We start from the raw sequence: 52,009 nt of genomic DNA, 5'->3' as shown, positions 1-52,009 counted from the left end.
ATATTGTTCAGCATTAATGGTGCCTTCACAGATGTGAACGTCACCCATGCCATGTGCATTAATGTACCCCTATACCATCATGAATACTGGCTTTTTAACTGTGCACTGATAACAAGCTGAGTGGTCTTTAGCCCGGAGGACACAGCGTCCATGATTTCCAAAAAGAATTTCAAATTTTGATTTGTCGGACCACGGGACATTTTTCCACTTCACCTCAGTCCATTTTAAATGAGCTCGGGCCCAGAGAAGGTGGCAGCGTTTCTGGGTCCTGTTTATATGGTTTCTTCTTTTTTTGTGTTTTAGAATTTTACTTGCATTTACGGATGCAGCGATGAACTGTCTTCACAGACAGTGTTTTTTCAGAAATGTTCCTGAGCCCATGCAGTGATTTCCTCTACAGAATCATGCCTGTTTTTAATGCAGTGCTGCCTGAGGGCCCAATGATTATGGCCAGCCAGTACTTTTTTTGGTCTTGTCCCTTGCATACAGAGATTTCTCCAGATTCTCTGAATCTTTTAATGATATTATGTACCGTAGATGATTAAAAGCAAAAGTTCTTTGTTATTTTATGTTGAGAAATGTTTTTCTTGAATTGTTGCACTATTTGATTATGCAGTTTTTCACAGAGTGATGAACCCCTCCTCATCTTTTCTTCTAAAAGACTCAGCCTCTCTGGGATGTTCTTTTTATACCACCAACTACCATACCAATAATATGGTAGTTCAGACCCCCTAAAGCTCTCATCCTAGAATTTCCCATGTTATATACAAATCAGTATAATCTAATAATAAAAATAATGCAATAAATTGGGCAGTTAATGTTAAATCTCTTTAATATTTTACAGTGTATGAATAAACACAGAGAATACTATTACTGCACATTAACAGACTGTAAGTGGTTTGCTTTATGAACACCTACAGCTGTTTAGACTTTGCGCAGCATTACCAGCTGTGGCCAGTAGAGGGTGCAGTGCGCTCCTCCCAAAGTCCACCTCTGCAGTGAAATAGGAGGTGAAAGTGAAACTCAGACATGGCACGTGGTTCAGCGCCCGTGCACGCTAAACATTATGTATATTATACGTAGTATGAGGTTCAGGGGTCAGTAGGGTGGGTATGAGGTGTGGAGGTCAGAAGAATGGGGTTATGGGGTGTCGGGGTTAGAAGAATGGGGGTATAGGGTGTAGGTATGGTGGGTTGGGTACAGCAGGGTGGGGGTATGGAGTAGGGGTATGGTGGTGGTGGTGGAGGTCAGTGGGATGAGTTTGAGTTGTGGAGGTCAGAAGCGTCGGGTATGGGGTGTGGGGTCAGCAGGGCGGGGATATTGGGGTGGGGTGAGTATGGTGTGGGGTTATGTGGGGGTCAATAGGGTGGGGATGAGGTCAGTAGGGTGAGGGTCAGAAGGGTGAGGGTATGAGGTGTAGGGATCAGAATGGTGGGGTTATGGGGTGGGGTACGTGGGGTGTGGGTCTAAAGGATGGGGTGGTGGTATGAGGGGGGGTCAGTAGGGTGGGGGTATGGGGGACAGTGGTCAGTACGGTAGGGTAAGGGGGAGGGGGTCAGAAGAGTGGGGGTATGGGGGACAGTGGTCAGTACGGTAGGGTAAGGGGGTGGGGGTCAGAAGGGTGGGAGGCTCAGACCTCAGCTTAAGCACAGAGACTTTGCAAACACACAGGGAACACAAAAGGGTATAAATGTGAGTCCAAATGATTCCAGGATATGAACTGCACGTGTGGGAACTTGAGTGGGTGGAGCAGAAAAAGAAAACAAAAGCACATGGCCTAGCCATGTGCACTACCGCACAGGCCCAGGAGGGGGTAGTTTGTGACAATATATATTTTAAACTGATAAAGTGAGACTCAAGGCACATTTAAAGGCTTAGTGTGGTGACTGCACAGCTTCAACTCCATTATCAAAAATTAATGTGCAATTTCCTCAAAAAAGATAATGGTAACAATTTATATTAAAGGAATATTATTTAGAGTAAAAAAAATTGCAAAATATTATCATTTGTGATCATAAACTTCAGTGAAATTTTTGATTCCAAACTCTGATGTTGTGTTGACTTCAGACAGTCTCTTCTATCAGAAGCATGAGGACAGTCACAAAACCTCTGTCCAGTAAAAGTCCAGTTTCCAATTTAAACCTATGCAGTGAAAGTAAAAGCTTTCCTGCAGTCTCTGAACAGGTCAACCTCACTGATAATGTATTAAATGCCTCTGAATTATTGGCTGAAGTACAACCACAATCCACCAAAATAATCACTGAGCATTTTTGAACATAAACGTATTTTTTATTGTCTAGAATGCCTCTGAAATCACTGTCACTTTGGTCTGTTCTGTCTCTGAGCTGTGGTGTAATAAGACACAATACAATCAACCACTGATACAGAAAATACATTAGCGAGTAAGAGAGAAAAAATAGGCCCATGATGGGAAAAGATGTAGCATCTTTAATAAAATATTAATATAAATGATACAATTATTGTCAAGGGTTAAATATCATTAATGATTTATCAAAGAATAACACCACGAGAAGTTGTGCTCTTTATTGGGTCCAAAAGGTTTATGTACAGTTGTATAATGAGGGTGATTGCTAAAGCTGTATAAAGCGATATAGTTGTGCCCTGATAGTGATGAATTGTGTTTCTTAGTGATTCAGGATTCTTCCAGAGAAGTAAATACGAAAGCATGTTCCTTTCCATGTTATGAAAGAGATTCTTAGGTAAGATATTATGAGAATAATTTAGGTGTGAGATCAGGGACTTCAGAACCATGGGGGCTTTTGGCCCACCACTTTTCAAAGTACTGCTTTTGGAGTTCAGGACGTGCACATAAAAACCTCCCCAAACTGCATGAAGCACTGATCAGCACGAACAGAGTGAAACTGAGCGGCAGAGCCAATCAGAATCTCCTTTTCAGCTGGGAGGTACTTTCAGACCTGACTTGGTCTCCTGGTGTCCTGCTTTTCCTGTAGTTTAGACATGTGACTCCACCTGAATTCAGGTCACCAACTGAGCAGTAATTCAACATGTTTTTTCCCAGCATACTTTTTCACTGTACTGTCTGCACAAACTGCTGCTTGAACATTTCACTCTTTACAAACACTCATTTCCTTCCAGTATTGCGAGCTGCTGTAAATAACAAGAATCAATGCAATTAAATAATGTTATGCGTTAGATTATGGACTGTGGGGTATATTTTTAGCCAAGCATCAGCGACTGGATCAGTTCAATTTAATTTGGTATTCACAAAGACGGTAAGTGTCTTTATTTTCTGGTTTTCTGTTTTCATGGTGGTGAATGTGAGAGTAACAGAGCACTTGCATCCCTGCAAAACTTCCGATTAATAAATAAACATCCACGTATGTAATTTAGACCACTTCAGCCCTTACAGTTCACCATCCAAATCAAATTAAAGAGATATAATATCACAAAAACCAAACTGTAGTGCTGCCTTTAGAAAATGAACTGGGTATGAAAACAGCCTGATGTTCTTCAGAGATGTTAACTAACAAATACTGCTATTTGAGGCTGCAGCTACTGAAGCAGCATCAAAACAAACACCGACACTGTTAATGATCAGGTTCAGAGGTGGATAGAGGAGGATAAATCAACACTCAGGTAAAAGCATTGGTACTTATGTTAAGTAATTACACAAGTAAAAGTACCTTCCCCAAAACAACTTTAGTAGAAATACAAAAGAAGAAGGTTGAAAATTGATTTAAGTACCGAGTTCTGCAGTAGAACTTCTTACTACATCCAGCATTTATCAGCACAGGAACTGAAGATTGTGCAACTCTGTTCTTCTCTTCTCTTTGGGATTTTTTTTGGTCTAAAATACAAAGCTCCAAAGTCAGAGATGTAACCAATCACACAGCAGTACAAGTACTGCCACCTTTAAAACATATATAAATTAAACACAAAGAAGGAATTAGTAACTACATACAGGTGGCTAAAATGAAACAGAGAAAAGGATTCCTTTACTCACTTTAGTAGGAGTAAAAGTATTATAATTTAAAAATACTCTGGAAAGTAAAAAACCATCAATATTTTACTGAAGTACATGTACTTGAGTAAATATAACTAGTTACTACTCACCTCTGAATAGATTTAAAAATATGTCATTAGCATGACATGAAAGGCAATTTTAGCCAGTGGCCTAACTGCATTTCATCACTCAGCCACTTTTTTTTTAAACATGTTTTGCTCTACCTCTTTTGGAGGTGAGGTGCCACCCCTGCTTCAGATCATTTATTATTATATATATTATATATTTATAAATATATTTACCTTCATAAATTCACCGTTTTTTTGACAGGCAGACAAGTACACTGGTCATTTTAATCAGTTGAGGTCTGTGTAATTTATATGAGACATGTTAATCACAATTACATACACCAAGTTTCCAGTTTATATGGTACACCTAGTGACATTGTCCTTTGTACACCAATCTAGTTACATATTGTCCTATTTACACCAATGTAGACCGATCTAGTAACGTATTGTCCTATCTACACAAATGTAGACCGATCTAGTAATGTATTGTCCTCTCTATACCAATGTAGACCGATCTAGTAACGTATTGTCCTCTCTATACCAATGTAGACCGATCTAGTAACGTATTGTCCTATCTACACCAATGTAGACCGATCTAGTAACGTATTGTCCTCTCTATACCAATGTAGACCGATATAGTAACGTATTGTCCTCTCTATACCAATGTAGACCGATCTAGTAACGTATTGTCCTATCTACACAAATGTAGACCGATCTAGTAACGTATTGTCCTCTCTATACCAATGTAGACCGATATAGTAACGTATTGTCCTCTCTATACCAATGTAGACCGATCTAGTAACGTATTGTCCTATCTACACCAATGTAGACCGATCTAGTAACGTATTGTCCTATCTACACCAATGTAGACCGATCTAGTAACGTATTGTCCTATCTACACCAATGTAGACCGATCTAGTAACGTATTGTCCTATCTACACCAATGTAGACCGATCTAGTAACGTATTGTCCTCTCTATACCAATGTAGACCGCCTGCTGGGCTGTGTGATGAGACTGACACAGCTTGCGGCTCACACTTGGCTTGACTTTTTCAGAAGAGGAATCCTGATTTTATGTAAAACTCTCCTTGCTGGCTCGCCAATTGTTGACTTGTGGAGTCGTTGAAGACGTTGTTGATAAGAAACTAGATTGAGTCGTGCACTTTTGAGAGGAACGTTAAATTTATTTCAAGACATCTTCATACAGAGATGTTCACAGATCACTGGTTTGGTTCCATCTCCCACATTGAGCAGAAGCAAACAAAAATTATAGCGAATAATAGCGACACCTTCAACTGGCCCAAACAATCTTCTTGCTCTAAGTCTCAAGGTTATGTACCCATAATAGAGAGGTATAGGAAAACATCAGAATACTCTAAGATGACCTAACAGAATGACTATTCTGATGAACAGAATCAGACAGAATAAGCATATAGGGGTTGTATGATTAACCACAATCCAACAGTACCTATCCACTTGTTCACCTTGTTGTCTGCTGCATGACTCTTCTTAAAATGTGGAGTCAGCAGCACACATCCCTAATGGCTTCCGCTCTCTTTAAGGCCTGTACACTGCTGGACAGGACACACCTGTGGACTTGATAGCTGTAACGATAACACGGTTACAGGCTGAGAACATCTATAAGCAATCTACAGTCAACCTGAGTGGTTTGACGTTACAACTGAAGATTGCATGTGTTGTACAGTACCAATCTCTAATTTCTGCCATTGAAAACATGGGATTTTGTAGTTTGTGGTTCTAATGTTTGGCAGCCTTAGACATGTGCAGTGCAGGTACTTCGTAGTGGAGGATTAAATAAGGTAAATGCCAAATAGCTGTCAAAATACTGTTCTATTTTATGCATAATAAGGAACACGTGTATCTGGAAAAGATGTTGGAATTGAAGGATAAAGGAAGCAACATCTCTATGAACTAATGAGCTGTAAAGCATGTTGAACATATTCCGAAATGTGTTTCCTGCTAATCCCTCAGCTGTGTTTGGAAACAAAGTATACAAAATGTGTGCGTCTATAATATAGAAAGAGACAAAGAGGCAGGATGCAAGTGCAAGTCTTTGTCTTTACTGAAATCCATAGAAAATCAATTCACAAAATAAACAAAACAAAGAACAAATCCTGAGGATAAAAAAGACAAAAAGGCATGAACGAAACCATCAAAACAAGGAAACCATGAAATAGAGCCTGAGAAAACAAAACACCAAGTAAACACAGCATAAATACACAGGGACCAAACTAGAACCACTTGGGGCTAATGAGAAAGCAGGGCTACAGACTACACACAGGTGAGAAAGATGACAAAGAGGCAGGACAGGGGAGGAGACACACCAAAACAACAACAAAAGCACATGGCAGGGCACAGGAGGGAAGGGAAACAAAGGCAGATGCAGAAAAAAAAAGAAAGTTCAGGATCAGAAAGGTCAAGGAAAGACAGTGACAGAGATTTTGAATAAATATTCCCTTAATCATTAATCAAATAGATTAGATATTGTAATCAATAACCAAATAGGGAGTATTGGCTAACAGAGAATATTAATTCTCTCACAGAGGGTAGGTCTTAGTCTGTCTGCATAGGAGATTCTAGACACTGGACAGCCCCTGGGTTCACACAGAGGCCTGTGTGTACTACTGACTTCAATACTTTTAGGTGTGAGCTCAACATGCGATGACCAAATTGATGGATAAAGAGATGCACATATTATAGAATGAGCTAATATCAAAATTTGAGAAGTAAGGTGGGGGGATATCAAATTACCCCAGATAAATTTTATATAAGCTGTTGTTTGGAACATTGTTTGCGCAGTTGGGGTCTCTCTCTGTACCACTTGATGCTGAAATAAGGAAGAAGACTTTTTCTCTCTTCCAAAAACTCAGCGTCTGAAGACTCTTTCCTTTTTGACGTCTTTTGAGAACTTAGACTTAGAACAGTTATTAGTGAAAGTGTTTAGCTGGTATTAAAATATTTCTTTTTCATTCATAATATTATGTTGGAGGCCTGGGGTTGAAGGGGACAGCCCTTGGTCCCAACATAATGATCAGGGGAGCAATTGAAGATGTGTCCGAAACCCATTGTGTTACCAGCACCATGAAGACAGGACAGTGGCTGCGTCTCCCTGCTGAACAAACAGCCTACGCACAGTGCGCTATTAGACAGGGGTAAGCAGAGCCTTTTTTATAAAAGTCTGCATTAAGACTCTTTGCTCACAGGAGATGTGCAGTTGCGATCTGTAACTGTAAGGAAATTGCAGGCTGAGTGTGGAAAGAGGAAAATGTAAATAAGAAAAAGAATTTTTATGAAAAGTGTAGATGTGTGTATTACAACATTGAGAAGATCTGTTAGAGAGGACCAGATAAGTTTAATACTAGCCGCACTTGTGTGTGAGTATGTGCCAGTGCTGTCATTCAAAGCTATAAAAAGATTGCTGTTTGGAAAGAAAAGGAAACTGTGAATTACTAAATGATTGAATTACAGGAGGTGAAACTTAAAAGTAATATCAAATATATGCAACTGACAATAACAGCTACATCAGTGATGAGTGTAAATGTAAACAGTGATAGAGAATGTAATGAACAAAAATGGGAGTTAATTAATATTTGGATAGGACCTGACTTAATTTACATAAACACAGTGTGGCTGAGCCAGTATACACCAATCAGGCGTAACATCATGACCACCTCATTGCTTCTACATTCTTACTATATAGGTGCACTTTGTAGTTCTACAGTTACAGACTGTAGTCCATCTGTTTCTCTGCATACTTTGTTAGCCCCCTTTTACCCTGTTCTTCAGTGGTCAAGACCCCCATGGACCCTCACATAGCAGGTACTATTTGGGTGGTGGATCATTCTCAGCACTGCAGTAACACTGATGTGGTGGTGGTGTGTTAGTGTGTGTTGCGCTGGTCTGAGTGGATCAGACACAGCAGTGCTGCTGGAGTTTTTAAACACCTCAGTGTCACTGCTGGACTGAGAATAGTCCATCAACCAAAAATATCCAGCCAACAGCGTCCTGTGGGCAGCGTCCTGTGACCACTGATGAAGGACTAGAGGATGACCAACACAAACTGTGCAGCAGCAGATGAGCTATCGTCTCTGACTTTACATCTACAGGGTGGACCAACAACGCAGGTGCGTCTAATAGAGTGGACAGTGAGTGGACACAGTGTTTAAAAACTCCAGCAGCACTGCTGTGTCTGATTCACTTGTACCAGCACAACACACACTAACACACCAGCACCACGTCAGCGTTACTGCAGTGCTGAGAATGATCCACCACCCAAATGTATGTTCTTCCATGTTGTCTCATTTGTGTTGCTTTCAGTACCTTTACATGCACTTTAACAGCCTGTTTAAACCCTAATTTCTTAAATGCCATGTAAACAAGAACACTGATGTCCATAATCAGGTTAAGGGGTTAAGAGAAAGACGGCTAGCACAGGTTGATTTTTTCTTGAGAACACGATCACTGGTCTGTGGAAAGCCTTAATCACATCTCTGAATGGCATTTGCACGTGAACATGGACAGAAAAAGAGAGTGGATAAGGACACAAAGAACAGTGTTAACACACCATTTAATGTAGGAGAGAGTGAAAAACGTAACTGACTGTTGATGCTTAATAATTTTATGTCTTTGTTACAGTTTATGAAAAAAAAAAAATCCAGCAACCTGCTTCAATTACTAGCCCAAATATACACTGAATGACCTTTTCTGCTGCTCACCAAGCTGTCCAACCCAGTTCTGCCCAGAGTGGAAGCTCAAAGAAGCTGCCAAAAACGACAGGTTATTCCGTGAGTTTCTCCACTCAAAGGACAAAATAAAGTTGTGTTTCTAAAGATCATCAAAACTATTGAAATTTAATGACTCCAGTTTTATCCACACTCTTGAAGCATAACCAGCCTCAAGTTATGGTAAATTTGGCCTGATTTAAAGCTCAGCTAAATTTCTTGTAGAACCAGCTAACTAGCAATGATGTACCCACTTGTTTTTGCTCAAAATTAACAGAACATTCCTAGGCTCTTTTTAGGGTATATCAAATGGTTGTGTTTCTAAGTGACTGCTAGGGGGTGCCTAAGTGGTTGCTGGAGTATATTAAGTGGAGCTACATGGTTTGCACTGTGTATTAGGTGATCACTTCAAAATACAGGCAATCACTAAGGTTTTTATAAGTATGTGATACGGTGTTTATTAAGTAATTGTGGTCAACATTTCGTGATTGCTGTTTTCCATGTGGTTGTTAGCATGTTTATTTTTGGCTGTTAAGGCGAGGAGGCATGTAGGCATCAGGGAAATAGAGAGCCATGCTGCCTGGATTTTGATCTCCTGTTTGGGTCTCCCATAGCAGAAAGGTCTTAGCAGAGGTGGCAAACTAAACGCATCACCTATAATTGGGCAGCAAAAATATTGGACGATGTAAGCATTTTTGGATCTTTGATAAGCACAATGTCATGTATTATTTTTATTATTATTATTATTTTTATTATTATTATTATTATTACCAAGGAAACCAAATGGATAGGCACAACAGAATGACTGTCAGTATAGTGTCAGAACACAGGACTGTCCAAGTCTTCTGGATCCCTGGTTACTGACGTTGACAAGCGAGAAAAGACAATTCAAAGCTGTAAAACCAAAATCACAATCAGACCTTGGAATGTTTAAATTATTTATCATAGCAAGCTGGAAGTCATGAAGATGGAAATGGATCCTCTACACATCAATATCCTTGGGATCAGTGAACTATATGAACCGGATTAGGATGCTTTCATTCAGGAGAACAAACTTTCTACTACTCAGGTCATGAACAACATAGAAAAACAGAGCAAGTTTCATCGTCAACGTGACCATTAATGGATACAATGCTGTGAACGACTGATGTCCAACCGATTTCATGCACAACAATTCAACATTGCGGTTATCTGGGTTTATGCCCCAACAACAGACACCAGCGAACAAAAAATTGCAAAGTTTTATGATGAAGTTCAAATTCAAATTGACAAGAACTGCTGGAGATGGGACAGCTGGGATAGGCTCCGGCACCCCACCGCGACCCAGAAGGATAAACGGTTTAGATGATGTGTGTGTGTGTGTGTGTGTGTGTGTGTGTGTGTGTGTGTGTGTGTGTGTGTGCTGGAGATGGGAGACTCTAATGCCAAAGTTGGAAATTAGAAGGAAGGAAATACAGTTGGACAACATAGCCTTGGAAACAGGATGGGGAAATGATGTAAAGCATGCCACCACTGGACTCAGGAGCAGTGGAAAGGCATTCTGTGAAATGATGAATCACGCTTCTCTATCTGGCAGTCTGATGGATGAGACTGTGCCCCAGTGCACAAAGCAGCTCCACAAAGGCCTGGCTGGGTGATTTTGGTGTGGAAGAACTTGACTGGCCCTCACAGAGTCCTGACCTCAACCCCATCAAACACCTTTGGGATGAACTAGAACAGAGACTCTCGTCCAACGGCTCATAAATGCCCTTCTGGATGAATGGGTAAAACTTCCCCACAGATTCTCTCCAAAATCTTGTAGAAAGCTTCCCAGAAGAGAGGAAGCTGTTCTAGATGTAAAGGAGGGACCAACTCCATATCAATGCATATGGATTTCCTTTGAGATACTGTCAATGCCATCCTCAGAATGAAGCCTCATTTCGGTTTCCTGGAAGAGGAGAGGCCAATCCTTAAGGATATCTTCTGTCTCCTTCGGTCCTGACATTATGTCTCTCCTCCGTGAGGGAAATGTCCCCACCATCAATCTTTCTATTTTCTTTGCATATTTGTCTTTGTTTTTTAACATCTTCATTAGCTCTTTTTGTTTTTGCCTTGCAATTGCTTAGTTTCACCAGCAGGAAGCTCTGGTTCAGGGTAATGCAACCATGCTGCCACTTTCGGAAAGCCTTTTCTGGGCAGGAGGAGCTTGGAGTCGTCTGTAAATATCTTTGCAAGATATTGCTGACAACCTGACCCTCAATCTCATCTCAGGAGGATTTTGGGTAGCCGATTACCATCCTCCTTGCTATTTCAGAGATGTGCCTCTTTCCTGGTTTCTTGCACACAGTCAGTATTCCAGCAGTCACAATCCTAATTACCTCCCTTCTCTCTGCTGCCCACAGCCTCTTCTCAGTATCCAATAACTGTTGTACTTGAGGATATCTTACTCCAAGGTTGTCAAAGCTGTAATGCCAGTTACCATCTCCTTTGGCCAAAGGTGAGGACCCATGCTCTGATGCAGAGTAGAGCTAAGCTCCTTGTGGCAGTGGCCTTTGGCATGGAGTGATCGCTTGTGATGGAATCATTGAATAGCTATTGAGGAGGAATCATCCTCTCGTCTACTCTCGTCACTGAAGTTGAACCTAAATAACACAAAGATGCATTCATGTCAGCCTAAATCATTCACATATAATTTTCTCTTATTCTTCTGTTTAATGAATCGGTCCTAATCTTGTTGTAGTCATACCTAAAAGGCCTCAACTGACTTTAAGAATATTTGCTTTATATAAAGACAGTCATGCTAGACAACTAGAAGGGACCACATAGAACCCCTAACAGACATGGTTCCGTGTATTTTGTAAGCCTCTGAAAGCTGTCATACATGCTGCTTAGAACTGTATATTTTATATGGAACTGCAAATATCAGATGCTCATGGCTATTATTTTACCTACATTTAATGCAGCCAACTTTTCTGTTTTCAGCCTTAGCCTACTTCAGGTCCTCAGTTGAACAGACTCCAGGGTTTTTGGTCACCACCACTGCTCAGTGTATAACATCCTCTTGGCTGAGCACAGAACTGAGGGATGAGGGTAGGTCACTCACCCATCCATCCATGACTGCAAAAGGGGGCGAAAGATGAGTTGTTTAGTGGATGTAAGTTTGTATATTACACATCACAGCACAATTACAATATGTTACCCTGGCTAGTATACTTCATTTTTCCTACTGTCGTAACTAGTCAAACATTTCCACACTAAAATTCAACTAGTATGGAAAATAATTGCGAACGTTAACACTGATCAGCAGCACTGTGCTTAAGAGATACGACTTTATGTGCATTCAGACTGTATAAAGGCAACGGGTACAAATCCAGGCAGTGTTCAGCGCATATCCTCAGCTGCCTGTTTGACTTCATAGAGTCCATACTCTACAATGAAGTGTGTGGTGTCACCAGAATTAACAAAAATCTTTGTCATCTTTAATCAAAACAAGCTCAATCTGACCAAACCTGACTGATTCATTAGACACATTTTAGGCAGAGAAAAGATCCCTTCTTGTGAAGGATGCCTTTCAAGTGTACTTTAGTGGACTGAGCTGAGGGTCATTTGGAGGAGTTGGTGCTGGTTTGCGAGACTGGCATATATTCTTAAATTTTTGTATCCTTCTTAAACACCTCTTGAAATAGGAGTGTTTACTCTCAAATCTCATTGTCCATAGTCACATTAGGGGGCCCAGTTTAAGGATCAATAATGCACGCTGGAGAAATTAGTGGTGCTTGAGTTTTAGATGATTGAGAGAAAACAGTGCTTTCCTTGTTTCTAGATATGCAACCACAACCATGTTGACGTAAGCAACCTGGTCAGTGTTGATCGTGGGTGAACACACTAGTTTCGCAAGTTCTTTCAAAGTTATCACTAGTTGACACACCGAGTCAGTTTGGCAGGAGTCTAAGGAGACTCAAGTGCTCAGCTGCTTGGCTACCTATTGTGTTGGCCTTTTCGCTCACCTGACAGGGAGGGGAGCTGGAATCTGAGTCCTTGTAGGCAAATTGGGTGATTCGTCAGTTTGGCTGAGGGTACGTGAACCAATGCTTGACCTTTATAAAGTAGCGCAGGTAAATGACTAAGTCATAAACTACAACTCCCTCAACAAATTATGCCCTATGCATGGAGGAAGGCCTGGCTGACATATATGGAAATATTTTGGAGAGTTAAAAACTCACAATATATGCCTTTATCATTATCCACATCACTCTCCTGCAATAACTATACTGCTTCTTTGTAGGTATCAACTGTTCATACAGGAAAGCTCTGACTCAAATTCTCAGTTTGGTCTCTTTTTGCCTCACAATATCTGCAGAAGTACTGGGAAGTGCTGAAATTCTGTGTGTAGCCACCAATGCAGTGTGACCCCAAATTGTCCCCTACAATAGATATTATTGTTGTTTGAACCACATGACCAGAAGTGGTCACAAGTCTGTGTTCTTCAAGCTGTCTCAGGTCTGACAACATTCTAGAAAACACTGCTTCCTGACCAACAGATTTAAAGTCTTTGCACAACAGCACTAACTGCATACAGTCAATACTGGAACGATGTAATGGCTCAAGGTCAGCAAGTGTGAAGTGTATTCCCATAAGCTTATGTTTGTTCCTGGCTCATCCAAGTGGGTTGACAACTTCAAATGCATCCTGGTACTTGTCTTCTGACTGAGATTTGTCTTTCTGCTGGTAAAGGTAGGCTCTGAGTTTTTTATTAGTGATCTTGTCCAGTCTGTGGCAGGAATAAAGTCTCAATTCAATTTTCTATGAAATAAGCATAATCAAATTACTCTTCTTTACACATATCTTTCTCAAGATGGCCTTAATTTCCAGTTCCAACTTTCAAATTTTAAGTTACACTAATTTCTTTTTAGTCATCTGCTAAGAACATCTGCTTCCTCTTTGTAGTCCTGGAAACTCCTGCATTATCAGAGGATAATTAGTACTGCTGATTACTAAAGGGTCTCTGAGGAGACACTTATAATAATAATAATCACAATCATAAGGTATTTTGAGAATTACATGTTTAATCACGTTTACACAGTTACTGAGTGAGTTTCTGACTGATTCATACACTCATCTATACTGCTATCTCATGAGAATTTAACTGTTTATGCACATTTCATAAAACTTTTTAGTGTATTTAATTATTCTACATTAAAACCACACATATTGACATTTATAGCTGGTACCCTATCGCATGTAGGTCATATGTAAAGTCAGATCTCATCAGGCTCCAGAGTCTATTCAGTATATTCAAAATGGGCTACGCTAAAGTGTCTCTTCTCATTTATTCTTACGAGATGGTTCACCAACCTGAAGTCCAACATGAGGTCCACTGCTGACTGCTGACCACTGTTCTTGTGGAAACAATAGATATTGCTGGTAGATATCACCAGCAAACAAAATAAAACACAGTTGTAGTGATGGGACAGGTCTGATGTCAATGTATTGCATTATATATAATGCCAGATCAATTTGGTAGAAATCTTATTTTGAGATTCCTCATCAACAATAAGGGTCATTCTACAGAAACATCCACTTTTCTATCTCTCCATAGGTGTCACTGGTGTTACTGATCCTCATTGCTGTTACACGTAAGAAAGGAAACACCAGAGACACTTTTCATGAAAAATGCATTTTACAAAATGTCTGCTACAGAGCATCAAACCACATGTTGTCAATCATGGAACATCCACTAAAATATGTAATTTAATCCATTTGCGTTCATTTTTTTCACAGTTACCTCAGAATAAAGTCGGTCACACCAGTGACTTCAGCTAAAAGCTTCATATGAAATCATGAGCTAAATGAGAAAATCTCTGATAACTGAAAGACACAGTGGACTCACCATGTGCTTTTCTTCATAGATCCTCAGAAAACAGGTAAAAGGAAGTCAAGTGATGTCACCAGTGTGATTTTTATTTCAAAATAAGAGATTTTTTGTTACGCGGTAACACCAGTGACACGACTCCTGGGGAACTTTCATTATATATTTATAATATTTCTGTCATTTGTTTTCTTTATGTCACTTAATTTATATATTCCATAGTCATGTATAGATTACTGTAGTTAAAAAGTGCAGAAAAACATGTTTTTTTACCTCAAAATATGGCCTCAGCCTTTACACTGGACTGTGAGGACGAGCTCCTCTGTGGTGCTTGGAATTCTATATAAGTAATTTAAAAACCAATGTTTCTAAATTGACGACTGAAGAAGGTGTAATTGTTAAAATAACTTATTGTTTTATTTTAAAAAATAAATAAATTGTAACCCTAACATGTTTTTTTTAAGTGTAATATATCTGTAAATGCCAGGAACACAAAAATGGACGTTTCTGTAGAATGACCCATAATCATAAATAGAGGGCATTCAAAAACTCTGACTGGCTATCATGTGTGTTCCATCTGCTAGGAGGCTGTACTGGCTCATAAGGGTTCACGTTGGTGCATCGTGCTCAGACTTTGATGATCGTAATTTTAAGACGCATCCTAATCAGCTCTCAGCAGCTTAAATCCACAGAAATTCTACGCGTTTAAATATGCATTAAAATAGGCATTGAGTGGGAGCTCATCTTCCTAGTTACAAATAATGATAACTTACATGATAATTTTGCATAAATCATTTAAGTACTACTGAAAAAAAACCATACAGGTGAAAAAGTAACTTTGAGGAACTTTGCTACAGCCATCTGGTGTCCTGCTGAGAGTCTGGATGAGAACTAAATTTGCACTGGATTACTGATGAACTGCATCATCTCATACAGGCATGAAAAGGCCTTAGAGCATGGAATGGACATTCTGAGAACTGGCGAGATGGTTTCAGTTTGCCTGCTGAAAGTTTGTTGCAGAGGGACTTGTTTGTTCTGATATATATGGTAATTTTTGGTTGTTTATGTTTTGTTTCTGCATTATTCAAATGATATGACTCTGTATGTTGATGAAATTGGTTGTGTGAACATGCTTGGTGGATAAGTCTCAAGATAATTCTACTAAATCCACAGAAATTCTACGCATTTAAATATGCATTAAAATAGGCATTGAGTGGGAGCTGATCATCCTAGTTACAAATAATGATAACTTTCATGATAATTTTGCATAAATCATTTAAGTACTACTGAAAAAAAAACCATACAGATGAAAAAGTAACTTTGCCGCTCACAAGACTTAATTTGCGGTCTTCATGTTTCAGTGTAATGGAACAGAACCAGCCAGATGCTCACAGTAAAAACAAGAAAAGAGGCTTTACTTGAAAAGAGCTCGACATTACTCATAGTGGAGGGGCAGGCAGTGGTCAAATCCAAAAAGGCCAATATGCAGACAAAAAAAAAAAGACAAACCAAACAAACAATATCAGGCAACCAGATCCGAAAGGGCAAGGCAAAAGGCAAAGTCAAGAAGTCAGAAAACACAAAAGCAACATAACAGACAGAAACACTCAATAGCTCTACAGAGAGAAGCAATACCTCACAAGAACCCTATGCTAAAGCCCAGGCTATATACTAAACTAAGTCTAGTCATATGACATACATCACAGGTGAGACAGGTTAATACTCAGGTGAACGGGAATGGTGATTGGTAGATTGCGGAGGTTCCACTGTTTACACGTGATTTCATGGGTTTCTGGGAAATGGAGTCTTCGGGGAGAGCTGGAGGGATGCGTGACATTCAGACTGTTAGTTCAAACCGGTCAGCTTAAGGTTTTCAAAAGTTTGATTTATAGCTGGTCACACTGTAGAATTTTACGAAGCAACAAATGAGAATAGGGTTTACTGTCTGATCAGATCATTTCAGTCTGCTGCTGTAGAGTCTGGAGTGTGGAAATCCAGGTTAAACGTCTAATTCAAATATCTTCAGGAAAACGCTGCAGATCTCAGTTCTGCTCATAAAAATGAAATACTTAGTAAAAAGTCTATAGATTGGCTGAATAACACACAGTGAACTGCTGCTGGGTGGGGAAGTCTTCAGTATTCTATCCTGGCAGCAGGACCCTCCCCCTTCCCCCACATTAAAACCTCGTCAAATCTACACGACTCATGTGACATGTTTATCACTAAAATGGCAAATTTCGGTGAAAGACAATGAGTTTGCATTTGAATGTAACCCTTGTTTTTAGAATGTACCTGTAATCTGTAGTAACTGTAACAGATTACAGTTACATTTTTTATATCCTGACTGTGTAACACCGTTACATGTATTCTGTTACTACCATCCCTGTACAAGGGTGCTTTTCATGATGAATAACTTGTGACAGTATGCAGTCACCGGGGGAATTCCTTTCCCAGTTGCTAGAGGGCAGTGTCAACCCCTAGTTTTCTGTATAAGGGGAGAAGAAGAAGAGATTTGGAGGGAAACTTAAGTATGTTTGGCATGTAAGGGTTCCAGTAAGATGTTCCATAAACCTTTGTTGGGGGATTGTATGTTCTTTGTCTCAACGTAAGTAATGTGTTTGTGTTTTGTGAAGCTTTTGTACATTGATAGCTTCACCTTGATGCAGTGAAAGGGGTGGGATGGTAATATCTCATTCAAAGGCTTTATACATGTTTTTCTTTTCTTTTCCAGAAGAGTTTTGGTTGCACCGGATTTGGTCTACGTGTATCTCCAGACTTATTCCAAATTCTGATTATCTCTTTTGGTATTGAAACTGGACATTTTGGTTCTATGGGCCAAGGACCATCTTAATGTGGCTTTGAGGAACTTTGCTACAGCCATCTGGTGTCCTGCTGAGAGTCTGGACGGGAACTAAATTAGCACTGGATTACTGATGAACTGCATCATCTCATACAGGCATGAAAAGGCCTTAGAGCATGGAATGGACATTCTGAGAACTGGCGAGATGGTTTCAGTTTGCCTGCTGAAAGTTTGTTGCAGAGGGACTTGTTTGTTCTGATATATATGGTAATTTTTGGTTGTTTATGTTTTGTTTCTGCATTATTCAAATGATATGACTCTGTATGTTGATGAAATTGGTTGTGTGAACATGCTTGGTGGATAAGTCTCAAGATAATTCTACTAAGGTAAAATGTCATCTGTTTTCAAACTAAATAACTTATCATGTGTGGTTATTTCTTATTTAGGAAAAGCAAACCACCCCTTATTAATTTCTGTTAACCTCATTCCATGGCCAAGGTAAACCAGTGAGTGTTACAAACTTTGCTCTTTAAATAAATTAAATGTTAAAGCATTCACTGAGAATGCAATAATCAGGAAGGGGCAAATACTTTTCATGCCACTGTATTTCAAACACTGACATTTTCAAGGTTAAAATTGATGTTGGCTACTTTTCAGAAACCACAACGGTTCATCAGTATCAGTGCTGTTAAAGGACTGAACTATGAAATGAAAGTCTATGTGTACATACAAGTCAAAGAATCTATTTTGTCTTCATTCATTTTACTTCAGTGTCTCCCCCAGTCCTTTCCCGGGGCCAGGTCTCCATCAACATGACTCCTCTGGCATATTGTAGAGCTCTCCACAGCACGCCACGTCAGGTCGCTGACAGGTGGAGGTGGGGGCAGCAACAGTGGTGCTCGGGCCTGGCCCTTTCATTCTCCCCACTGAACACCACGCCAACAACGCTGTCCGGCATGCCGACCTCTCACATTGTCGTACCTCGCTGTGTCAACTTCACCGATGAGTCTTCTCATGACAGCCACATTGTCAGGCCTTCCTGTGCCTGCTTCGGCCTCCAGTCTTGCTACGTCGTTGTGCCTCACTTTTCCCTGGGAAGCTTCGCAGCCTCGTCCCAGTCATCAAGGTCTTTCATCAGGCTTTTCTCTTCTCACTGTTCACCTTTTAAATTCCAAGCAGAACCATTCTCTTCCAGACAACTGGTGGACACTCTCCTACTTCTGGCACCAGTGTAGTATTGGCAGAAGAAGAAATACAGGCTTGGCTATGATACTTCTGCAAGGCGTGCTCTTTATTAAACACACTAGCAGAAAGGGACCCATACAAAGTACCAAAATTGAGGGAGAGGTCACCAGTAGCCCCACACTTCCGCGTCACTCCTGCCACGCAGAGGTAGTGTTTGAAATGAAAAAAAAATATTTTCACTAAATAAATAATTAAATTAATCCATTTTGTCTTCATTAATTTCATTTCAGTATCTCCTAATTATTTAAAACAAAGAGTAATAAATCTATAGGCCGAGATGCATCTCTTTTTAGGGAAAAGATGTATCCTCACAGTGCTGTGCAGACTTCACAGACATCTGTGGCAGAGGTTTGGAACTTGAATCCAGTTTCTGGTCTTGGATTTTGTAATCACTGGTAGTTTATGTCATAGAACAGTGGTTTTCAACTCCAGTCCTCCTCTACTCTGCACATTCTTGATTTTGTTTTCCTGATTAAGCCAACAAAGAGCTTCATAATTAGTAGATGAGTTGGATCAGCTACACCTACAGTTCAATTAAATATTCAGCTTAAAAGATCATCATTACAGGCTTCTAACAGTAGCCCTGTTAGAGTCCCATTTCCTTTCCTCTATGTTCTATATTAACTGTAAAATCTTATCCTCTGTTCATTTTGCCCTTTTGTTTTTGTCTTGCTATCTGGTGTCGACCAGAGTACTGGTTCCTCTCAAGGTTTCTTCCTCTTGCTTTTACTTTTGGTTTTTCTTGCCAACATCGCCATTGGCAACACTCATGGGAGCTTGTATCCAAATCTTCTGTGAACACCTGTCATAAAAAGCACAGTATAAATAAACTTTGACTTAGCTAACAGTGATTACGAAGGCCAGGGATGGAAATTGGATTCAAAGTCCTAATCGACTTGAATAGCCCTGCTCTATGCCCTTCCAGCACTGAAGTGGGTGCCACGCTCTGAAACCACCAGACAGGACACTCACAATGGACTTTGTGTACAATTTTCTCAGCTGGTTAGCTGCCTCTGGAAGTGAAATGATTTGTTATATCTAGGATTTGAACCTAGGACCTGTTGAATCATATCCCTAGAGCAGTGACGCCAAACCCTGATCCTGGAGTACCGTCACCCAGCACTGTTTTCCGGCTGTAATCCACCTGATCCAGTTCATTAATAAGCCCTTCTTGAATTAAAGTTGAAGCGTTGGAGCAGGAACACCCTAGGGCAGGGGAGCACAACTCCAGTCCTGGAGGGCCACTGTCCAGCACAGTTTGATTGAGTTGGATCAGGTGTGTTGGGAGCAGGGAAACACGAAAAATGCGGGGCAGTGGGCCTCCAGGACCAGGCTTGAGAAACACTGTCCTAAAGTTCAGACTTATAGGACAGGTGCACAACTCAGTTTGGAGGCTTCCCTACTTAAACCCACTAAACCTGCCGATTAACAGATAAATGCAATCAGGCGTGTCTTAGTAGGTAAATCAAACTGTGCTGGACACCGGCCCTCTAGGACCGGAGTCGTGCACCCCTGCCCTAGGGCATTCTTGGACCAGAGTTGAAAACCACTTCCCTAGACCAATAGGTGTTTTCCACCAGGCAGTGCAGTAAGGTTACTGATCCAAATCCAGACCTACCTTTACCCTGATCGAGTACCTGTGTCCATTTCCTGCAACAGAACAGTGAAAGTTCTGGGTGGTTGTGTGAGTGAAATAAAGTAATACACTGAATGAATTGTTAATACACCATCAAATTAATGTTTATTTGTAGTAAGATTTATGTTTATACTCCTATAACAGGGGTGCACAACTCCGGTCCTAGAGGGCCGGTGTCCAGCACAATTTGGTGATTTACTTACCAAGACACACCTGATTGCATTTATCTGCTAATTGGCAGGTTTAGTGGGTGTGCTACAGCAGGAAAAGCACTAAAATATGCAGGACACTGGTCCTCCAGGACCAGGCTTGAGAAGCACTGCTTTAGGATATTCTTCCGATGATGCTGAGCTGTCAAGTCAATAAACTGCAGTTCTGTCTGTGTTACAACCCCGGTCGTAATATTTCTTCTGTGTGCCTTGTGCTGGCATCTTGTTTGTGGCAGGTTTGTGATTGGTCACACAGGGGCGCCCTCCTGTATAGCTGCTTGCGTAACCTTGTCTGGTGTTTGGTGAGGCAGCAGGTCTGGGGAGAGAGACCACTCTCATTCTCTGTTGCTGTCTGACCCTAGACTGGGTCATAACACCTGGAATGGATAATTTAATGTGTGCCATGTCCAGTCGCTGGACGCACTTCATGACAATTGGGATTAGTGCAACTAAGCGGTAGTCATTAAGGCTGGTGGGAGAGGACTTCTTTGGCACCGGGGTGATGGTAGCTGATTTGAAGCGCGTTGGAACAGCAGCTCTCTCCAGGGAGATGTTGAAGATGTCCATGAAGACATCAGTTAACAGATAAGCACACTCATTTTTCAGCACCAAGTTTACTTTTCCAAAGCTCCTCACAGCCATCTCTGCAGAAACACACAGCTTTGCACCACAGTTCATATAAATAAACTCATTCCATCAAAACACCAATGCTGGCATTCTTACAACAGAAATACTTTACCAGTCAAAGCACAGTTATCCCAGAAACACTAACAACTGTTGGCATTAAGGTAGGTCTACTATTTTATGTAAATCAATAAACTAAGAAACACTAGGGATTTTAACAGACAAACTTTTGAGTTATTCGAACTTTAAATAATAAGTTGACAGGGCATAAAACACAGATTCTTGTTCTGTTACAGTTCTTCTCAATTGCTTATACACTGTTCTTGCATGCAGCGAATCGAACCCAGGCCCTCTATGCTGTGAGGCGACAGCACTACCCACTGCGCCACCATGCCATCCTTTGAAAATTAATATATTTGAACAATTTACAAATATCCTTTATACACAGTATGATAAATTTAGATCCTCGCACTGAATCTTGTGGAACGCCACAAGTAACCTTTAACAAATCAGATTTGACATTATTTATTTGTACATATTTATCTATCATCAAAGAAGCTTTTTAGCCATGCGTATGCTGTCCCTCTAGTACCATACTAACTCTCCAATTTCATCATTAATAAGCCATGATCAATAGCATTGAATGCTTTTTACATCTATAAACATCCCCATTGTATATTCCTTGTTGTCTATTGCTGTAGATATCTCTTCTACCAGTTTCATTGCTGTCACTGAGGTGGACCTATTTACTCTAAATCATACTGATGGACATTCAGTAAATTGTGGTTGTCTTTGAAATCATCAAGCAGAGAAGCTGGGTTTTTATGAACAATATCTTCATCTACAACCTTCTTATTTCTCGGATCCACAATCTCTTTCGCTAAATTGTATCCAACATTTTCAAAATAATAACTAAATTCAGTGTTAATGTTTTGTTTCATTTATATTTGTATTGTTATCTTAAATAAAACAATTTGGATTGTCTGCTCCTCCAGTATTATTTGTAATTATGCTATTAAGCACTCCTCGTGTTTCTTGAGTGTTACTCCTATACTGCTCCAGATATTTGCAAGATCTTATAATACTTAGTCATTTATTTTCATATATTTGCATTCTGCTTCTTTTGATCTTTGTTTAGAAATCTCCTATATAAGCATTTTTCTTTTTACATGTGCTCTTTATCCCCTTGGTAATCTGTGGCTTTTTAGCATATATTTGCCTTCTAGTATGTTTTCTTAACTGACATTTTAAGTAATGTGGACAAAACAGCCTCATAGGCTTTTTTTAGGATGCTAATTTGAGTAGCATCCTTATAGCTGGGAGCTAAAGCAAGAGAACAACACTGAAACGTGTTCAAGCAACTGAAAAAAACTGTAACAGTTAAACTGTTTGTTAGCACATTCATTTTTTTAGGTTGAACTGAAACTATTTTTACAGGCAATGAGAGAAATTAATTTCATCAGTAAAACATTACAAAACAGAATGGTAGATCTTTAGAATATGGAAATAAATGAAATGATAGAACACTTCTCTGTCAAACAGCTCCAGTCTTCTCCATCCATCCATCCATCATCTAAACCGCTTATCCTTCTGGGTCGCAGTGGGGTGCTGGAGCCTATCCCAGCTGTCATTGGGCGGAAGGCAGGATACACCCTGGACAGGTCGCCAGTCCATCGCAGGGCAGACAGACAGACATACACATTCACACTCACTCACACCTAGGGGCAATTTAGCATGTCCAATCAGCCTGACTGCATGTTTTTGGACTGTGGGAGGAAACCGGAGTACCCGGAGGAAACCCACGCAGACACGGGGAGAACAGGCAAACTCCAGTTTTCTCCATATATTTAAAAAAAAAAGAGTCATGAATCACGAATAACATCACGGCTGTGATGATCTACGACCAAATCACAGCCGTGATGTTATTTGTGATAACACACTCCCTCTCATGTTGTATTGATTAAACATGGTTCTATTGCTTTCAAGCTTTAATTCCAACAGTCCACGCTGAATGTTAGTACATTTTTCTACAAACATGCGGCCGATGCTGGTTCCCAAGAACCAGGGAACCTTTTGATGTGTTTTCATAAGCTTGGGAGCCACATGATTATGAGTCTAGATGTGACTGTTCCTGGTGCTCTGCATCTTCCAGCACTGCTTTTAGACTTTAGTGAACAGAAAAATCCTGTTCTTGTTTGTTTGTTTGTTTGTTTGTTTGTAATTTGCTCTGTTATTCTGGTGAACATGGCTTTAAGCATCTGATCTTGTATTTTCACATACCCCTTGATTTTTTGGGGGGAAACTTCTAAAGTGATTCGTGCTTATCAAGCGGACCAAACTGCCATTGAAGTGACACTGATCACTGTTTTGCAGGTATTTTCCCTCATTTTTTTCTTTGAAGGCTGTGGATCAAACCCTGTTACCCAGCTCCACGACCCCTTGTGTTAGCCTGACTAGATGATGAGTTTGACTCAGCATCTAGTCAGATAGACCCTGTCGCTACCCCCGTATTAGGACTAGCATGTAATGAACAGACATCTTGCCTCTGGCACTGATCCATTAGATCCACTGCCGTCACTGTCGTTCTAAAGAAATCTGTTTTTTACAGAACGTTATTACAGGACATTATTATGAATATGCTTCCTAATGTGTGAAACATTGTTTTATGATAGTTTTCAGAAGATTTTGGCCAGGAAATCCATTAATAGTGGAGGGATACATGCAAGGCGTTAAGAGGCAAAAAGGTCCCCAAAGAAAACTTATCTTTCCAGGTTCTCCACTATTTTACCATCATGAACATTCAGTATAAAACTCAGAAGACTCGTGTAGGTTCACTGGTGGTTTTGGATAGTAAATAAAATGTCTATATTTGTGTTGCAGACATGGCGACCCCTGGTTCCTATCAGCACCACTGTAAAGACATCTGAGCCTGTAAGTTTCTCTCTTTTGAATGACTTTGTTTGTATTTCAACGATTGAATTATGTAGAATTTTTTAAAATTTGTGGAATTCCCCTTTAACTCCCAGAGAGTCTATTGTCACATTGCTGTCCTCCTCCACCCGTCAATAGTCAGCATTATGATGAGGTTGCTGACGCCTCCTTGTGTACAGTTTGTTGATCACCTTCTGTTTAAATAGGTGGAGCTGCAGGCTGCTATTTAAAGTCCTCATACAGTCCTTCAACACAGCCTAATTCTACGTGGGACCAAGGACACAGGTACAAGGTATTAATGCTTATTTTTTCTTCTGCATATTTCATATTTCTGTACTGTGCAGTTCTGTAAGTTTATGCCCATTTAATCCATGTATGCTTTCATTAATTTTTTAAGCAAGAAAATAGAAAATAGACCTTTAAAAATGAAATTTCCTTGTAAAATGTAAACAGAAAGACGTGATAAAAGAAAGAAAGCTACCTGAAAAAGGTCCTTACTTTCACTTTCAATAGAAAAAGAATGAAACTGAAACACTGAAATACTGTTGGGTCTTAATCCTGCTCTTATTCACAATGCTACCATTTTTCAAATCACATTTTTACTGTAACTTTCATATCACTGTTGTATTAAATGAATTGTAGAGCTCTTTTCCCAGTTTTGCACCATGGCAGTAGAAAGAAAAGTGTATGTTCTCTACACTGGAGGAACATTTGGAATGAAAAAAGATGATACTGGTAAGTTAATCATTTATGAAGTCTTTGCAGTTCTTTGGATTGTGTGAGCTCAAGTCTTTGTTTCAGTGAATGCAAAATGAGCATAAGTTCCATAAAGGACACTTACTGAAGTACTTTATTCAAGTGTCTGAATTTTATTAAGTTATTAGCATTTCACAGTAAAATATCTACTTTTTCTCTGTGTAATTCCACACACTCAGAATCAGTGGGATCCAAGTACATGACATTATTATTTGTCAATCCCAAAATTGGGTCAAAATTGATACTTTTCAAATTGAGAAGAAACACACAATCAAACAAAAACATGATAATCATTAAACAGAGCAGAGAGTCAGTTACCGAGAGAACAGAGACAACCTGCAGACTCAGACTTGAGTGACAAACACACAAAACTCTGCTTACAAATCCTACTTATGAGCTGAAACAGTAGAGGAGTGAAGGGCCTCTCAGAGCTGAGGGGAGAGGGACCTCTGGAGGTGAGGAGCGGAATTCCCAGGGGCAGATATGACACTCCAATACTTTCTGTACAGATTTGTGTTAATTGTTACACTGAAATGAGAGAAAACTGGATTTTCTGAAACAATATCTTCCCAAATCCAAGCAAACCAATCATGCAGACAAGCTCTAAGAAGCTTTCAGAGTTTGTGCAGAGAGGTTTTTTTTTATATGCTCTGTTTTTCTGTAACAGCCAGATTAACTCACAGGACTTCTGATATCTGAGCTCATTTTAAAGTACTTAATTCTGCTTTTCCTTGAGTCACATTTTACAAAGTGTCTCTGGTTCATTTAAAGGCAGGAGTTGTGTATTTTGTGATCCACTGATAAATTGATTTAAAAATGTCATTATTTTCGTATGAAGGGAGACTCGCTCCACAGGGTCTGGATGGGATCAAAGACTTTCTCATCGCCCACACCATCCTTTACGAGAGGAACCCAGGAGAATCAGAGGAGGAAGTCAGGAAACGCATCATCACCCCGGATGGTCTCATCACGCTATAGTGAGTTAAACCTTATTTTAAAAGGTTATTTTATACATTGTATATTGTATATATCATGTATGAAAATATATTGTATATATTCGTGGATAATTAGCTCAATCTCGCACTGAAAAAATGGTGAATCTTCAGTTGAAGTATATTTAACAAAACCCTAACAAAACCAGGTGTCACAAGTAAAGGCACCCTGCATTTGCCAGCACAATAGCATAAAGCTACAGAAACATGTTTCTAATTGCTGTGTAGTTTCACAGTAACAATACTTGCAACAACAGTGTAACTACTAGATGATGTATTCACTGTTCTAGATGGATTACAGTAGTGCAGCTTATGTAAATACACGTGTATCAACAAGTACAAACAAGTGTATCTTAATAGTTGTAACAGCTTATTTTCTTTCTTTTCATTCTTCATATGGGTGAAGGTAATTACATTTGGATGAATCGGAGGACACATTAAAACAATTTACATTACAGAACAGTTTAAAGCCAGAACTTAAAGCCAGAAGATATACTGTATTACTCATTACACTTCAATATTTATTTATGAAAATAATTCACAGGGCTTTTATTATTTGTTTGTTGCTAATAATTCAAGCAGTAACACTTATTAATGCACAAGTACACATTAATCAACATCAAAACAGCAAACACAAAGGCTAACCACCCCAAAAGGCTTCCTTCCTTCAAGGAGAACAAAACTAAAACTAAAACACAAACTCCTTTCCTAACTCCCTAGATGATAAGAACAGGAGAAGAAAGAAGGGACAAAAACAAAATCAGGATATCATCAATAAAAGTGACAACGAATTTCCCTATCATATCTCAGAAGACATCGTTTATGAACAATTGAAAAACAGAAGGGGTGTTAGACAGCCCAAAAGGCATGACCATGTACTCATGGTGGTGGTGATGAAAGCCGTTTTCCACTCATCATCTTCTTTAATATGAATTTACGCCTACAAAGATCCAATTTAGTGAAAAAACTAGCTTCACAAAGTTGTTCAAGGGCTACCGGGAAAGTGGCAGGGGATGAGCGAATTTCTTAGAGATGTGTTTTAGAGCATGATAGTCAATACCTGGTCTCGGACCCCCATCCTTCTTTTTGACAAAGAAGAACCCTGAGTGGCTGGGGACGTGGATGGATGGATAAAGCCTTGATCTAATGCCTCCTCAATGTATTCTCCCATAGCTCTCTCTCCCTCTTGTGTTAGGGGATATACATGAAATTTGGGCAATGTAGCACCTTCCATGATATCTGAGGTCAGGGGATTTGTGATATCGCGGGTGGACCATGAGATTTGGGGGGTATGTCTTTGTAACCAAGGAACACCTAAAATCATAGATAATTCAGAGGTGTCTATAACGAGAAAGGGCAGGAGTTCCTTGTGTAAAAAGCTAGCCTCCAGGTGAACAGGTTCAGTGACGAAGGAGATGCGATCCAATCCAACTTGCCCTCCATCCAGAGCTTGAGAGGGTTCTGGAGGTCCTGGACCAGAAACTGGAGTTGAGCCACCATGTCAGAACGGAGGAAGTTCCCCTCGGCTCTGGAGTCAATCAACGCTGTAACAACAAGAGACACATGGCGGTAGTGGATGGTAACTGGAAGCAGTACAGACTTCGAAACCAACCCCTTTGTGGGAACACTCACCACATTTTTACTCCACATTTTAATCCACACGCTTTCCTGCAGTTGGCGCCTGAGGTCTGTGTGGACGAGCCCACCAGTCACTTAGAACATGACCAGCTGCGCCATAGGACATGCACAGACCTACATAAAGAAGACGAAGTCTCTCCTCTCAGGACAGCCTTGAAGAGTCACACATGCATGGGTTCTGGGGACGAATAGGAACTTGCTTGTGAGTTGTAGCCGGAACTGGAACTGGATCTGGAACTGGAGGTCGTGATTACAGGGAGAACTTTTGTGCCAGGGTCTTTTTTGTAGCAGTTGATCTAGGCAAATAGAGAGATCTATGAGCTGATCAAGAGTTAGGTTTTCATCTTTACATGCAAGTTATGTTAGCACTTCAGGATTCAGTCCATTTTAGAATGTTACAATGAGAGCTGGTTCATACCACCCACGTCATGCAGCTAGTGTACGAAAATCCAAGGTGTATATGGAAACTGAGCGATTGCCTTGTTTAATCCTGCACAAAAGTCCTCCATTAGACAGCTTTAAATTCTTTCAGGACGCGTTCATATGACGTGCTTTGCAATCAAGACCATGCAGAAGTGGCCCAGTCTAGGGCTTCCTCTGAGAGTGGGGAAACAATAAAGGCGATTTTAGTCTGATTAGTACTCGCATTACTGTAATAAACAGTATTGTAACACAAATCCTCTGTATTTATCAGGGGATCCATCAAACTTGTCTGGTTTACTTATGGGAAATGAAAGAGTGTGACTCACTGATACTGAGTTGCTAGCAACAGAAACATGAGTAGTCAAAGAAGTAGCAGGAGATACTGTGAGGTGTCGAAGCTGAACAACAATGTAATTTATTCCAGCAAGGAGTTGAGAAAGCTGGGCCTGCTGCTCAACTTGCTGTTGAGTCAGGTCGCCAACTAACTGGGTGACATCAGCTGGTGAAGGCCCAGGAGCTGACCCTGACTGTTTAGGACCTTCTGCACAATCTCCATGTCTGCTATCTGCATGGTGGCAAAGTATCCTGTTACGGTGGCAGACAGAACCAGACACTTGCAGCAGAGGCTTGGATTAAGATCTTTAATATTAAAGTGTTTGTCCAAAATCACAAAAGGCTAACAAAAAGGCTATTGAACTAACAAAGGACAACAAATATTTCTATATTTCTACAAATGTTATAGACACAGCCATGATTAAACAACTGGGTTATTTCTGAAGAGTTTATTATTATAAAGGATGGTATTTTGGGGTTTGTGTTGTTAGCGGGGGACACGGCACAAACTGAGAAAGTTCTACTGGAGGACTTTTATTTATTTGAGAGAAATTTGTTTGTAAAGTCACTTTGTTCTTTGTTTTCTCAGTCACCAGTTGGCTGATGATGACCCAAAAGCCAAAGAGAAACAGTACAAAATCCTGTACAAACTTGATACCCTACCAAAGCCGATTGACTCCTCCAGTTTGACCCCTGATGATTGGGGAACCATGGCTGAAAGAATTCAGGTGAAATACAAAAAACCATCTTTCACTATTTTCTCATGAACTATAATCATTTAGTTGTATTTGGGTTTTTATCTGCCTTTCATTCTCTCCCTTTCTTTCTCTCTTTTCATCTCTCTCTCACTTTTAGCTTAATATGGAAAAGTTTGATGGGTTTGTTATTATCCACGGCACTGACACGATGGCCTTCACCGCTTCTGCTCTGTCCTTTATTTTGAGGGATCTCCACAAGCCTGTGATCGTGACTGGAGCTCAGGTCAGGTTTCCTTCACATTTAGCAGCTACAAATAATCGTTTTTATCATGCATTTTTAAATATTTGCACATTTTTAACATATTTTTGTTCTTATGAGTGAGTCTGGAGGACATGGTGTATGTGCAGGGTTCCTTTAGCCCTCAGAACTTGTAATTTAGCAGTTTGATTCAAATGTAATAACATAATCACATAAACATAATCAGTTACATTCACATTCAACTTCCATTCTGTATCGACAGGCTTGAGTCTGAACTTTTTGTCATCAAAGATTGCAAAAAAATGAGTAGAGGGTTTTTTTTTCTGTCTGAAACACAACACCGAACACACAACCATGACTTTTTTCATCAAATTCAAATCATAATATAATATCTCCTCTTCTACTTACAGACACCAATGTGGTCTGGATTAGAATCTGCACTTTCCGAACAATATCTCCTCTTGTTTCTGGGAGCTACAAGCCACATATACTTCACATAAAACTGTGATTGCTCCTTCTCTTCCACTGTATCTCTCTGTAGATGCCCATCTTCCATCCTCGGACTGACGGTCTGGATAACTTTGTTGGTTCTATGCTCATGGCTGGGTACTTTTCTGACAGAAACGTGCTGCATAAGGTTGGCTGAAGAACAGTAACATTAACCTCAGTTTGTTTTATATTATGTTTTGTTTGTTTGAATTATGCATCCATATTGAAAACACATGACTGCTTATTATGTAGGTCCTTTAATAACTGCTCCTGCGCAGTGTTTGTCTTTATTTTTTTCTTGCTATTTCTGTCATTTCAGAAATTAAGGTACTAAACTGTCTCTGGGGCAGTGCCCCTCCTGTCACTGGGGTGGGACCCTCAAGGGTACATCTCAGTACCTTTATTCAGGGAACATAACTGAACCATAATCCACTGTAATGATAGCTGTACTGACTCCACACACCCCGTCTCGTCTCCAGGCTTTTATTTTACTGTTCTGTTTTAAAACATTCGGTTATGAAAAGGTACAAATACGAACTTTTCACCTGGAAAAACTTATTTAAGGTTCACAATTGGATGTTAAAACCACTGTTGTGCCTTTGAGGGAACATTTACATTGTTTGTACCTTAATGAACGAAAAGTGTACCTGAACAGAGCCTTTAGTTGTAACAGAGCACAAAAGCAATGTTTATCCACGTTTTTCTGCGGGATGTCCTCACAAAAGCACATAATAAATGTCAATAGGCGTTTATTTCTGCGCACACCATCATAATGAAATGTTACTTTAGAAATGAACAATATTCGCAGTTTTGATCTCCATTCTCTACGTGCAGGTGATGCTTTATTGCTTGAACAAACTGTACCAGGGCAACCGAGTGGTGAAGGTTGACTGTGACTCCTTCGGTGTGTTCGACAGCCCTAAAGTTTATCCTCTTGCTAGTCTGGAAAGCACAATCAAGCGTAAGTGTCACATGACTTCACTGTTTTCAAGACCTAAATGAAACTTTCATGTTTCACTGGAAAACAAATAAATGTCTTTATGTTCTCAGTGATTACTTCAGTAATTGAGCATAAGAAGGTGGAGCCTGTCGTCTCCTGCTCTGTGAAGCGCATGTTCACACTGAAAGAAACACCAGAAGTGAGGATCCTGCGATTTTTCCCTGGGGTGACAGAAAGCTATGTAAGTGTATTACAAAATTCAGTACTGTATGCTGATGCAACCGTCAGCATTAGTTCTACTCGTTCATTGAAATCTGTCTGTTAGTTTATCTTTTCTGTAACATAAAGCCGGCAGCTTCATTTACATTGTTCTTGCACGTGTACAGTTCCACTGGTGGTACTTGCTGTGGTCGGTCCTGAGATCACCACCGGTATAGACCACTGACAATGAGAATGTTAATGAGGCATTATCATTATCAGTCAACCTTAATTTAAACTCGCGGTACACTGTGGGTGACCCTCATTTACAGTGTAGCCAAGCATTGTTCAAAAAATGAGGGACTGAAAAGTGTAATTATAAATTTATGATAGTAAAAGTATAGCTGAAAAAATAAAATTAGACCAAACATGATTAGCAAGAGGATAAAACAGTCCATAAGACAAGTCAAAAATTAGAAAGACAAATAAGATTAACAAATTAAAACAATCAAAAAAATACATATTCATCAGATTAGCAAAAACAATAAATAAATAAAACGGCTAGGTACAGTAAGAAAAAAAAGCTAAAATAGAAAACAATACTAAAATAATAACTAATAAAAGAGTAAAAGGATCAACATTTATCAAATAAATGACACACACACACAGAAGAAGCTGAAGACTGTTCAAACTGTCACGCCTCCTCTGCTTGTTCACTTTCTCCTGCAGGCTCACTTGAGTCCATTGACTGTCTTGAGAACTTCATTTCCCATGAGTCAGTGGGGAATCCCCTGACTGCACCCTCATCACCGTCAACCAATAGACTCTGTTTCCAACACTCCACCTCACCAGAGTTTTGAGTTTACACACCTGTTTTCTGTTTGATGTAATTAGACAGTATTTAAGCCCGGGTTTTAGTTCAGCATGTTTCGACGTATTGCCAGCATCTCTGTTGTGTAGCGACCATTCCTAGTCTGTAAGCTTTCCTGTGTATGAACTGTTTTTGTTGTCACTCTCACTTGTCTCTTTGGTTTTGCCCTTTTTGCTTGTTTGCTGTGATTTTTTTTTTGTTCTTGTGTTTTTGGACCTGGACTGTTTACTGGATTTCTCCTGATGCACCTTTTGTTTTGGTTTCCCTGCTCTCTGGTTTTGACCTTAGCCCGTTGCGATTATGCTCTTTGTGTTAACCCTGAACCCTCAAGTAAAGTCCAACCCTGTTTTTTCAGGCCTAATCTGTTTTGACATCTCGACAGAGTACTTCGCCTTCCTGCGGACAGCAGATTCAGATGCTATAACGTCTGCAGTGAGTAAACAAGGTCAAATGCTAGGACAACATCATGCTTTACTTAAGAAGATTTCTAAATCTGTGGTTCTTCTTAACCAACAACATAACCAACAGCAAACTCAAATGGTCTTGGTAGCTGATCACCTTAAAGAACTAACTACCTTGTTACAAGCTGCACCACCTCAAACTCCACTGGTAGTTACTGCTCCAGTTAATCCTTCTCCTACCATTCCAGTGTCATTACATAACATTAGTCAGACAAATATAATGGCTCAAGGGACAAATGCAAGAGATTCTTACTATCATGTTCACTGTATCTTTGCAGTTCTCCGCCCTGTTCTGACCATGTTCTCATTTCTTCTTTTTTTTCCTGTCGTCTCACAGGCAGAGCCTGAAGGCCTCAGCATACTTCTTTCGGAGACAACGTTTGCCTGGCTACAGCGAACAATATGACACAATTGCGGAGAAAACTAACAATTGACATTGCACGGAGGCTTTGTTTGCTGTGTCGCACACATGGCAGCTAAGCGAACTCCGCGGACAAAGACACCATGAGACAAAGCCTCTGATTGGTCAGTAAAAAAAGAGGCGTGCCATGAAACAAAGATGGACAAATTTGAGGAGCTTCAGCTTTAGCAGACACACTAATATTTCACTGTGAAATGCGCATTTGTTAAATAAACACTGAATACCTCCTAAATGTAAGATATTAAGTCTACTGTTCGGTAGTACTAACTAGTATGAAGCACCAAAACATATAGGTTATCTTATATTTAGGTTCTTAAGAGGACGAGGCTAAAGTTGGCTTTCCATTCACCAGCTTCTTGTTTGAATTTTCCCGTTCCACCTTAAACGGTGGCAGTATTCTGAGCTCAAATGACACCATAGTTAGAACAGTGAAAGAATTGTTTTCCAGCGGTCATGAAGCTTATCATGAAATGTCATAGCGCCATGAGGAGCCACCGCAACAGGCAACATGAAACCGCAGAAAGTATGCGAGGTTGTAAGCTTGTGAAGGCGCTTTCGGCTTCGCACAAGCCTCAAGAATTTCGTTTTGCAAGAAGTATGCTGAGGCCTTTAGAATGGGATACCACTGTTTGGTCAAATGTACAGAACTTAAAAAATGAACTGTTCAAGCAGGAATTTAAATGTGTTTTTTGATCACCCTCATGAGGGAAAATCTAACAAGGAACTCCTTGCTCGAATATGTCAAGGAAACAGGTCAGTAGCAGATTACATTTTAGAGTTCTGTACTCTCGCAGCTTGGAGTGGCTGGAATGAACCAGCTCTATTAGTCACCTTTCATAATGGGCTTAATTCTGATCTACTATCTGAATTGGCTGGTCGAGATGAAGGGCTAACCAAAAGAGGAACTGTAAAACTTGGCAATTTGTCTGGATCAACTATTACACGCCCATAAGCCTGGAGGTAGACGTATCTGCTCTCGGTGCCCCAGTTCTACATCTCACACTTATGCGCTTTATGTGACTGTCAGGCTTGTCCACATAAGCTTCAGGTGCTGACCCCTGTAAAGCACGTGGAGGCTACTCCATGCACTAATGCGGTGAATGTTCCCCCAAAGGGGTTGTATTGAAGTCCTCTGCTTTTGTCTTTTCAGCCCTGATTGATTCCAGAGCTGAGGGGAACTTCATACATGCATGGTGGAGCAGCTGAAGATTCTAGTCGAGCTTTTAACACAGCCTCTCAAGCGCTCAGCTATGGATGGGGATCCCTTGGGACCAGACTAGTATCCCAAACAACTACTCCTGTTAGTCTAACTGTGAATGCTTTACACACTGAGGATATTAGCCTATTTGTCATTGATTCTTTAGAATATACCGTTATTTTGGGGTTACCTTGGCTATAGACACATGACTCCCTTATTTCATGGGAGTTACTTGGTACCTGGTCGCCTTATTGTTTTGAGGATTGTCTCACTAGGCCCCAAATACCTTTTTTATCAAAAATCCGTAGAAATCCCAGATGATAAGACAAAACCAGACATTCCTCCAGAGTATATTGATCTTCAAGAGGTATTTAATAAGACCCAAGCTACCAAACTTCCTCCACATTGCCCTCATAATTGCACCATAGAACTCACAGAGGGAGCAACCCTTCCCAAAGCCAGGGTGCATCCCCTCACTCAAGCTGAGTGTAATCAAATTATCGCTATCCTTTGCCGTTAATACCAGCAGCTTGTCATGTACATTTGTAAGCATTAAAGATAAGGAAGTACTTGACCCGCCTGAGAACGTCATTCCTCCTGAGTGTGTATTGGCCGCTGTTAGATGGGAGGTGAATGATGAGATAGATTGGGCACTAGGACATTCACCTAGTCCCCCACAATGTCCCCCAAAACAATAAACATACATACCAGTAGAATTCAAAGATCATTTAATTAGTTGGGCCCACTCATCTCTCAGTTCTGGTCACCCTAGGGAAACTCGTACCCAACAGCTATTATGTAATCGATATTGGTGGAAGGACATGTTGCCAGATACACACCATTTTGTTTCATTGTGCACCAGTTGTTCTAAATGTAAAACTTCATATACTTTGCCCACTGGGAAATTGGTTCCCTTGCCTGTGGCCTCTCATTGCTGGTCTCACATAGCCCTTGATTTTGTAAAAGACCTACCTCTGTCACAACAATTCACTACTATTATGACAATAGTAGAAAGATTTTCACATGAAGTCCGATTCATCCCACACAATAAATTGCCCATTTCTTTTAAAACAGCAGAAACATCGTTTACTCATATCTTTACACTATTTGGGATCCCAAAGGACATTCTGTCAGACCATGACCCTTAGTTTACCTCCAGTGTATGATGAACATTCTTTGAACACCTTGGCATCAAAGTCAGTTTAACTTCCGGATATTATCCCCAGTCTAATGGATAATGCGTAAGGGCAAATCAAGAACTGGGCACATTTCTAAGACTATACTGCCATGATAAGCAGGCCCACTGGGCCAAATTCTTGCCTTGGGCTGAGATGGCACAGAACTCTCTTATTAGCTCTGCTACCGGCATCACACCGTTCCAGTGCATGCCCTGGACTGCTGTTACCACTGACATTCTGGCCATAGATGACTGGATGAAGAGGAGCAAAGTCTGGGTCAATGCATTGAATAGGTGCTAAGGAGGAACAAGGCCCAAGCTGATTGTCATTGTGGTGACTCCCTCCCGTACCAACCTGGACACTATGTGTGGCTGTCGACTCAGGACTTCAGGTTTGAGGAGAGCTGCCGAAAACTAATGCCAAAATATATAGGTCCATTCAAAGTTTTGGAAAGAATTTATGCAGTTATTTAGAAACTTGATTTGCCCAGACAGTACTGTGTGACACTTCTTTCATCTCTCCCTTTTTAAGACTGTGGTTTAGGTCAATCCATGCCCGATGATTGGCCGCCATTGCCGGTGTCATCAAAGGAGTCCTAGTCTATGCTGTTCACAGGTTGGTGGAAATCCAAGACAGGAGGCCAACTACAGTATCTGGTGGACTGTTGGTTGAAATCCAGGAGAGGAGGCCGACTATGGTATCTGGTGGACTGGGAAGGGTATGGTCCTGACGAGCGTAGCGGGGTATCAGCCCAGGATATCCTTGATCCTGGATTTGTGGCAGAGTTCCACCATCTGCACCATGACAAGCCAGCTGCTCATCCCAGAGGATGACCCAGGAGCCAGCCAGATGAACCTTGTGAGGGTTGCACTGGTGGATGTCCTAGGGGTTGTCCTAAGAAGAAACCATCCGTCCAGCACCTTGTCAGCCCTGGTGGTTGTGGAGGCATTCCTGGCAGTCCAGTGGGTGGTCATCATGGTCGCTCTCATCCCTCGGCTGCACCGGACTCCCTGGGGAGTGTGGGGAATGGGTGGGAACTGTCACAGCTCCTGCCGAGGACGCGTCCTCTGCTTGTTCCCTTTCTCCTGCAGGCTCATTTGAGTCCATGGACTGTCTTGAGAACTCCATTCCCTGTGAGTCAGTGGGGAATCACCATCATCACCGTCAACCAATAGACTCTCTTTTCAACACTCCACCTTACTGGCATTTTGAGTTTACACACTTGTTTTCTGTTTCATGTAATGAGCTAGATAACATTTAAGCCCGGGCTTTGGTTTAACTAGTTAGTTATTTTAAAGTATTGCCAACCCTGTTGCATAGCAAGCTTTCCCAGTAAGCTTACTTATGTATGACTTGTTTTTTGTTGTGTTACTTTGATTTGCCTGTTTGCGTGTTTGCTGTGATCTCTTGATGCTCCCTTTGTTTTGGTATCTATGCTCTCTGGTTCGGCCTTAGCCTGTTCCAGTTATGCTCTTTGTGTTACCCTGAAATGTTAAGTAAAGTTCAGCCCTGTTTTTTAATCTGCAAGCATCTAATCTGTTTTGACACCATAACACAAGCACTTTGCAATTGCACTAGGAGGACCTTCTAATAATACGTAAATATATGTAAGGAAAATATGTTTGTCAGAAATGCAGGTGTACTCAACAAATGTGTATATATGAAGTCTCTTGCCTGCTGTCCAGGTGAGAGGAGTCCTGGATGGAGCTGATGGTGTCGTCCTGGAGACCTTTGGTTCTGGGAATGTTCCAGAGGTTGATTGGCTGAAGAATCTCCTGACTGAAGCAGATAAAAGAGGTGTTCTGATGCTGAACTGCTCTCAGGTGTATCGTGGCACTGTCTTACCCATCTATGCTGCATCAAAGGTACCACTCAGCAAAAGCTTTTTGACCCTCAGGAGTCTATAGATTTATCATTGTGGTCTTTCTACACTATTAAAGTGAAACGCTGTAGTTCGTAGCAGGAATGGAGTGAGTTTCTGTACCTCCTCCCATCTTTCAGTGTGCTGCTCTCTTCATGTACTGAAATGCCTCATATTGTACACTTACACAGTAATTGACAGGAGTAAGTGCTCTACGGTGAGATATTGGCAGAAAGCTGAGTAGATCAGAACAGTAGCACCAATATCTCACAGTACAGCACCACCTTGAGGAAATCATTGCAATTATATTACTGATTATACGCTGAAAAAAGTGCACTGACTTTACTTAATTCAAATGTACTTTGGTTCTGCATAAATAAAATATATTGCATCAACTCAGTTCTTGCCAAAAGTGTGTAAGCTGAAAGAAAGGACTGTGTTGATGTAACCTGAGTAATATTATATATAAGCAAGCAAAGTTTATTTATATAGCGCTTTTTACAACAGGTGTTGTCACAAAGCAGCTTTACAAAAAAAACTCAGAAGGGGAACTCATCCTCCTCTGGTCGACACCAGATAGTAAACATTCTTAGTACAAAAATGGGGAAAACAGGTGGAGCAAATGATTAATTTGATTAGTTTAGTTTATGCAGCAGCAGCATCAGTGGGGTCGGGATTGTGAGGGTGAGGTTGCACGGCGTTGTACAGCATGAAGCTCAATGGTGGTCAAGCCGGTCCAGAGGGCTGGCGAGCAGTGGCACCCGATCAAGGCAGAAGAGGCAGCAGCATCAGAACGCACAGGATGGGCAGCTGTTCAACTCGGCAAAGGAAAGAAAGAAAGGAAAAAACACACACACAGTCAGTTCTGTAATGGGTGACTGACAGAACTCAGAGTCAGTTCTGTAATGGGTGTCAGTTCTGTAATGGGTGACTGATCACAGATTAAAGTGTTAGCAGAGCAGCAGAGACTCTGGCAGGTATAGAACTGACAGGGAAAACTAATTACCAAAGGCTTGACTATACAAGTAGGTTTTTAGTCTAGACTTAAACACTGAGGCAGTGTCTGAGTCCCGAACATTAACAGGAAGATTATTCCAAAGCTGGGGGGCTTTGTATGAGAAAGCTCTCCCCCCTGATGTAACTTTATTAATTCTAGGTACTAATAGTTAGCCAGCACCTTGTGATCTAAGTAGGCGTGATGGTTCATAGTGAGAGAGAAGTTCACTCAGGTACTGAGGGGCGAGTCCGTTTACAGCTTTATAAGTCAGTCAGAGAATTTTATAATCAATGCGAAATTTAACTGGTAACCAGTGTAAGGTTGATAAAACTGGGCTGATATGGTCAAACTTTCGGGTTCTAGTAAGAACTCTGGCTGCAGCGTTCTGGACTGGCTGAAGCTTGTTAAGGCTTTTGCTGGGACATCCAGACAGCAGGGCATTACAGTAATCTAGCCTTGAAGTAATAAATGCATGAACTAACTTTTCTGCATCCTGTAGAGATAATGCATTTCTCAATTTAGCAATATTGCGGAGATGCAGGAAGGCTGTTCTACTAATATTAGTTATGTGTGCATCGAAGGACAGATCAGGGTCTATCATGACACCAAGGTTTTTTACAGGTGAGCTTGATGCAACTGAGAAATTGTTAAGTTTAAGTGTTAAATTAGACAGTCCGTTTCTAGCCGTTTTTGAACCAAGAAGTAGAATCTCTGTTTTATCCGAGTTAAGAAGAAGAAAGTTACTCGACATCCAGTCTTTTACGTCTTTTATACAGTCTTCAATCTTGCTAAGTTTAATTTTATCATCCAGTTCGCTTGCTAAGTATAACTGAGTGTCATCGGCATAACAGTGGAAATTTGTGCCGTGTTTACTGATAATGGTGCCCAGTGGTAGCATATATAATGTGAATAATACAGGTCCTAAAACAGAGCCTTGTGGAACACCATACTTTTACTTTTGTTAGAACAGATGATTCACCGTTTATATTAACAAACTGATAGCGATCATTGAGGTAGGACCTGAACCAGGAAAGAGCTATTCCTGTTACCCCTACAAGGTTTTCTAGTCTGTCTAGTAAGATAGCGTGGTCTATGCCACACTAAGAATGCCACACTCAAATGCCGCACTAAGATCGAGGAGGACTAACAAGGACACATTTTCTTGGTCGGAGAATAGTAATAGATCATTTACAATTTTTACTAGTGCTGTCTCTGTACTATGATGTGGCCTAAAGCCAGATTGGAATTTTTCATGTATTTGATTTCTATGCAAATAGGAGCTTAATTGTTTTGCTACAACTTTTTCCAAGATCTTAGATATAAAGGGGAGATTCGAGATGGGTCTATAATTTGATAGTTTGCAGGAATCGAGGTTAGCTTTCTTAATTAGTGGTCTAATTACTGCTAGTTTAAGAGATTTTGGGATGTATTCAAGGCTAAGAGAGGATTATATAACAATATAATATGTTGCTGCTGTTGGAACAAAACCTCTTATCTCCACTTTTGTCATTTTTAATTTTTGACATAATCTGAAAATGCCTGGTGCCCTTAACATTGTTTCAAATTTTTATGATAAACTGATAAAAAGAAATGGCCCAAAATGACATGAGAATGTGTCTGGTTCCATCGACTTGCATTAAAAGTAAAGTATGTTTTGTCTTTCTCCTGTAAAGTTACTATTTTGGAGATAAAAGGTTTTGATCTGACAAAAGCAATATATTATTCATGTGCAGTTCTACCAGCTAACAACGTAAGCACTGAACTAACTATAACTATATATAATTATAATAAATAATAACGTCCATCCAGATGTTGATCTGTCTGAATCTTCAGCAGGCTGCAGTTTCTCTACAAACCGTTAGATTTTGGTTAATGTTCTTATAGAATTAGATGAAGGATCTTCCAGCTCACCTTTCTCCACCTCATGGATTAATTTCTTCTCGTCTGTTTCTTGGCTAGTTTAGTTTTGCTGAAAGGTTGGCTTGACCACTGTATTTGTTGAGGTTTTAGTTTTGTCCTTGTTGCTTGATGTGCTGTTTTCTTTTAGGAGGAGATATTATTTTCTATCGTCCTGCCTGTAAGCATGGAGAACGCTCCATGTACAGTGATCACTGTGATCTCACTTCATTTTGTGTCAGATTCTGACGGACGCACATGTTATTCCTGGATATGACATCACTCCTGAAGCAGCAATGACCAAACTGATCTGGGTGCTGAAATCTGATCTTGACGATCTGAGAAGACGGCAGGTGTGTCCGAGCTTTGCTTTTATTGGAATGTGTTTTTCCTCATTGTCAAAATGTCATATTACTATGTGTTTATTAAAGTTTTCATCAAAGCAGTGTTTGGTGGTGCTGGTTCATTATGCGGAGGAACTAGTGCTGACCTGAGAAGCTGCTAGCTCACTCCCAGCCACCATGAGATCCTCTAGGACAAAAACCTGAGATAAAAGGAAAATGTAAGATTAGGTTTTAGGTAAGAACATAATGTTTGTGTGCTTTCTGATGTGTTTCAGATACTGGAGCACAGCGTCTGTGGAGAGTCACGTGCCCCCGCGATGTGGGTGAGTCAGAGGCCTTTTCTGTTCCTGTGGAATTGATTCAGGATTATGATGACGTTCGTACTTAAAAGCCTTCTCTCCACTTTTTTCAGCTGAAAACAGAACCTGGCCTGTGAGGACAGACACCGAACCTAAATCAACATCAAGATGATTAATTGACCAGTTTCAGCTTTAAACCATTCTTACACAACAACATCAGATGTCCACTTACCTTAAAATGTAACCTGTATGTATTTAATTAAATGTGTTGCACTATATTGTCTCTATTCCCACTTCGTTATTACACAGTACCTACATAATAACTACACAGGAACAGTCCACTTATTTTAAAGTGTAACATTTATGTGATTACTTTAGAATAACTGTGCTGCATTATGTTGCTCTTAGCAATTTCTGGATTACCTGAATGTAACTTTGCGGTATTTACACAGAACAGAATTTCAAGTGTTTTCATGAATGTACACATTATCACAAACAGTGCACACTGATAGATTTGAAATCTTTATTGTTTGTCCATTTAAATCAGTCTTATAAAATGTAACACTGTTTAAGATTGAACACTGAAGAAGTCTCCTCAGTAGCATTTAGCATCTGTCAATGTACAATAACAGACAAACTGAAAAATACCACAGTACCTTTACTGTATTTTTGTTTTAACTAATAAAAGTATAGAGGTGGGAACAAGTCAATAAATTGCAAATAACAAGTAAGTCTCAAGTCTTGACACTCGAGTCCTGAGTCAAGTCCAGTCAAGTCAAGACAGTGGAGTCTTGAGTCAAGTCCTGAGTCCTAATCTTCAAGTTCAAAACAAGCCAGTTTGCATTCTTCAGTTAATTTAAGGCCATTTCAGCACTGAATACCAAATATTATAGTAACTAACTATACAGCCTTTAAATGACAGCATTTTAGTTATGTTTTAATTTTTCACGCTTCCAAATAAAATGCAAAATTTATGGTACAGAAAGTGCAACTATACACAAAAAGAAATCAAAGTACTAATAAGAACTAAATATTTTAAGAATTTTTATTAATTTTATTTTTTTGGGGGAAAATAAAATCTAGCTAAGCACTAAAACTAACTCAACAAACTAAAAACAGCTGTTAAGTTTGATTTAAATTTAGAAAACAGAAACCAAATTGACAGATTTACAGAAGACGGCAAAATGATGGTGAATGTATGAAGCTGAAGCTGACTTTTTTATTTGCCAGCTCCTTCTTTTTATTTTTTTTAACATTCCGGCACCTCACTGCTACACCATTTAAGGTGGAACGGCAAATTCAAATATGAAGCTGATGAAGAAAAAGGCAGTTGGTGTAAGCTGGGTACCCAGCGATCACACACGGTGGCGTACGGGCAGGGACTGAATTTAGGGCTCTAGAGAGGACCAGCTTAAGACAAGAGAAATGGAACGCTGGGTTCATGCGCATAGAATGGGGAGGAGAAGCCAGTAAGATACTGGGTTAACTCATTTTGTCAGCTTTAAAGGTCCCACGTATCTCAGGGTGAGTTTCTGGGACTCCACTTCAGTGGTAGGTCCTTAGTGGAGATCCAGACCCAATGTCTGGGATGAAACAAGAGATCTAGGTGCCGATTACAGTCAGCTACTCTCTTTTGCACTGCTACAGACTTTTGCAGTGCCATGCGGGCCTTCTGCCAAGCCTGCCTACATCATTGAACATAATCACGACCTGTGGGGACCTCTACTTCGGACTCCGTTTCTGGAAACATGGGCGGAGGATACCCAAATTGGCACTCAAATGACGAGATGCCCAGAGACGAATGCCACAGAAAATTATGGGCATACGCTGCCCAGAACAGGTGTTCGCATCAGTTGGAAGGTCTAGTACATGCCAGACATCTGAGCATCCTTTTGTGGTCCTGGTTTATTTTCTCAGTCTGCCCATTAGACTGAGGGTGAAACAAACAGAGACTCCCAGTAACTGATAGAATGCCCTCCAAAACCAGCTGGTGAACTGGGGCCCACTGTCAGACACCACGTCCATAGGAAACCCATGGACTCTTATCCACATGTTGTCATAACAGCGGGCAGTCTCTTTGGCTGAGGAGAGTTTAGGCAGACCAATAAATTTACAGGCTTTGAAAAATCAATCTTGACCATGATCACCGTGCTGCCATAGGAGGCAGGCAATTCCTCCTATGGCAGCACCATGGAGGTCATTGACCATGGCTGGGATGGTATGGGCAGGGGCTGGAGCAAACCTACTGGTGGTGTCCTAGGCTTTTTATTTTGAGCACACACTTGGCAGGCTGCTACATAAGCTCGTATGTCCACATCCATCCACCAGAAGCACATTTTAAGCAACCCCAGAGTATGGATTCCTTTAGATGGCTAGCAAAAGGGGAGGAGTGCCCTATTGGAGAACCTGGGCTCTAGCAGAAGAAAGTATGTACTGCCCTCCAGGGGGCCCACCCCCAGGGTCCGGTTTAGCCCAAAGCGCATCCTGGATGGCGGTTTCCAATCTCCAGGACAACAGGGCGATGATTCGGGCTTCCAGACTGACAGACTTTGGAGATAAATTAGCAGGTGGTTTTTTCCACTGCTTGGAGAGTCACAATTTTTTGTCATCTATCCAGACCAGAAAAGGATGTTTGGCACCCTCCAACCAGTGTCTCCATTTCTCCAGAGCCGCTAGCAACTCATGATCCCCGACATCGTGGATGCATTCGGCAAGGTTGAAATGATGGGAATAGAAAGTGCAGGGGTGGAGCTTATGGTCATCTGCAGAACTCTGGGACAGAACCACCCCTACACCAATATCAGAGGCGTCAACCTCTACTACCTATGGTAACGTGGGATTAGGAAGCCGCAGCACTGGGGCCGAGGTCAAACAACACTTCAGTTCCTTTAAAGCTTTTTGGGCTTCTGGGGCCAAGCGTCCCATGCTGTTCTTAGTAAGGGCAGTCAAAAGGGCAGCTACTGTACTAAAATTCTGTATGAATCTATGGAATAAATTGGCGAAGCCCAGAAAGTTTTCAACTAAGCAGAGAGATGTGGGACATGGCCACTTAGTGATGGCCTGGGTTTTCGCCAGGTCCATGAAAGATACAATTCTTCAGTTTTACAAAGCTGGAGTACCTGGTGAACATAAACATCTGCTTGTCCACTAAGCAGCTGTAGATGAGGATGTCATCTAGGTAGACGAACATGTAGTGGTTAAGAGTTTTACACAGAACCTCATTAATAAAGCATTGGAAGAAAGCAGGAGCGTTCATTAAACCAAAAGGCATCACAAGTTTGTAATGACCAGACAGGGTAATGAATGCTATCTTCCATTCGTCCCCCTGGCATGCCCAAATAAGGTTGTAGGCACTGCGCAGGTCCAACTTAGTAAAAACTGAGGCCTGCATCAATGGAAATGAGTAATGGTCCTTAATCATACCATACCACAAGTTTGTTAAGTCCCCAAAAATTTGTTTAGTGTCCACAAAAACCTGGAGACTCTTCTCAGAATTTTGCCCCATGAGAGAGTGGCAGTAAAAAAAGCCCAGAAGTCTTGGGGGGATTGGCCTGAGTCTGTTACAGATCCCCCTTCCTGCAATGGACCCCGGCCTTATCCCTCAAGTTTGGGACAACCGGAACAGAAACGACTGGGCTGCACACAGTAAAGACACCTACCTTCTTGCATCACACTCCTGAAGAGAAAGGCAGATTCAGGCATGTCTTGGGTGACCAGCTCATCTTTAAGTTCACTACTTAGACCTTGCTGGAATACGGCCATTAGAGCCTTAGCATCCCACCCGCTCTCTGTGTCCAAAGCTGCACCTGATTGGCCCTAAACAGCTCTTCCTGGCTCTCTTACTCCTCCTAGTGGTTGGAGGTGGCCTGGGATGTTACAATTTTAATCGATATAGTGAGTCATCTCAACTCATCTACTTGTAGTCTTGACATGTTACCAACCAACTTTTTAAAAAGTGTGTTCCAGTCAATAGGATGGGACGTACTTCAGACAGTTTACACCTCACTCGTGTCCAGCATTTTTCCTAACAAATTAAAAACTGCAGTTGTGAAGCCTCTCTTACAAAAGAAGAATCTAGAAGCATTTGAGTAATTATAGACTTATTTCAAACCTACCTTTTGTTGGAAAAACTATTGAGAAAACTATCTTCAAACAAGCTACTGGCTTTCTGTCCTTAAGTAGCTGTCTAGACAAATTTCAGTCAGGTTTTTGGCATAATTGCTGGTCCTTCCTTCCTGCTGCTGTTAGACTGTGCAACCAGCAGTGATCCCAGTAGAACCTCCTCCACCCCCCGTTAGACCTCACACACCTACAGAACATAAACTGTGGAATTCATCGCCATTTCCTGTGTGCAATATAATCAATACTCCATGTGCAACACTCAGGTACTTCAGGTAAAGTATCCTTACAGAGGTCAGCAAGGAAGAAAAACAGTCTGTCTGAACCAAACAAGCAAAAGAATAATCATTTAAAATACTGTGATAATCACATCTAAAGGGACTACAAGAGGAATATGGTGGTTACTGAATTCTGTCCTTATTTTGTACAGTCTACACACCTAGACACTGTATGTCTCAGTAAAAATGTTGATTTTTATTCATTTTTATGTCATTGAGAATATATCAGTTTTTAATAACTGCTTTCAATTAATATTAGCATTAAAAAGCCTAAATCACACTCTGTAATGCTTTTCCGTCTCATCTACGATCACAATGAAAAGTTTCTGCACTCAATAAAGAGAAATTCCACAGTTTTTAAGATTTCTGCATAATTTAAAGTCGTTCAGAGTGGTTTGGTGTGAAATGCTAAGATCAAGAAAAAAACGAATTCACAGTGGTGGTGATAGGAACCAGACGTCTAAAAGCTCCCTCACAGAAAGTTATTACATGAAATGGTTATGAATTCACTGCCTGATGACTGAGACGTTGTTTTATCATAGTTTTGAGAAGGTTTTCAAAGGAAAAGTAGTGGCTAAAGGAATTTTTCAGATGCATTACTATTTCACCATCATCAACATTCCATATAAAGCTCAGAACACTCGTGTAGGTTCACTGGTGGTTTTGGATAGTAAACAAAATGTCTATATTTGTGTTGTCGACATGGTGACCCCTGGTTCCTGTCACCACCACTGTAAAGACATCTGAGTATCTACAATCAATCATTTCACACCAAACCACTCTGATTGACTCTGTTCACATATCAATGATTAAATCATGTAGAATTTTTTTAAAAGGGCAAAATTTCCCGCAAAATGTATCTTTAAACGCAATGTCTTAATTGCTAAGGTGATTGTTGGACAGTCTTGTTTAATCTGATTTAAGCTGACTGCAGCTACATTAAGAAACTAGTTAACTAGTTGCTCTTAACATTTTTCTGTGACATTATTTTTAGCAAGTACAGAAACTCAGATTGAGCTTTTCTGACCGTAGAGTCAGTATAATTCTGTCTGTTAATAGTTTTGACTCTAAGCTGTGAGTTTGGTCTTCCACAGAGTTTAAACCAAAACTTTTTCAGCTTCAGGAATGAAACAAAAACAGGTCCAACCTCCAGTCCATCACTGTGTCCCCACCCTGGTCCTGTAGAACTCCCTGCCTCTCACATTTTAGTGTTTTCCTGGCTCCCAGCACACCCTCTTCAAGTCATGAAGGGCTTGTTAATGAGCTGATTGGTTGGATCAGGTATGTTGGGAGCAGTGAAAACAATACAATGTGCACACGACCAACGTTTGGAACCACTGCTTCAGATGATCAGGATAGTGTGAATCAGGAATTATACGTTCCTCACTAACACTTTTCCACCATTTCTTACGCTAATAATACTGATTAATTTACACCTCCATTCTCACTGCAGGCTTGTTCTGAGGACTCTGTTGTATCAGTTGTCCTTCACTTGACAAAGGCAGCATTTAGAGACAAATGTGATTGGCTGAGAGACACATACAAAGGCATTTTGAAACTATAATGCGCAGTTCTTTGCCTAATAATATTTTATTTCTGCCTGTGTAGCAAGAATTCCTTAAAATGGTGAAAGGTGACTCTTAAGGCCTACAAGAAGGAGGGGAGTATGAGCAGGGCCTTCAAGAAAGCTGGCGTCGACAGAAACACTTTGGCATCAACTGCTGTTGTAGCAGAACTATGACTGCGGATCCAGATTTTTTTCAAATCTACCCCAAAATGACCACCTAGTGAGAAACTCACTGATTGCAGTAGAAGGTCAGGGCGCACTGAGAGCAGATGTCCAGTCTGCTGTAAATGCACAAAGCAGTGCAGGTTAGTTACTTCGCATTATTTGACTCAGACTTGAGCCTCATGAACTCAAAACCTAAAGTGGAAGAAATGTGGAGAGTTGTCTGATTGCAGACGGGACTCTGCACAGCCACTTTCTGTTTATGTGAATGGATTCATTTCTTGCTGTAAATTTGATATTCAGCAGTGTCGTTCAATGTCTGTTACTGAGCTCAGGCTTTTATTTTATTTTATTTCAGAAAACAAGAGAGAAGATAGAGTTCAAGTTCATCTCCAAAAGCTAGAAAGAAGCGAAACATCAACAGCATCAATGAGCCCAGCTCAGCGCTTAAACTCTTAGTGGAGAGACTTACCAGACAAACTGACAATTTTCCTCATGGTAGCAAAACAAAAGAAACAGCTTTCTCAATTTGATTGACTTTAATTGCCTATGCACTTAAAACAAGCGCAACAATCACCACAAAGCTGACGCCATGCTCACTATTATAATATAATAAATTTAACAATATAATGAATTGAGATATTCTTGTGTGTGTGGGTGTGGGTGTGGAGGGGGGGGGGGGTCACCATAAAACTTTACTTTAAAATTTCCTCCTGTAAGCACACTTTTCAGATTTCTGTGGGTTAAATGAGATGTGTTATTAATATTAATGAGTAAATAACATACCTATATGACAGAGTTGCTGAAGGTTTAGATATGTAATTTTTAGATATATTCATTTATGTTTAAGCGATGTGCGAGAAGGTGGAAGCGAGGCAAGCGACTAGGCTAATGGCTAACCCCAGACGTCCAGCCATTCCATCGCTTCTTCTCTCAAACGTTTGTTCCTTGGAAAACAAACTGGACTACCTCCGGATTCAGCGGGCCACCCAGCGTGAGTTCAGAGACTGCTGTGTTTTCGTTTTTATGGAGACATGGATGACGAGCTCCACTCGACGGCCTGTTGTGCTTCCGTGCGGACAGAGACGCTGAGCTGTGCGGTAAGACTCGAGGTGGGGGACTGTGTGTTTACATCAACACTGAATGGTGTAAAAACGCGGCGCTAGTCTCTGGTCACTGCTCACCGTTGGTGGAGTTTGCGATTGTCAGAGCCAGGCCATTTAATTTGCCAAGAGAGCTAAATACACTGTACATAGTAGCGGTGTACATAGCTCCCAGTGCTAATGCTAACGCCGCACTGAACGAGCTGTACAGCGCTATCAGCGATCGGCAAAACACCCAGACGGGCTGTTTATTGTTGCTGGAGATTTCAACCATGCCAATCTGAAGTCAGTGCTCCCCAAATTTCACCAGTATGTGGACTTTGTAACCTGGGGGGCTAACGTGCTGGATCTTGTTTACACAAACATCCCCGGCGTGTACAGGGCTGAGCCCCGCCCCCACTACGGCTACTCAGACCACATCTCTGTGATGCTCATTCCCACATACAGACCACTCATCAGACGTGCCAAACCAGACCAGAAGCAAGTGAGAACCTGGCCGCCAGGAGCTATCTCTGCTCTTCAGGACTATTATGAGCATACTGACTGGGAGATGTTCAGAGAAGCAGCAACCTCTGGTGACTCCATCAACCTGGAGGAGTATACAGAATCAGTGACTGGCTACATCAGCAAGTGTATTGATGATGTTACTGTCTCCAAACTCGTCACAACTCACCCCAACCAGAAACCATGGATGACTGCAGAGGTGCGCATGCTGCTGAGAACCTGTGACAAGGCTTTCATGTCCAGGGACAAAGCAAGCCTCAGGATAGCAAGAGCCAAGCTTTCCCGGGCCATCAAAGAGGCTAAGCGTGCACTGTAAGCCCGGATAAGTTGAATTTACTTAAAAAATTTGAGGAAACCAGTTGCCTTAAAAAAAAAATAAGTAATGTGTGATGAAAACTTGAGTCAGAATAACTATAATTTTTGAGTTAGGCTAACATAAACATATGTTTGCGCAACTTGTAAATTCTAATTATTTTAATTTAATGTCTTGAAATTGCAATTTAACTATATTAACTGTATTCATTAGGCAATTGAGAATTTTTCTTTTGTTTGTTTAAGTGATATTAACCACTTTACTAAACACAGAAGGGTTAACCTCTGAACACAAATGCCCACTCATCAGCAAAGAGAACGATAACCTTCACTCTTAGCCAACAACACAATGTCAGGCAGCTGAGTAAAGCATATATAAAAAATATTCGGCAGCAGAAAGGCAGCCTGGGTGGAATGAAAGCACACTGACCGTCAGTAAAACAAAGGGAAAGAAACGCTCAGTATGCAAATAGATGGAGCCAGGAGCCAATGGGCAAGAAATATATGTTTTATCTAATAAAATCATGTTAAAATAAAATTGTATTTTACCGCTTACTTAGTTTCACTCAGTGTCACACATTTGTTCAGCAACTTTAATGAGAAAGATACAATTAAAACCAACAGAAATGTAATCATTTTTTGAATGTGGGGTTTCAAAGTTGCCATAGCAACAGACTAAACTAAATAGCAATAAGTGAATTCAACTCAAAAATGGCATTTGGGTGTAGAAAATCATCAAAAACGTTCCTTTAACTTAAAATTGTTGAGCAATGTGTGGGATATATGGAGTTTTCTGTACAACTGACTTAATTTATTTGAGTTAAAACAAAATGCGGGATTACAGCGTGCCTACTCAAAGAAAATCCACAGTCACTTTCAAAACACTGCTGACACACAGTGCATGTGGCAGGGCATCCAGGCCATCACCAACTAGTCACCTCCACCTGCTTGTGACAGTGATAAATAACTTCTATGCTCGGAACGGCATGGCGGTGAGGAAAACCACTCCTCCTCCTAGTGAACAGGCACTGTGTCTGTCCACAGCTGATATGCGGAGAACTCTACACAGAGTCAACCCACAGAAAGCTCCAGGATCCAACAGCATACCGGGCAGAGTGCTCAGAGAATGCGCTGAACAGCTGGCTGATGTTCTCACGGACATATTCAACATCTCTCTGAGCACTGCAGTCGTTCCAACGTGCTTCAAGTCCACCACCATCATCCCTGTGCTGAAGAAGTCTCCAGTGTCCTGCCTCAATAACTAACGTCCCGTTGCACTCACTCCAGTCATCATGAAGTGCTTTGAGAGGCTTGTCATGAGGCACATTAAAGACCAGCTTCCTCCTTCACTGCAATTTGCATATCACCCCAACCACTCAACAGACGACGCCATCTCCACCACACTCCACCTGGCTCTCACCCACCTGGACAATAAAGACAAATATGTCAGAAGGCTGTTCATAGACTTCAGTTCAGCATTCAACACCATCATCCCTCAGCAGCTGATTGGAAAACTGAGCCTGCTGGGCCTGAACACCTCCCTCTGTAACTGGGTCCTGGATTTCCTGACTAAGACACCTCAGTTAGTCAAGATAGGTAAAAACATCTCCAGCACCACCATACTGAGCACCGGTGCCCCTCAGGGCTGTGTGCTCAGTCTACTGCTGTTTACCCTGCTGACTCATGACTGTACTGCAAAGTACAGCTCAAACCACATCAAGTTTGCTGATGACTCGACTCTGGTGGGTCTGATCAGCAAGAATAATCAGTCAGCATACAGAGAGGAGGTGCAGCGGCTAACAGACTGGTGCGGAACCAACAACCTGTCTCTGAATGTAGACAAAACTAAGGAGATGGTTGTTGACTTCCGAAGAGTGCGAGGTGACCACCCCCCACTGACCATCACTGGCTCTGCTGTGGAAATCGTCCAGAGCACCAAGTTCCTCGGTGTCCACATGACAGAGAACCTCACCTGGTCCCTCAACACCAACTCCATAGCCAAGAGAGCCCAGCAGCGCCTCTACTTCCTGCGGAGACTGAAGAAGGCTCATCTCCCCCCTCCCATCCTCACCATGTTCTACAGGGGACCGTGGAGAGCATCCTGAGCAGCTGCATCATCGCCTGGTTTGGGAATTGCACCACCTCCGACCGCAAGACCCTACGCGTATAGTGAGGACAGCTGAGAGGATCATCGGGGTCTCTCTCCCCTCCATCATGGACGTCTACACCACACACTGCATCCGCAAAGCCACCAGCATTGTGGACGACCCCGTCCATCCCTCACATGGACTTTTTTTCACTGCTGCCGTCTGGCAGAAGGTACCAGAGCATCTGTGCCATCACTGCCAGCTTTGTTCCTCAAGCAATCAGGGTTTTTAAACTCACAAGGACTGAACTAACCCCCCCCAACACACACACACACACACACACACACACACACACACACACACACACACACACACACACATCTCTTTTGATGCTCTACTTGCATTATCTGGAACATTGCTGCTGTGCTGACACTGTGTTTACACTGTTTTACTACCTCAGTAATCTGCTGTGTTTATGTATGTTATCTCACTGCGTAACTCACAGATCACTGCATGTCAGATATCTCAGCACCTTATTCCACCACCTCATGCTCAGAAATGAGTGCTGTGTCGGCGCTGCACTGTCCTGTCTGTTTACTGTGTCTAATGTCTGTTTAATTTATCGTATTTATTGTTTGTTTCTAGCTTAATTTTTGTTTGCACTCTGTCTGCACGTTCGCACTTTGTACTTTTGTACTTTGTACTTTTGCTCCTTGTTGCACCGTGTTGTTCCTGGAGGAACGTAATTTCACTCCACTGTGTACTTGTTCATAGATGGAATGATAATAAAAGCCTCTTGATTTGACTTGAACTCTTTTCATGCTAGGGATTTCCTCTTTACACCCTTAACGTTCAATATGAAATAAGAAAAAAATTATATTTTAAGGTCTCTCTAAGGTTTCTAAAGGAGTACTACATTATTAGCAAGCAATTATTACTTCCTTAGAACAAAGAAATGTGTGATACATGTATTTTTAAGATGTGTTATCAAGATCTTTGTAAATTAGTTATTAACTGTTTGTTATCTAATGAGTTAAATGTTAATTGATTGTAATTTTTCAGGTGCAAGCATGTTTATAATGCTTATATGTGATATCTTAAGCAAGATATAGAAACAGAATGCACAATGACCAAACATGCTAGCAAATGGTCAAATGTACAATGCTGTGAATTCTGGTCCACTCTTCTTTGCAGAAATCTTTTATTTTGGCTACATTGGATGGTATTCGAGCATGAACTGCCTGTCTAAGGTCTTGCCACAGCATCTCAATGAGACCCTAGTCACTTTGATGCAACCACTTGACGGATGTTTTGAATAAATAATCTTTATCTTTGATAATTCCAAGTAGTGCTTATTAATCAAAAGCATAGTAGCCCTCACACTGTAAGATAGGCCTTAGCTTGCATGGGAAATTGGACACAGAGTGCCCCTTTTAAGAAGAGGGGGCTCCCAGAAGTTTGTGAGAATCTGCTGTGTGAGCGAGAAGAGCTGTCTTTGAGATAAGAACCAGCCCTGGAGTAGGTGAATTTACAATGC

At 40.9% G+C, this 52,009-nt stretch overlaps 1 protein-coding gene across 2 annotated transcripts; it reads left to right on the top strand.

The window, feature by feature from the left end:
• The first annotated feature begins 24,280 nt into the window (after nucleotides 1–24,280).
• LOC118805268 (60 kDa lysophospholipase-like) lies at nucleotides 24,281–40,618 on the top strand. 2 transcript variants are annotated; one of them, XM_036565957.1, is made up of 12 exons: nucleotides 24,281–24,380; nucleotides 24,731–24,823; nucleotides 25,683–25,821; nucleotides 28,820–28,958; nucleotides 29,086–29,211; nucleotides 29,729–29,824; nucleotides 30,511–30,637; nucleotides 30,727–30,857; nucleotides 36,629–36,808; nucleotides 39,940–40,050; nucleotides 40,317–40,364; nucleotides 40,454–40,618. In XM_036565957.1, exons 2-12 carry the CDS (start codon nucleotides 24,754–24,756, stop codon nucleotides 40,475–40,477), a joined length of 1,191 nt encoding a protein of 396 aa, XP_036421850.1. In that variant the 5' UTR covers nucleotides 24,281–24,380; nucleotides 24,731–24,753; the 3' UTR covers nucleotides 40,478–40,618. The 2 variants fall into 2 exon arrangements, with proteins under 2 accessions (XP_036421850.1, XP_036421851.1); XM_036565958.1 differs by having other exon boundaries at nucleotides 24,328–24,380; nucleotides 24,745–24,823.
• Nucleotides 40,619–52,009: the final 11,391 nt, after the last annotated feature.

Source organism: Colossoma macropomum, unplaced genomic scaffold (genome assembly GCF_904425465.1).
Source record: "Colossoma macropomum unplaced genomic scaffold, Colossoma_macropomum, whole genome shotgun sequence".
Lineage (NCBI taxonomy): Eukaryota > Metazoa > Chordata > Actinopteri > Characiformes > Serrasalmidae > Colossoma > Colossoma macropomum.
This window is presented reverse-complemented; position numbering and strand designations above follow the sequence as displayed.

What these genes read in the sequence shown, in the direction of transcription:
- LOC118805268 (XM_036565957.1), top strand. Translation starts at nt 24,754, where the DNA reads ATGGCAGTAGAAAGAAAAGTGTATGTTCTCTACACTGGAGGAACATTT. An exon ending in TGATCGTGACTGGAGCTCAG is followed by an intron (nt 29,212 to 29,728) that starts GTCAGGTTTCCT and finishes ATCTCTCTGTAG; the next exon opens with ATGCCCATCTTCCATCCTCG. An exon ending in ACGATCTGAGAAGACGGCAG is followed by an intron (nt 40,051 to 40,316) that starts GTGTGTCCGAGC and finishes GATGTGTTTCAG; the next exon opens with ATACTGGAGCACAGCGTCTG.